The sequence below is a fragment of the Patagioenas fasciata genome, chromosome W (genome assembly GCF_037038585.1).
Source record: "Patagioenas fasciata isolate bPatFas1 chromosome W, bPatFas1.hap1, whole genome shotgun sequence".
Classification (NCBI taxonomy): Eukaryota; Metazoa; Chordata; class Aves; order Columbiformes; family Columbidae; genus Patagioenas; species Patagioenas fasciata.
In genome coordinates this window covers 2,000,216-2,055,241 of record NC_092559.1, presented here as the reverse complement: position 1 = coordinate 2,055,241, position 55,026 = coordinate 2,000,216, and the positions used below count along the sequence as shown (strand labels likewise).

At 46.3% G+C, this 55,026-nt stretch overlaps 1 protein-coding gene across 1 annotated transcript; it reads left to right on the top strand.

Annotated features, from left to right (window-relative positions):
* Positions 1 to 2,802: 2,802 nt before the first annotated feature.
* LOC136114594 (endothelial lipase-like) lies at positions 2,803 to 12,568 on the top strand. The gene is made up of 10 exons (XM_065859976.2): positions 2,803 to 2,961; positions 3,102 to 3,298; positions 4,210 to 4,389; positions 5,927 to 6,038; positions 6,579 to 6,803; positions 7,378 to 7,620; positions 8,102 to 8,222; positions 8,752 to 8,970; positions 9,561 to 9,653; positions 11,116 to 12,568. The coding sequence occupies exons 1-10, from the start codon at positions 2,892 to 2,894 to the stop codon at positions 11,135 to 11,137; spliced, it is 1,482 nt and encodes a 493-aa protein (XP_065716048.1). The 5' UTR covers positions 2,803 to 2,891; the 3' UTR covers positions 11,138 to 12,568.
* The last annotated feature ends 42,458 nt before the right edge of the window (positions 12,569 to 55,026 follow it).

Sequence of the window (55,026 nt, the reverse complement as noted above, 5' to 3'; positions counted from 1 at the left end):
CCAAAAAGAAGCATTAAAGACAGTTGTTTTGCAAAAAGCTTCTGACTTTAGTCTCCAAGAAGAACGGTAACGGCGCTCTGAGATGTTTTGCTCGCATGGAAACAGCATCAAAAGGGGCTCATTGCTGGATGCACGGCTGTGGAAACCTCTCGAATCCAATGTTGCTGCTGAAAAACCTGTCTAGTCCTTCCCCGAGATCACCAGCAGACTCCAGACCGTTAAATATTTTGGCATATTCATTTATATAACATACTGATTTTAGCTTTTTACTCCTAAGACTAACTCCTCTTACATCCTTTCCACCTCCACATCTCATGGCTCTGCTCCGATTCGCCACGTTCAGTGCAGAAGAAGAAACCAACCCAGCACCCACCTGCAAAGAGCTTGTGATTCAGCCAGTGAAAAATTCATCAAAACTAGGAATTTCTCAGTAGAATTATTGGGTGTAATGAAGTGTTATTTTCCAAACACCTCTGGGTGGGAGCCTTTTTATCCACGCCAAGCCACTACGGTTACGGAAAGGTCATCGCCGAGCCACACTCTGCGCCGATACGATGCCCATCACACCAATCCCTGGATGATCGGCACCTTTTTTTTGGCCGAAGCAGCCAGGAATTCTTTCCATGCGCTTTCTTCTTGCTGTTCTCACTGCTACTGTCGTTCTTTGGAGCCAGAAGCAAAGAGCAGGACCCCCCTGACTTTGTGGTGCACAAACAAAAGGAAGGCACATCCCAAGAGTTTCACAAGGCCAAGAGGCAACAGCTGAATGCAAAAGCACGGGAGAAAGAATGAGAAAACGTCACAGCAGCCGACGGTCTGGCAGAGTTTTTTGATACTACGGATTTTTTACTAATGATAAAAGCATTTGGTGATGAGGCTTAGCTGATTCATTTCCTGCAGGAATAAGTCTGGTCGTGGGCCAGCAGTTTAAAAAAGGGACCTGCTGGTGACGAATAACCAACAATAGCAGTGGGTAAAATGGTTAAATAAAGAGAAAAGTGATTTATTTCTCTTGTGATGCTGAAGCAGGATCGATCCGGACTGAGCCATTGGGAAAGGTTCTCGTGTTCAAAATGCAGAGCGAGGTTTTGTCACCATTAACGTTGTGCAGATTTCTATTCGTGCTTTTAGGGAGATGATGGGTTTGGTAGATAAAAGCAACACATCGATGTAAGATGCTGACTTTGGAAAGGTACCTGTGCTATATGGGAACTGATAAAGCTTTCAGTGCTGTTCCCAATACTCAAAGATTTTAAGTGGGCCGTAATCTGGGTGAGATGGAGCAGCCTTGATTCAATTCCAAAAAGCCAGGTATTACATCCTTATCTTGGGTGTTTAAGTTGGATGTAGAATTTCACCTTAGGCATTTAAGTTGGATCTAAAATTTTGCTGTTGGAAGAGCTGAAGAGTTGAATGTGTGTTTTTTGTTGGTGTGTGTGGGTTTTTTTGTTGTTTATTTGTTTTAAGGTAAAAGAAATCAAGACCTCAATATAGAAACTGCAGAGGGGGTCATTGGTGTAATTGCTTTTTCACCTTTGCATATAATGATAAATGGATATTCCAGCTCCACAGACCATACTCCATAGGATGTTGATAATTTAGAACAGAATCATAGAGTAGTTTGGGTGGGAAGGGACCTTCCCAGCTCCCCCAGTGCCACCCCAGCCATGAGCAGGGACATCTTCACCAGCTCAGGTTGCTCAGAGCCCCGTCCAGCCTGGCCTGGGATGTCTCCAGGGATGGTTCATCCACCACCTCTCTGCCCAACCTGGGCCAGGCTCTCACCACCCTCAGGGCCAACAATTTCTTCCTCATGTCTAGCCTGAATCTCCCTCCTTTAGTTTAAAACCATCACCTCTTGTCCTATCGCAGCAGGCCCTGCTCAAAAGTCTGTCCCCATCTTTCTTACAGGCCCCTTTTAAGTCCAGAAAGGTGCGATAAGGTGACCTGGCGCCTCTTCCTCGCTTTCCGCCGCAAGTTTGGATGGAAAGGGAAAGAGCAACGGGAAGGGGAAGAAAAACAGCTCAGCAAAGCTGTGTGTCCAGGAGCATCTTCTCCGTGCACCACGTGGGGTGAGTCAGCGGCAGAATAAGACCAAATATCTTATGGCTAAAACAATAGAGGCAATAAAGAAGTCAATTTGGTGCTCGGAGCTTGTGGAGCCAGCATATCCCGAGTGGGAAATCACGGGGGCTTCCCACGCATGGGGCTGCAAACCCTGGGGTATGGAGTACGGCAAGGGGAGCGCTAAGCCCCCCTCAGGCCTTTGCGGGCCCATGTGCTGCCGCTTCACCCACCCGTGACCACCGCGGCAGGCTCACGCACCCCCCCCCCCCCATCACCTGGGGTTCCCTTCACGCCGCGGGTTGCACAGCCCTTTGCGGGGCCGTGTCCTGCTGCCGCTTCACCCACCCGTGACCACCGCGGCGGGCTCACCCACGCACTATCACCCCCCCATCCCGCGGGTTTCCCCCCACGCCGCGTGTTCCCGCGGGTTGCTCATCCCTTTGCGGGGCCGCGTCCCGCTGCTGCTTTGCCCACCCGTGACCACTGCGGCGGGCTCACCCACGCAAACCCCCCGCTCCGTTCCCCGGGGTTTCCCCCCCCCCCCCCCCCTTCCCACGCCGCGTGTTCCCGCCCCCACCGCGTGAGCTCCACGCCCCGCCCCCTCTCCGGCGCGCGTGGCTTTTTTCATTCATGCTCTCGCTGACGTCACGGAGGGCGTGACCAATGGGAGCGGCGCTTCGGGCCGGCGCCGCCAGACTCCGCCCCATCGGGCCACGAGCCCCCCCTCCCGCGCGCGGCCCCTTAAAGGGCCCCAGCTCGCCTCGCCGAGCTCCCGCCGCGCAGCCCCGTCCGTCCGTCCGTCCGTCCGTCCGTCCGTCCGAGCGATGAGGAGGCTCGTCCTCCTGCTCTACGCCGCCGTCACCTGTTGCATCGCGGCGCGGGGAGGAGGAGAAGGTGGGTGAACGCGGGCCCACGCGGGACGGGGCGGCGCGGCGGGGGCAACACGGGGATGCGCGGAGCAGGTTCCTCTGCCTGCAGCAGGTTCAAGGGCGCTTTGCTGACCCTTACCGGCTCTGCGATCCATTCGTTGGCAGATGCCACAGGTGCGGAGCTGCCGGAGGACACGCAGGACCGTGGGCTGAAGCCGAAGCCGCAGGTGAAGTTCAACCTGCGCTCCTGGGCGGATTCCGAAGAGGATGGGTGCGCGTTCACCACGGGCCAGCGCGAACGGCTGGAGGAATGCGGGTTCAACGCCACGGCGAAAACCTTCTTCATCATTCACGGCTGGACGGTGAGTACAGAGGACGCCGCGCGGCTCCAGGAGACGCTTCGTGTACAATCCATCCCCTTAGAGAAACTCAATTATCCTGCAAATGCTCTGTGCCTGCAGAATATATAATATTTTGGACAACTTTTCGGGTTTTCAGCACTCTGGCCCCTTAGTAGCTGCACCTGAGGTCTCTGGAGCAAAGCGATGTGGGTTTTGCTTAATGACTCTGTGTTTGCATTTCATAGAATCATTTTGGTTGGAAAAGACCCTCAAGACCATCGAGTCCAACCATTAACCCAACCCTGGCACTAACCCATGTCGCTTAGAACCTCATTTCATGTCCCCAGTGCTTGAGCTCATTCATCCTATATATCTTTTCCAACCTAAATGATTAAATGTCTGTATAACTTGAATGCAGGATAAGGACCTTGAGATTTTTGCCTAAAATCCAATTAAATGACCACTCTGTTGATAAATATACAGACTTGCTGTAATCGCAGCTGCGTGTCCGCAGCCTCGGCTTCAGCTACGTGATAAAGAAACAGAGGGCACACAGGCTTTCTCAAGCTATTTTTGCTTCTACGTTCGATGTGCACGAGGGGATTTATCAAATCCACCGGGGTTTATGCAAGCAGTGGTGCAAATCATTTTGCAATCCATCAGAATTTCTGAAACTCTCGAGGAAAAGAAAAAGAAAAGAGAGCGATAAGGTGGCACGTAACGAACACCTCTCCCTTCTGCCTTAAAAGGCAAGGCAGCTAATTACAGCCGGAGTCTCTCAAAACCTGTTTTTCTTATACCACTAGTGCTGAGAAGCAATGGGGCTCGCAGAGGAGCAGAATATGCAAACGATTATACAAATAACTCGACCGGGAATGTGTCACCTGGGTCCTGTGAACTGGAAACCACCACGTGGATCTCTTCTTTTCTAGATGAGCGGCATGTTCGAGACGTGGCTGGGCAGCTTGGTGGCGGCGCTGCAGGAGAGGGAGAGGGACGCCAACGTGGTGGTGGTGGATTGGCTCCCGCTCGCCCACCAGCTCTACACCGACGCCGTCAACAACACGCAAGTCGTCGGGAAAAGCATCGCCGGGCTTCTCGACTGGTTGCAGGTAACGCGAATTGCCGGCGGTCGCTGTCGTAATGCTGTTGCACAAGGGAAAGGAGGGTTCAGCAGTGAGCGGAGAAGGTTGGGGTGTCATCCTGACCCCAGGGCTCGGTGCGATGATGGCTCGGAGCTCCAGTGTTGCTTTGCAGCACTTTCGGAGCAGCAGTGTTGAAGTGGACATCAAATTTAGGAGCCCTTCTTCCTAAAGTCCTTCCTCCTAAGGTCCTTTCTTCCTCCTAAGGTCCTTTCTTCCTCCTAAAATCCTTCTTTCTTCCTAAAGTCCTTACTCCTAAGGTACTTTCTTCCTCCTAAAGTCCTTCTTTCTTCCTAAAGTCCTTCTTTCTTCCTAAAGTCCTTCTTCCTAAGGTCCTTTCTTCTTCCTAAGGTCCTTTCTTCCTCCTAAAGTCCTTCCTCCTAAGGCCCTTTCTTCCTCCTAAGATCGATCCTTCCTTCCTTCCTTCCTTCCTTCCTTCCTTCCTTCCTTCCTTCCTTCCTTCCCTCCTTCCTTCCCTCCTTCCTTCCCTCCTTCCTTCCCTCCTTCCTTCCCTCCTTCCTTCCCTCCTTCCTTCCTTCCTTCCCTCCTTCCTTCCTTCCTTCCTTCCTTCCCTCCTTCCTTCCCTCCTTCCCTCCTTCCCTCCTTCCTTCCCTCCTTCCTTCCCTCCTTCCTTCCCTCCTTCCTTCCCTCCTTCCTTCCCTCCTTCCTTCCCTCCTTCCCTCCCTCCTTCCCTCCCTCCTTCCCTCCCTCCTTCCTTCCCTCCTTCCTTCCCTCCTTCCCTCCTTCCTCCTAAAGTCCTTCTTCCTAAGGTCCTTTCTTCCTCCTAAAATCCTTCTTTCTTCCTAAAGTCCTTCTTCCTAAGGTCCTTTCTTCCTCCTAAAATCCTTCTTTCTTCCTAAAGTCCTTCTTCCTAAGGTCCTTTCTTCTTCCTAAGGTCCTTTCTTCCTCCTAAAGTCCTTCCTCTTAAGGCCCTTTCTTCCTCCTAAGGTCCTTCCTCCCTTCCTCCCTTCCTCCCTTCCTCCCTTCCTCCCTTCCTCCCTTCCTGTCCTTCTTCCTAAAGCCTTTCCCCCTACGGTCCTTCCTTCCTCCTAAGGTCCTTCCTTCCTCCTAAGGTCCTTCCTTCCTCCTAAGGTCCTTTGTTCCAAGGTGAACTCAGGAGTTGGGCATTCAAAGTCAGCGTTGGGTTGGAAAAGAAGAAGGAAAAAGCCCACGGTGCTACACTCACTAACTAAATCTGTGGCCAATACCAAAGGACTGCTGGCAGCTCCCTGGGTGAAAGCTGCTCCAGATGCTGCTTAAATAAAGAATATTAGAATTGGGGGTTGGGTGCTGGTTACTGTGGCTGTGGGTAAACCACAAGTACCACCCAAACCATTCGGCTTGTAGTCTTGACAAAATAAAAGAGCAAAATGTGCTTGTCTGCCCCCTTCTCCCCAACTTTTTCTTACAGACTTGAGTCCTGCAGGTGGGAGAGATGCCACATGTCCTGAAAGATGGGGGTGGGAAATTACCTTTTTTTTAATATATGTTTTATTTTTCCTTGCAGGAGAACCCGCTCTTCCAACTTGAGAACGTCCACCTGATCGGGTACAGCCTGGGTGCCCACGTCGCCGGCTTTGCTGGTAACCACGTCCATGGGACAATAGGCAGAATAACAGGTAAGTGGCTTTTTAAAACCAATTTCCTTAGTGGCAGCGAGTTTCCCCGAAGAGGCTCATTTCCTGTGTTGTTGCGATGTCATTTTGGGGCTTGCTTAGTCAGAAATGACAAGTTTCCTACCTGTGGCAGCAGTATGGGCCTCTTTACAATAGAAAACATCTTAATTTTGAACCCTAAATGTAGGCGAGGTTCAATGAAATAAACCTTTCAGAGGCGAACCTGGTCTTGAGTATATTTGAAGTTAAATGTGGGTTCAAAACAAGACCTTAATGTCAAGATACTAAGCCTCTGAGTGATATTGTTTCTGTAATTATAGCTCATAAATTAATGGAAGTGTGAGCTGTTGGGTGCAGTTTGTCCCATGGGATGCTTAGTCAAAAGAAATAAAATCTGAGAGTGTCTTGAACAGATTGCTTCTAAATTCTAGAGGGAAGCTGATTTCAACATGTAAGGACTTAGAACATGGTACAAGGGACTCTATTCTATATGAAATCACCCAATTTCTTACCTGGCGTCTCGCTCACTGTTTCTAACCCCAGGTTTGGATCCGGCTGGCCCCATGTTTGAAGGAGTGGACCCCAGCAAGCGCCTCTCCCCCGACGATGCCAACTTTGTGGACGTCCTTCACACCTACACGAGGGAAACGCTCGGCGTCAGCATTGGCATCCAGATGCCTGTTGGCCACGTTGACATCTACCCCAACGGGGGAGACTTCCAGCCTGGCTGCGGATTAAGCGACGTCTTGGGAGCAATTGCCTATGGGAGTAAGTTCTCATTACTTATTTTGCCTCTGGTCAGTGTAGACCACTCGCAAATTGATTTGGGTTGATGCTGGGGGATGATTTGACATATGGTGTGAACTCTGGGGTTGTCCTGTGCAGGGGCAGGAGTTGGACTCAGTGATCCTTGTGGGTCCCTTCCAACTCAGGACATACTGTGATTCTATGTCTTACAAGAGCAAACTATTTTTTCTTTCTAAACTGCCTGTAGAACTGGAGATAATTGCTAGAAACTACACCTGCTTTTAATCCTGAAGTATCACCTTCTCATTCGTACAATAAACTATGGTCATCTTATGCTGGGTCTAAAATCCTCTTAAATCTCTTTTCATGGTAAATGGCAAGTCCCCTTCAAGTTATAGAATCATTTTGGTTGGAAGAGACCCTCAAGATCATTGAGTCCAAGCAACAGTGCCTTGTACTAACCTCTTGAATTGCTAATGTTTGAAACATTTAAGCCATGCTCAACTCATGTTGGGCTACAAAAAACCTAAAAAAAAGGCAGCTGGGTTGACAAACGATTGAATAAAATGTATCCCTTGCAACTCTGCTTCTTTAGCTATTGGTGAAGTTGTTAAATGCGAACACGAGCGGTCCGTGCACCTCTTCGTGGACTCCCTGGTCAACCAAGACAAGCAGAGCTTCGCCTTTCAATGCACGGACTCCAGTCGCTTCAAGAAGGGCATCTGCCTGAGCTGCCGCAAGAACCGCTGCAACGGCATCGGCTACAACGCCAGGAAAACGCGGAACAGAAGAAACAGCAAGATGTACTTAAAAACAAGAGCAGATATGCCGTTCAAAGGTACGGTTTCCCTCTTTAAAAATGCAAAATCTCACCTCTAAGAGCAGACTTCCAAACGCAACGTTGGGAAAGATGTAGAGGTGGAAGAGGAGCAGCGTCTTGAAGCAGCGCAGCAGCAGGCGTTAGTCTGTTGCTGTTATTGGGCTGCATTGCTGTCCTATGGCATCCCTGGGCTCTTTCCTTTGTGTAAAACCAACAGGCCACATGGACACTCTGCCTTTTAAGCAGGATTATCCCTTGCACGTGTTATAATTCCAAGACCACCCCAACCTTAGAGCAGCGTAAGGTTTGGGGAGCCTTCCCCAGAGTGGACCTGCTGTTGTTGTTGTGTGAATGTCGAGTTTGTAATGAGGGCAGGAAAAAGTGATCAATTATATCTCAATAAATACATGCTCTAGCTTTTGCCAGCCAACACTATTTCTTAGCAATGTTGTCTCTCAACAAAGTTGGTTTCATCTGTGCTCTCCTTGTTTCTCTCCAGTCTACCATTACCAGATGAAAATGCACGTCTTCAGCTACCAAACCTTGGGAGAGGCTGATGCCACTTTCTTCGTCACCCTCCATGGCACCAACGGAGAATCTGACCCCCTCTCTTTGGAAATGTAAGTAAGCTAAAGCTGGCCCATTGTGCTTGCTTAAGCCTGAGACTAGACAAGGCGGCCTTACTCTTTTTCCCCTGGTAACACCTGAGCTTGGCAGCCTGACCTCATCACCATTCCAAAAAAACCCTTTTCATCCCGTAACTTAATTATCAAAACAATTTGATGTGCCCGGTCCTCTCCATGGCTCATTATTGAAGGGTTTTGCTTTTCCCCTCTACCATTATTCCGAAAGCACCCGTATCTCTGGAGGCATCGCTGACCTCCTTTAGCTTTTCCCAGAAGAAACACAAAGCGTGAAATCCATATTTAAGCTACGGAGGGATAGCTGAGCCAAATACATGATGCGCTGTATCAAACCAGCTACCCAAGCTCACTTTCTTTAGCATAATCACAGTAATTCACTGGTGACAGTTGAACACGAAGCACTTGATAAGCCGCAAAGAGCTGTGTTTAACTTCTGGCATGGAATGAATGAGCATCTGGCACGGTTCCACCAGGAAGAAACGCTGAGTCTCAACTTGTCTTTCAGGCTTGATCAAATTGGCCTCAATGCCACCAACACCTTCCTGGTCTACACGGAAGAGGACATGGGTGAGCTTTTAAAAATCAAGCTGACTTGGGAGGGAACGTCTCAATCGTGGTACGACCTGTGGAAAGAGCTGAAGAGCTACTGGTACCGGCCTGCGAAGACTCCCCAGGAACTGCACATCAGACGGATACGTGTGAAATCTGGGGAGACGCAACAGAGGTGAGAATTGTGATAGTCTGCACGTAAGCAGACTCGAAACTTTAATAAAAAGGAGAAACATGCAGAATCTAGCGAAAAAAGTTGGTGATTTGAGCTTAGCTGGTACCTTAAATTCGCTTTCCTCTTCGGTGTTACCAGGCAATGCCCCCATGGTGTAGGAAAGCGAGTTATTTGCCAGCAGGAGGTTGCAAAACAAGTCACTGCAGATGAGATCTGAGATGTTCTTCTGCTTTATTTAGACCCCGTGACACTGTCTCACCTGCCCCTGGGGACTAAATTAGGTACTGCGAGATGGTTTAGATCATACCCAAAGGGTTAAAGTACTGGCAGCACCAAAAATAGTGAAACATAGATAAACACGGTTGTTATTTACAGGCAAAATATGCTGATTTGGTACAAGCTAAACCTAAAACTGCAACCGGTAACATAGGATATAAACCAGCCATTCAACAGGTTGGTGGTGTATCAAGATGCTCCATAGGAAGGATGTCAAACCAAACAACTTGTTGCAGAATTAGCTGCAATCCATATTATATGTTAATTATAGAGACAAGAGGTCCCTTGTCTTGACTCCTGATTATTCCTCCTAGGTTTGCTTTCTGTGTGGAGGATTCCCAGCTGACCAGTATAACACCCGGGAAAGAGCTCTGGTTCGTCAAGTGCCCAGAAGAATGGCAAAAAAGGTAGGAAAAAATCAGCTGAGAGAGTTCTTACAATGCTGGGATGAGTAGAGCCAGGTTTATTTTTGTTTAGACTCCTGGAACCTCTTTTTTCCTAAAAAAAGTTAATAAATTCCAGCCCAAGATTCCCATCTATTAGATTTAATTTTCATGGATGCCTTAACTAACTAGGCGATACTATCTTCACTTCTGAGCTTGGTTTATTATCCTGTACTTTTATGTGCTTACAAGATCGATCTAACATGATCCCTGGGCCTAAAGAAGCTCTCGTGGTAGATGCCATAAATTTGTGGGTACCAATACCCAAGATCCTTGCAATAGTGGAGAGCAAGTTAGAGGCGTCTATTAAACGCTCCTGCCCTGTAAAACAGGGTAAAGCTGGGAATGCAAAGATTGTTTTGGCCTGGGAGAAGATCTTGATCTCTTGATCAAGTTTGGGCTTAAGATGCAGCTGAGGAGTATTGAGTCCTACCGCTTCATCTCTGGCTCTGCTAATCTCTTCTGAGTGTAAACTCAGCCTTGGCCAGAGCATCTCAGCCCTGCCTAAGCTTCATGGGACTTTCCAGACACTTAGGATCAGTCCTAAGAGTAGGACTTCCAGTAAGTCTGGTCCCTGTAGTGACAGCTTGATTGCTTCAAACCACCTCTAATCATGCTTTGAATGAATCCTTACTCATTTGATTAATTATTGTCTCCTTTAGATGAAGCCCAGCCTTTTAAATTTCAATTTGTCCGTTTAGAGCTTTGTGGCTTCTAATCCAGAGAACAAAGTGCTTGTTAGGCTTAGCAAAGTCACGCTTTTCACAACCTCCAGAGCTCAGCTCAGGAACACGAGCTGGTTCTGTTCCAGCTTTGGCAGAACCTCCCAAGCTGCGTTACACGCGGCGACAAACAATTCCGTGAATGAAACCCCTCTGCAGAACACTTGTTCCTCTGCCACAGGTCTTGAAAGATCAAGTAAATATTCCTGCAGGTACAATAAAATAAGATATAAAACCTATAAAACAGAATTGCTGGCAGATGTGCCCTTCTCGCTTCCTCCTGGAGTTGAGCTTTTGCACAAGGCGAAGGAGCAAATCTGAGCTGCAACGTGTTGTTTCTAGGAAATGATCCTACCGAGATCACGAGAACTTCTTGTCCAGCTCCCCATTCCTGCCAAGTTCACTGAAAAATGATATAATTCCCTATTTGGAGATTGAGTCTGCAAACATCTGTCCACCCCGAATGGATCCGAACAGGCAGAGTGTAACGTCGAAACCTGTAATTTCTGTTTGCTGCCTGCTTACGTGCATAATATCTGCTTCAGACTCTCGTTGGGCAAAACGCTGCTTTGACAGAATAAAATACCAACCTGTGCTGCCTAAACCTGTTCTTAATGTCGCAGAGTTTCATAGGAATTATTTATTACTCCTCTTAACTTCTGCATTTTACTAAATATTTATTTTTCTCTCTCCGCTCTTCCCAGATCGGTCTCAAATTTGCTCTGAAGGCTCCTCGAAAGGCTCACAACGGAGCAACCTGGATGCCTGAAGACCCCACGGGTGGCGAGAGGCTCTGGCAAGAAAATCCGGCTTGGTAGCACTTAAAGCAACTGGCTCTTCAGGACAAACATCTTGGATCAGGTGCAAGAAACTGAGGAGCAACTGATGGACTGTGGTCTTAGACCTAGAACAACTCAAACCACATTTTCCCTTCCCCAAGGAGCCTGGTTTGTGTGTTTAACCTTCCCTTGACCTGTTACACGCTGCGTTTCTTGCCCTGCTCCTGTTAACTGGGCCTACGGATGAGACCCTCGGCGACTCGAGACCCTCGGCGACTCGAGACCCTCGGCGACTCGAGACCCTCGGCGATTCGAGACCCTCGGCGATGATCTGGTCTGCCTGCCAGTGGAGTTGAGAAGATAGATAACCACACTAACTGCCCATCAGAACGTTGGCGATGAGCTGCCAAGAACAAATTAGCATCTAGCGTAGGACTTAACGTGGGTCCAATAGCACTATGCGCTGCGGGAAGCCAAAATCAGCACAGGTCAAGCGCATGGGGTTGTTCAGGGGAGGGGTGGGAATAAGCACAATGCCGCTTATCTTCAGGTTGTCCTTTGCTTGCCTTAAAAAGAACCCATTCTGTGTCTGGCCGATACCGAAATCTCTATATGACCTTAGGAGAAGGTATTTCTGCGTCTTTCGCATTCCTGGGGCAGAACACGGTGCAGATGGCCGGTGATGGTCGGCGTTGGCCACCAGATTGTCCCGTCCCACGTGTCTTGGCGTGAGGTGAACGGCTGCCCATCTACTGACCGTAGAAGAGGAGGACGGTGATGAACCAAACTGCTTCAGCAGAGCTTCGCACCGATCCTGTTGACTACCGAGAACACGTTCGGGTGCTGTTGTAGCACCGGTGCGTAATTAAGACCTTATTTTGGGGCGAAGATATTTAACTGAGCCAAACTGATGCCATCCTACCCTCATTGCCACAGCGTCCCGGTTGGATTCGCTGGAGCTGGCTGAACTTGGCTTTGCTTGGAGTTGGACAGACTCTTTACAACCAAGTGGACGTCGTCAGAAGTGGCCTTGCCGGACTGAGTTCTGAAGATTTAGCAAGTCCTGAGGCCTGCAATGCTCTGAATTTTTGTAGCGCTTCAATCCAACCAAAGCAAGCACATTTGGAGATTTATTTTTGTTGGTTTTCCACAATTTTATGCAAAGGCTTCAATAACTGAAGCCTTTGGTGCCTGTGACTTGTCATCGTGCCATACTTAAAGTGGTTTCGAAGCCCTATTTGTATATTGTGGTTTTTGTATGACTTAAAACCTAATTTATTTCTCCTCTTGTACATATGTAAAGTTTAAAACATTTTGGTTTGGAGTAACAGTTTTTATAAGCCTTACGACTTAAAAATAAAGGGCTTTGTAAGGATGAGTGAAGTCTTGCTATTGCTCTACAAACTTTGCCAGAAGAAGCCCGAGCGCAGCAGAAAGAGGACACGAAGGCAACCAGGTGGGTGCTGGCAAGCAGGTGCCTTTATCCAGCACCAAATATCTTCAGGAATGGACCTTTCCTTCCCACCCTGTTTTTTTCCTGCCATATTAATACTGCTTTTGGTTGAGGAAAAGCAAGATATTGTGTTATTTGCCCTCTATGGTTATTGCAGTGAACACAGTGGACCCTGGGAAGACCATCCCTGCTGGCCCAGGCGAGCCAGGACAAGTTCGGACAAACTCCCTCTTTGTTGACTTCCTGCATTAGTGGTTTTTCCTCTAGTAAATGTCATTTTTTCCCCCCTGAAACACTTCACCTTTGCCTGACTTCAATATTTAGACAACCGGTAAATACTTTCAAGACTTGCCCAAAATCTGCTCGCTCACTGAGGTTTTTCCCAGCGGCCGCACCGGCTGGTTTAAGGAACCCTCTCTTTGTGCTCTGCCTTTCCCCGACACCAATCGGTGGCACAAATCCAGCAGCGACAGAAGGACTTTGCAAACAAACTAAATACCAAGCTGGGGGGGATTTACATGAAATTACTTAGTTAACCTTTTCCTAGGAAAAGCCCAGCAATGGCTGGACTGGAAGGAAAACCTTGTGCAAAGGCAGGGGGACACACACCAGGAGTTATTTACAGCTTAGTTTGGGTTGAAATCCATTTTTGTAGCAGCGATGGGTGACAGGACCACACGTCCTGCAAGTGATGCATCCCCAGTCAAATCGGAGAATTAATGTGTGATTTGGGATTTAGAATCATAGTTCTAGAATCACAGTTTGGGTGGGAAGGGACATTTAAAGCTCCCTCAGTGCCACCCCTGCCATGAGCAGGGACATCTTCACCAGCTCAGGTTGCTCAGAGCCCCGTCCAGCCTGGCCTGGGATGTCTCCAGGGATGGTTCATCCACCTCTTTGGGTACCTGGGCCAGGCTCTCTCCACCCTCAGGTGCAAAATCCTCATCAGAATGCACCCCTGCACTGTCCCCACAGTTACGAGTTGCATTGTGCATTGGAAAAGTTAAAAAAAACCCCAACAGACTTCACTTTTTGGGAAGCATCTCCTAAATTTAGGGTAGGAACAGCAAATCTGGGCAAGGCCGAGGCTGCAGAGAAACAATACGGGGAATTCTTTACACCCCTCCTCACCCCAAACCGCGGTTGCCTGAGCTCCAGCATCCCAGTTCAACCTCCCGTGATGGAGCGGTTTCACCAGGTACACCCCGCTATTCCTGATTTGAAAATAAAGCGTCACAAAATCTATTTGGAGTTTGTTTGTCCCCCATTCCCCTGTGTAACATCACCCCTTCCCTCAGCTGTAAGATCAAGCAGAATCCCCTGGTGCGGGACGTACCGGCTGCCTCACGGAGACGCTTTCCAAGCTACAAAAGAAACCTGAATAAATTCAACATAACAGCTGCGTTCGGGAAGAGAAAGACCAGCCAGAGTTTTCGGGAACGCTTTTTTGCTGCAATAACAAGACAGCTAGGTTAAAACATTCACCCGTCGCCAAAAATCAGCCTCATCGCAAGTTGACCGCGGCTGTCCGAGAAACTCAAGATCCCGCTCCTCGGCGCTGGATACCGAGTTGTAATTTTACGCCTCTGGGATGCTGACATTCCAACATCAATTACACAGCTCATTGCCTGCCCGGTGAGCCCATCCGGCCCAGCAGCGAACACAAAGAATCCGGCGACTTCTGCAAAAGCATCCGGGAGGCCAAAGGGATGGGTAAAGTAACTTGACCCAGAGCTGACCCCAGTTTCAAACTAAAATCAGATCGCTTTTTATTGCCTGATTATTGGGGTGGGTTTTTTTTTCCTGGCTCTGTACTTTCTGTTCTCGGTTGTTGTGCAGCTGTTTCGCAAAGCTTTGGGATGTTTATGGCAAAGAAGACACAAAGACCTGATCTGTAAGAAGATTAAAAAAATAAGGAAAAGAGACCAATAAAATAAGGTTTCCAGGTCATGTTGTTCCACCTCTCCCAATTAATACAAACCGGCACACCAGCCCAAAGCAAGAAATGACACAAGACTTGGACCAAACCTCAAGGCAAATCTGGTTGATTGTCTCTTTTCTTCCTTTCCATATGGCTTTCCATATCCTGTTTTGGGCTGAAAACACATGTATCCTACAGAATTATGAAGGGAAAGGCCACATTCATAGCTGGAGCTAAGCACGTCTACTGAGACAATCTTAACTCTCATGCCATAAAGTCCACAGATGTTAATGAGAAGATGATCCTTGCTCTACAAAGAAACAGCCAAACCTTTCAGTTCTTTAAATAACCCGTTGAAACACCCATGGAAAAGCTGGATGATGTGTTTGCAATGGAGAGGACTTCCATGACAGATTGGATAATAGAGCTTGAAATTGGCTCTACATTTCAGAACGGTGGATCTGGCTGGTTTAGGGATGACTGGGGTTATTGAGAAAGCTCGCTGCTCCCTCTACAAATTCATTAGCGTTGACTTTATTGTTGAGGAACATGAATCCTCATGATACTCATCACCAACCCTCACCACTGTGAATAACGCTGGAGCACAAACCAAGGGAATTCGGGAGCGAGAGCAGCACAATTCTCCTTTCCATGAGCAGGCGAGGCTGCAACCCTCACGCCAATAACTAAATTAAAGCGCAACAAAATCAACCCATGGCCGAAGATTAACAGCTTTGCCTTAATCGTGCTCCACGAGTCCGTGACGGAGACAAATCCCAGACGCCTTGACCTTGGGTAACTGCTCAGCACGCACCAAATGGGCGCACGGGCTTCTCTTCTGAGCAGTTTTCATGCAGGCAAAAATAGTCGAAGGGCTTCTTTTGCTTACTGAAGCTTTCTTGGGCTTGTTCAGCCTGGTCTAACATAGCTTACACCTCCGTCCTCATATAATATGCTGGAAAGCGAAGGAAATTACAAATTAAAACAGAGAGAAGGAGTCTCCTAATAGTTGTTACGGGAGAAATTCTATTCCCAGGAAAGAAGCAGCACGTTTGGATGCTGTATGTATTTCCCGTAATGATTTCCGTAAGAAAGCTGCTAATGTTCCCTGCTTTTGCTTTTCTGTGGTTGCTCCAGAGTCCTCGTCTCAAGAGCTCTGACCCATTTTTTGTAGAACCATCTTGGTTGGAAAAGCCCCTCAAGGTCATTGAGTTCAACCATAACCCACCCCTGGCTCTTACCCACGTCCGTAAGAACCTCATCTGTGTGTCTGTCCAACCCCTCCAGGGATGGTGACTCCAGCACTGCCCTGGGCAGCCTGTTCCAATGCCCCACAGCCCTTTGGGGAAGAAATCGTTCCCCAGATCCAACCTCAGAAAGCAAAAAGGTTGAACTTATATTTTTTAATACTAGTTGAAACTCTTCAGGTATCTAATGGGTCAATGCTTCTCTAATTTATTTGTAATATAACGATTAAAGCTTAAAGAGGAAAACAATGCAAAATAAGCTCTCTTCTAGTCTACTTTCCTTCAGTACTCGGGAGCTAGAGAGGACAATAAGTGGGTCATACATACACAAATGTGCATATAGAATTGTAATCTTGATATATGTAATTTTTAAAAGAATTATTAATGATAACAAGAAGGGGAGATGCATTAAATTATTTTTTTAAGCCCTTTCTGATGGCTTGGGATCTGAAAACAACTGGTGACTGAGTTATGCTGGTACATGGCAGGTTACTTTTTAGTGCAAGAATAACGGAAGGTAGTGCAAGAATAACGTAAGGTAGTGCTGTGGTTTTGCATGGCATTTAAAAATAGCCGAGTAACGAATGCTTCGTGATTTATTATAGTATTTTATATTGTGTCCTTTAGTATTGGGCAGTATTAGAGTATTAGTATTAGTATTAGTATTGGTATTAGAAAGCAATTCTTTGCAGAGAGAGTGGTCAGGCATTGGAATGGCTGCCCAGGGAGGTGCTGGACTCACCATCCCTGGAGGTTTTTAACCTGAGATTGGCCATGGCACTTAGTGCCATGATATGGTCAATGGACTGGAGTTGGCCCAAGGGTTGGACTGGATGATCTCTGAGGTCTTTTCCAACCCAGTCCATTCTGTGATTCAACCTCTCCCGGTGCAACTTGAGGCCGTTTCCTCTCATCCCGTCGCTTGTTCCTGGGGAGCAGAGCCCGACCCCCGATGGCTCCAACCTCCTTTCAGGCAGTTCAGAAAGCGAGGAGATTCCCTTTGAAATCTGCAGGAGTTTTTCCTCCAGTTTCAGGGGTTTGGTGGGTTTTAACCCACAGGGAGATGCGGCTCTAGGAAGGCGACAGAAGCCGCCGCGTTGCCGAAACACCTCGGCGACAAGGATGCGCCGCACTTCGCAAGGCTGGTTACAAAAGGTGCAAGCTCAGAAAATTAAACTTCATACACATTTTTTAGTCCTTTTTCCTCTTCCCATCACCTTCATTCACTGACCCAAATTCCTGTCTGAAGTCCAAGCCACACGCTGCCTCCGAGCCAGCTCCAGCAACAACATCCAACCCTGACCTCGACCCATTCCGCGTTCCAACAGCTACTTAACAGGACACGGTGAACTTTCTATCTAGCGCATCTTCCCGAAGCTGAGCCAAAAGAAGCTCCAGTTTTGCAGTTTGAGCCAAAGATTCTCGATTACCTTCTGCTGCTCTGTAATAGGATTCGAGGGTTCAAGTCGTTTCCCCTTCCGCGCTGGAAGAACGTGAGAAATAAGTGGAGAAAACCTGCCAACTACATGGGAGAAGCAATGAACCTGATTGAATAAATGAAACGCTGTCAAACAATCGAGAAAAAACAAAAAAAGGAAGAATAAAAACCCCCAAACTTATCTGTGTTTCATCCTCTTCCAGTCCTCTTACAAGTTATTAAGTGGGGGAAGGCAAGAACAAAATCAAATAGACTTATGATATTTAAATAGATCTCCTGAAGAGAATGATCACTGATATTGGAAATAACTGGGATAGGAGAAATCAGCCAGAAAAAATATTCTATTCTTCCACTTATACCTAAATAGTGTGTTAAAAAGAAGAAGAAAAATTGATGAAGACCATGTTAATTCCAATTACACCCTGTACAGGCCACTGGAGCCTAAGCCAAGCCCTGCTGATCATCATCAGTTTCCATAAGGAGAATAACTTTATTAGTTAATTCTGCACAATCACAACCCCTCTCACCCTGTAGCTTGTGAAAATCACCCTGCACCCACATTTCTGCACCCACATCCCAGGGGTGGCTTCCACCCATGAGCCACTACCAGTAGATCCGTATCTGTTTTCCTTATTGGTTTTTATGCCAAGCTTTAGAAGAATTGGCCCCTTCCACCCCTTTCTGGAGAGAAATATTTCCTAATATCCAAGCTAAACCTCTTCTGGTGCAACTTGAGGCCATCCCGAATGTCAAAGGTGTTTACAGGGCTCCATCCTTAACATCTTCATGGATGCTTGAGCATCCCGAAGGAACCGCCACTACTCAAGAGGTGCCTTTCCTGGGAATTCTGAGACAAATTCGGATTGCAGCTGGTTTGGGAATTCGAGGTGAAGGATGGTGTGGTCCCCCAGCCAAACTCCTGGGGAATATTTATGATACTCACTCTATTAATTTGATTTCTCCATCAGGATAAAGCCACTTGCAGCACCTTCTTTACACCCGCTCCAGACCCGACATCTGCTCGCTGTCCGGGGCAATCAGGGGCTGATTTACCCCTAAGGAGATGGGCACACAAGCATGTGTTTGTAAACCTAGAATGATTTATTCCTCTTATTTATTCAGAAGGCACACCACGTCAACCCCATTCAGCACGCCTTTTATTTATTATTTCATTCCTGCGCTTCGAACAAAGGCGCGCATTGTTCGACCCCGCGGCTGACAAACAGAAACTGGTTATTTATTGATTTTTTTACATTCCCGCTGCGTTGTTTTCCCCCCGGTTTTGCCGAATCAGCTTTTCACTTTTGCATTTTAAAAGCTTTTTGATTTAAAAAATAAAAAAGAAGCAAGAAATCTGTTTTCTCTAATCCCACTGAGTTACCTCCTTACGTGGGTTTGACGGCGTTTTGTTGCTCCAACAAACCAGAGGCTGTTTGTGCCAGTTCACCCAGATCCTTCTGCCTGGAACATCCCATTCCATCCCATCCCATCCCATCCCATCCCATCCCATCCCATCCCATCCCATCCCATCCCATCCCATCCCCTCCCGTCCCATTCCATCCCATCCCATCCCATCCCATCCCATCCCATCCCATCCCATCCCCTCCCGTCCCATCCCATCCCATCCCATCCCATCCCACCCCGTCCCGTCCTGTCCTGTCCCGTCCCGTCCCGTCCCATCCCATCCCATCCCATCCCATCCCATCCCATCCCATCCCATCCCATCCCATCGCTTTAAAGTGACTGAGCTCAAGAAACAAAGCAAAGGGTTGAGACTGATCTTGGGCACATACTGATGTAGCCTTTTCATCCTGATTCGGGGGAAGAAAACCAAAAAATGGTTAACACGGAGCTGTTGGGTCTCAGTGGGTTGCAGATTTTAGGAGCTGTTGAATTGAATTTTGCTCTAAATGGATCCACCGCCCCATGGCAAAAAGGTCCGGGGAACAGCACAGGAAAAGGAAAAAACCAAATTAAATCTCCTAGTGCTCGTTAAACTGCAAATGGTCTCTGTACCCGTTGCAATTAGAGCTGACCTATTGCAAAATACGCACCAAGCATCTCGCTACTGGACTCCTGTTGAACTATCCAGACTCCCTGGAGATGATGCTGAAGCAATCGCAGATATAATATTTTCACTGGCTGACCCCAAAAAGGGTCTCTGGTTATAGCACAGAATAGAAAAGTAGATCCAAGGTTGGTCATCAGCACTGATATTTAAGGACAACCTCAAGGTCACAGAGCAGCCCAGACATACAAAATGTGCTACAAATCACTCAGCAAATGGCCAAAACTGGATTATGAGGTTGCTGGTCTCTGTTCCTGCAGGATGCTCAAAGCTGACACAGGTGTTCAGGTCTTGAGCCCAGAAATAGGACAAGAGGGGAGGTTGAGGTTGGATCTTGGGGACAATTTGTTCCCCAAAGGGCTGTGGGGCATTGGAACAGGCTGCCCAGGGCAGTGCTGGAGTCACCATCCCTGGAGGGGTTGAACAGACACAGAGATGAGGTTCTTATGGACGTGGGGCAGTGCCAGGGGTGGGTGAATGGTTGGTCTCAATCTTGAGGGTCTCTTCCAACCAGAATGATTCTGTCACTCAGGTCACAAAAAGCTTATGTTGAGAATGGGAATTCATCCCATGAGGTTGGGTACCCCTGAGGGAACACCTGGGTGTCTTCCAGGGCTGGGTTAACAGTTGGACTCGATCTTAAAGGTCGTTTCCAACCAAATGATTCCATGATTTATGACGAATCTCTCAACAGCATGCCCATAACTCGCTGTTCTCATGACCTACCGTCCACAATTACAGGTGAAACTGCTTCAGGTCTGGACATGAGCTGACGTGGAGGCTTGGGAGGTGGGAAAGGATGGTACCAGCAACCCAGTCTGGTCAAAGGTGATTTTCAAGGGTGAAATCTATTTAAAGACATTTATGCTGGTCCCATTTTGAGTTTTTGGTTTCTTTCCTTGAGCTGAAATTCTGAAAGCCTGAGACAATTATAACGCAGATCCACAGCAACCATGGGGTGATGTTGTGGGGTATATGAAGACTACCAAGGGACAGCTTATGACACGCAAGTGTGACCCCATCTATCCATGTAACAATCCTCTATACAGGTTATAATAAGCAGAAATACAGTCCCTCTCAACTATATGATGTCAAGGACCAGCGTTGACCAAGGGACACGCTTATTTTGGCAAATAGAGCCTTTTTCAGCAGTAGGAACATGTTACGAGAGCTCCTACCTCATTGAAGTCTGCAGAAGATGTTGGGTCATCAAGAAGCAGCTTTCAATTCCCAGCTTCTGGTTGCAATCTGGTCCCCAGTGTGTTATTTGCACCCTCAAGGGAACACACCAGAAGGGATTTCAGCAGCAATATTGTCTTTATTAGCTCTGTAAAGCTGCAGAACAACCTCACACCAGCTACTGAAGGAAAAACAACTTGAAAGAAGAAAGACATGAAAGAGTTTCAAAGCAGAATTTGTGCAGTAAGAGCACAGATAAAGCACTTTGCCCATGACAACATGTCGGGTCTTATCCATATTGGCCTTTATGGTTGAGTTCAGGGTCCTAAAAGAACTCAACTGAGTATTTCCAAGGTGTTCAGGTGCCAAAGGAAGCAGGTGAGAACTGAACGTGTTCTCCTGAAAGGTTCTTTTCAAAGGATGCGCCCGGGCGTGCAGAAAACGTGCCCCCCCGGCTTGTCTCTTTACGATCTCCCCTTTGTATCCATCATCTGCTGTTATCATGTCCCTTATTATTCAAAACATCTCAAAAACAAGTCTAACATGGTGATACTCCCTGCAAAGATGCCCCTTCCTAGAGCAGAGGAGACCACGCCATACCTAAACCCAAGGCCCCAGACCAGTTCTCCAGCATGTTTGCAAGTGCTCCTGCCAGAACTTGGTGTTTTATGGACCTCGTGGTTGCTGTTTTCACTTGTCAGGAGACAAGAAACACAGGTTTTGCACAGGAGTTTCTACATACACAGGAATTTCAGTCCTGGAGTACCTCAGATTTCTAGATCGATAGATAAGAGACGGAGGAGAGATCTTCTCGCTCTCTACAACTGCTTGGTCTCTTCTCCCAAGGAGCAAGCACCAGGATGAGAGGAAACAGCCTCAAATTGCACCAGGGGAGGTTGAGGTTGGATGTGGTGAACAATTTCTTCCCCAAAGGGCTGTGGGGCATTGGAACAGGCTGCCCAGGGCAGTGCTGGAGTCACCATCCCTGGAGGGTTGGAAATACACAGAGATGAGGTTCTCAGGGACATGGGGCAGTGCCAGGGGTGGGTTAATGGTTGGACTCGATGATCCTGAGGGTCTCTTCCAACCCAAATGATTCTGTGATAAATCCTCTTCTCAAGTCAATGCTCACTTGCACATGGCCTGGAATGCATCTCAACCTTTCCTTGACCTTTTTCTTGGGCCTCCTTGAAATAGTTGGCCCAAATACAGCGAGAAGACACTGAGGCAGATCTCAGACTACTGTAAGCTCTGCCCTTGGTGTGAAAAACAGTGAGTTCAGTTATTAAAACAGAGCTCTGAGTTCCAAGAGTCTCACGAGGTGAGGAGCGCCTCTTACCATGTGCTTGTCATAAGACAAGGGGTGATGGTTTTAAACTAAAGGAGGGAGATTCAGGCTGGACATGAGGAAGAAATTGTTGTCCCTGAGGGTGGTGAGAGCCTGGCCCAGGTTGGCCAGAGAGGTGGTGGCTGAACCATCCCTGGAGACATCCCAGGCCAGGCTGGACGGGGTCTGAGCAACCTGAGCTGGTGAAGATGTCCCTGTCATGGCAGGGGTGGCACTGGGGGAGCTGGGAAGGTCCCTTCAACCCAAACTACTCTGTGATTCTGTTCTAAATTATCAACATCCTATGGAGTATGGTCTGTGGAGCTGGAATATCCATTTATCATTATATGCAAAGGTGAAAAAGCAATTACACCAATGACCCCTCTGCAGTTTCTACATTGAGGTCTTGATCTCTTTTACCTTAAAATTAAAACAAATAAACAACAAAAAAACCCCACAACAACAAAAAACACGCATTCAACTCTTCAGGTCTTACAACAACAAAATTTTAGATCCAACTTAAATGCCTAAGGTGAAATTCTACATCCAACTTAAACACCCAAGATAAGGATGTAATACCTGGCTTTTTGGAATTGAATCAAGGCTGCTCCATCTCACCCAGATTACGGCCCACTTAAAATCTTTGAGTAGTGGGAACAGCACTGAAAGCTTTATCAGTTCCCATATAGCACAGGTACCTTTCCAAAGTCAGCATCTTACATTGATGTGTTGCTTTTATCTACCAAACCCATCATCTCCCTAAAAGCACGAATAGAAATCTGCACAACGTTAATGGTGACAAAACCTCGCTCTGCATTTTGAACACGAGAACCTTTCCCAATGGCTCAGTCCGGATCGATCCTGCTTCAGCATCACAAGAGAAATAAATCACTTTTCTCTTTATTTAACCATTTTACCCACTGCTATTGCTGGTTATTTATCACTGGTAGGTATGATCGTCTCTTCGTTAGGCCACTGAACTGGCCCACATTGGTAAAAGACTGGGAGTGGGAGCAAAACTACTGGTTTTCCATAGTAAAGAAAACAGGGGAAGAGAAAACAAGATATTAGTTATTAAAATAATTGCTGATATGCGGTAAAAAAGGAAAAATATTGAAAAATTGTGTCAGATGCTGTGGCATCTGAACCCCATTTGCTACCAAGGAGAACAAGATAACAAACATTTTTCTTTGTCTCTCTTAAGCCAATTTTGCTTTGTTTCAAACCCGCTTTCCAGAGCCTGATTCTGCAATATGATCTTTTTCTTGAGCAGGTTGAAGGATAATCCATTTCTTCTCTCATCTGGAAACACCTTCCGACACCACACTCTGCATTTACGGAGCATCTTTAATCTTGGCTGAAGTGTTTATGGACCACGGGCCTCATCGCGCTTCCAGCTGCATCTGGTTGGGAGAGAGGTGAATTAAAGAAAAATCACTGTAATGTGTGCAACATCAAAACAAGAATTAGCTCCATATGAAGCCCATTTGGCTCTGGCAGGGCCCATTTGTGTTCCCCTCTGTTTTTCTTTGTTCCTGCTGCTCGGCATAAAGAGAAGATAAAGAGGAGGCTGTAGATCACGTTGCATAATAAAGCACAATTTCTTGCAGGGGATTTAATTTTAGTAGAAAAGACAGTAGATCTTGGAGGTCTCAAAATAGATCAAAATCCCATTTTCTCAATATCCACTGAAGAATGAATGACTTCCCCAAGGATTGCGTGGCATCGAGCAGCAACATGAAGCGTGGGAAGGGAAAATTAAGGTGTAGAAAGTGATCAGTCAGGTCACAAATCTCAATAAATATCTATGTACCAAAACACGGGTTAAATTATCTCCCCAGGGAAGCAAAGCCTCCCTCCAGCCAGGCTCAAGAGCTTGAGGTCTGCCCATCAATGGAGATCCCGTATAACACTGAGATAACATGCAACGTTCCTGAAACAAAGTCTTTGAGAACTATTAAAATTGGGAAAGAACTCCTTCCAATTCGAAGTACTAGGTCAGGAGAAGGCTCAGTGACCTGATGGAATCTGCTGTAGAGATATATCATAGAATCACCACCCTCAGGGGCAACGATTTCTTCCTCATGTCCAACTTGAATCTCCCTCCTTGAGTTTAAAACCATCGCCCCTTCTCCTATCGCAACAGGTCCCGCTCAAAAGGGTTGGTTAAGCACATTCTTCTTCATTCTGCTGTGTCAACAGCCAAGTTTCTGGTGGGTCTGATCTGTTGGGATCTGCAGAGGTTGAACAGGTTCCAGTGTAAGCTGGGGAATGAGCTGTTAGAGAGCAGCATAGGGGAAAGGGAGCTGGGGGTCCTGGGGCCAGCAGGGTGAGCATGAGCCAGCACTGGGCCCTTGTGGCCAGGAAGGCCAATGGTACCTGGGGTGGGTTAGAAGGGGGTGGTCAGTAGGTCAGAGAGGTTCTCCTGCCCCTCTGCTCTGCCCTGGGGAGACCACACCTGGAATCTTGTGTCCAGTTGTGGCCCCTCAGTTCCAGAAGGACAGGGAACTGCTGCAGAGAGTCCAGCGCAGCCACCAAGATGCTGAAGGGAGTGGAGCATCTCCCGGGTGAGGAAAGGCTGAGGGAGCTGGGGCTCTGGAGCTGGAGAAGAGGACACTGAGGGGGGACTCATTAATGGGGATCAATATGGAAAGGGGGAGTGTGAGGAGGATGGAGCCAGGCTCTTCTGGGTGACAACCAATGACAGGACAAGGGGTAATGGGTGCAAACTGGAACACAGGAGGTTCCACTTAAATTTGAGAAGAAACTTGTTCCTGGTGAGGGTGTCAGAGCCCGGCCCAGGCTGCCCAGGGGGGTTGTGGAGTCTCCTTCTCTGCAGCCATTCAAACCCACCTGGACACCTTCCTGTGGAACCTCAGCTGGGTGTTCCTGCTCCATGGGGGGATTGCACTGGATGAGCTTTCCAGGTCCCTTCAATCCCTGACATTCTGGGATTCTGTTATTCTCTGATTCTGCGAACATCTGCTCAGGTTTTCACTTGGAGGGGCAGAGATGGTGCCATTTTTCTTTCGGAGATTCCCCCCAGTGCATTTGCTGATGGGGCCCAGGAGGAAATCCTCTGACGGAACTTGACTGCAGATCTCTGTGGGTTTTGAAGGAAACACAAAAGTTGGGCACGCTCAACGATTCTTGCCTTAAAAAACCAAAACACCACACAACCCAACAGTGGCACCTCCTCTAACCCAAGTTCTTTCTCTGCCTCCATGAATCAAGGGCTTTCTCCTCCAAAACAACCCCTGTGGGCTTCACTAAAGCTTCAAACACCTTTTTCCTCATCACCAGAACTGCGCTGGGGGCAGAGAACTGGAATGGGACAGATCCTTGCTCGTGACACACGGTGAGCGATGGTGCAAACCTCTCCCTCCCTCACTGTGGTCCTGGGGTCTTCGCTGGCTGCTCCCAGCCCCACAAAAAACAAGAAAGACCCTATAAAAGACCTTTTTTTCTCCCCAAAGGCTGCCAGGTGGAACTCAGCCAAGAGACAGCAGACCATGACGGACAGACCCACATCGCTCAGGCAGCAGCGGCCACCCCAGGGAAGAATTCGGCCAAGGAGAGCAAAACACACGTACACATCCACGCTCGCGCCGCTGCGGCCAGAGGTCGAAATCCAATTAGGTATTTTATTCCTCGTTTAAGTCTCATCGGGCTTTCAGGGCTGGAAGAACATCCGTGTGTGCCCACGAATCCACGACTCTGCCGGGGATGAAATGCGATTTGCATTCGAAGCGAGTCACTGATCCCATTCCCCTGAGGTTCACTTGATGCCTGGCTTAGCAGAGGAGCAGTTGGGTTATATTAACCGCTGGACTTGGCTCCGTATTCGACATCAGCCCCACACAACGCCTCTGATTTTCAGAGACCACATAGAATGACGGTGGCTGCATCGGTTCCTTAGGTTCCTTAGGGCTTCCTACCTCCAAAGCTTGGTCACCTCCTCTACCAATGATGCTCTGAAGACTTTCCTGGGCAGTTTTATCAACCTTGGTGTAAGAGATGCTGTGGTCCTCCTTAATTAAGATATCACTATGAAAAATAAATACACTATTTATATAGGAATTTGCTGATTTTGAAGTGAACCCTTCTGGCTTTTGGGCTACTGGAAGAGGAAAGCTGTGCTACTCGTCACCTGCTTCTTGGTCAGCACTAAGCTCTCAGGCCTTGATCTTTTAGCGTTAACTAAAAGGCCACGTTGTCCAAAATGCAGAGTCCCAGCTTCCCAGTTTCTCTCCCCCGAGCACAATGAAGACAAGTGCGCAATACGCATGCAAAAGTAATGAATTTCTTCTTATTATTTAATCAAGTGGTCACATAGACCAAATAACCACTTAGGTGGGACTTGTACTCACTTATCTCTTCACGTGTTAAGTGCTTTCCCAAAGTTAAGAAGTGATTGCACCACAGAGCTCCTTCTCCAGGAGGAACTGTAAAATCCTTTCTTATTTTAGCCAGTTTTGAAAGCTCGGAGAGGTATTGGGAAGATCATGGTCCTTGGGCTTGGAATCTTAGATGACATCTAAGCAAAAAGTGGCCACCAAGATATTCTCGTTCTGCTAGTATAGCACAAATGGAGTATAGGGTGCCCTCTCTAAAGATATTTTAACAGACAAAACGGGGGTTAAATGTCTTCCCCCACCCAGGGATTGGGTAATTTGGTTTGTGAACAACACCTCCCACCAATGCACGATTGCTCGGCTGGTATCACAAGGGTAAGGATGGAGATTTTGGTTCCGCATATGATCCCTATAGCGATGATCCAGGCTCCTTCAATCATGGACTCATTTTGGTTTGGAAAAGACCTTTAAGATCATTGACTCCACATATTAACTCAGCCCTGCCAAGCCCACCACTAAACCATGTCCCTAAGCACCACATCTACGCATCTTTTAGGTACCTCCAGGGATGTTTAGTTCATTTTCAAAGCTTTGTGGCAATCACACTGCACTAAAACACATTAAGCAGCAGACAAAAAGGGGGTAAAAAACCCAAAACAACTTGATTTGAACCCAAGCAGCTTGTTGAGCTGGGACTGGTAGCCTCATTCACTTGGTGACAACAAGAAGCCAAGGTGGAGCGGAAGAGGCAAAGTGACAGATCCTAAGACCAAGGGTTAAGCCCCCTGCCAAAAACATAACCAGGGTGGTTCAGAAATACCACCAGACTCAGTTATTGGGAGCCAAGCAGAGAAAAACCAGTGAAATAAGGGCAATTGAACAATCCCAAGGAAACACAGCCCAAAGGTTACCAGAAATGAGAGGTTGATCGAGGACAAGGGCGGAGGCTGGATGTGGTCGACATGCTTGAAAAACCTCAACAATAACAGGGAATGTAGCAAGGGAACAAGTGAAAGGGTTTCAAAATAAAGCTTTATCGCCTTCCTAAATATATTTGTGCTGACTCAGGTCTGTCCTCACACCAGTTGCCTGATGGAAACAAGTCAAGTGCAGTCAAACATCTCAACAGGGTGAACACCCAATACATGGAAATATAAAGTGTATTTTTGCATGTCAAATGACTAAAGTAAGAGATAGATACTGGGGAAGAAGAGTGCCCAGGTACGTGGAACAGTGACACTGATATCAAATGAACAAAAAACCACACACACACAAAATAAACCCCACTCTGCTTGTAGACTTTCTACCTGGAACATTAATTTGGAATATTATCAGTTACACATGTCTGGAGGAGTCTGGTTCTTTAATATCCATCAGTTCCTTCTGATGTAGACACATAGGTTTCCCATATCAAGTTGGTTCTTTCAGGCCAGCATCATACTGGTTGGGACTATATATATATCAACATATACATATATATATATGCCATAAACCTTCAATAGCTAAAACTCTGCCCAAAACAATACTTGTGGTATAGCATCCAATTCTGCAATTGGTACCCCCATGAAAAGAGCTGCTTATTAATACATTTACCCAACTACCTAAATGCAACGTGGGCTGGGGAGATAATGGGGGGGACAATCAAAATACTAAACATCAAAACAGCAAGAAAGAAAATAGGGGCAAAAAATAGATTAAATCTTAGTGATCGTATGAGAGGAAAGGAGAAGAATAATTGGGATTGATAAAAATGTTTCAGAAACAGCTGCTAGCAGAAACTTTTGCAGCTGGCAGATGTGGATCGTTCACTATCTTCATTTCTTTGGCACTCCCAATCTGTCTGTTTTCTTTTTTCTGGTACTCAGATGGCAATTTGTTGGGGATAGAGACTCTTTTTGGTGTCTCTATGGAGGACTTGGCCCAGCGGGACTCTGATTATTGAGTGCCATAAAACAATAAAGACAGCTCAACCCTGAAGAACTGAGTTTTGACAATCTAGAAACAGTCACGACACTCATTCTTTCCTGCCAAACATTTAACTCGTGGTGAGCTATAGATTTAAAGCATATATGTGAATATAGATACATCAACAGGAACGTTTTTATGTTTATTTAGGTTTCTGTTTATGGGAATCCTACAGAAACTGCATCAGAACAATAGCAACAGATCTTCTCCATCCAGCTTACAACACATGGTCCTCCTGAAAACCTCTTCCCAACAAGCACTCACCAACTTCTCCTTGGCCTTCTGGAACTGCCACAGGTAATTCTGAGGTTAACCAGGCATCTGGTTCACCCTGCTTCACAGATTTTGCCTTTTCAAAGTGTTTTAGGGCTTAGTGATCAGCCAGACGTAAATAATCCCAACAAATATCTACTTGTGAAGACACAGCGTATGTGTTTATGTCACCATGGGCCTTCCCTGCTAGGATCCTATTTATCCAGCCACAGGTCATGTATATATTCTACCCTTCTACTTCAACCCCCAACTGAGAATCTGTGTTGGATCCCCTAAACGCTCCTGGGAAGTTTAAAATGAGCTCAGATCTCCGTGGGTGGCTCTTACTTTTACAGTGGATCATGTCCAAACATGAGGTTGAACCTCACGCAGCTTGGAGGTTGCTCTGGAAGGTTCCGTCCATCGAGTCACCCTTGTAGCAGGGCCAACAACTTAGATTTGCCCAAAGCGTAACCCCCAGAAATGCGTTAAGTTTGGGATCAAAGACCAGAAGAAATGGAGAATCACTGCTGGGCTGCTAATCCTCCTCTTCCAACACAGCACCAGTTTCACGCCAACAAAAACACAGTTATTTGTTGGTTTTAATCACTTTGAGGTCTAAAACTTCTTCTTAAAAATGCTTCTTCAAGCTCTAAATCAGCCAGAATGGGGTACGGGTGCATTTGGTAAGTGTCCTGCAGGAGGACACGATGGCTCATGTGAAGTCAGAGGGTCACGTTTCCATCGTGGCAGATGGTCATTCAACCAAGCGGAATGCCAAGTCAATAAGTGTGCGATGGATGTCTGTCCATAGGCATTTCCCTAACTATAATCAGGCCATTTTAGTCACCTCTTGGACACTATTTGCACCAAATCTGGGTGTCTCAACCAGTTAGTTCTTCAAAGAGAAAGGCCACACTTCCCCATGTGTTTGTACACCACTGAGTGCCATAAACTACCAATTCCTACAGGGCAAACACCACCAAAAAAAGAATATTCATAACGTTGAAGCGCAGTAGTTTTCTTATTCAATACAAGAAGTCCAGAAATATCTTAGAATATAAGTGCCAAGGCAGTCAGCCAATAAACAAATCAGTACTTCTTTCAGCTTCAAAATTCAGACACAATACAGAGATTCGCTTCCCGTTTATCCAGGATAAAAGGTTCAGCGTAGGGAGCAAGTTCAGCTGAAGAAGGAATTTGCTGCAATATTTCCCCGAGCTCATGAGGTTGGAACGACCCACCCCAAGCAGATGCCACAGGACTTCAGGTGTCCTACAGTCTCAAACCTCCTGCTTGGTCGTTCCCCAAACGTTACCTGGAAAATCTTGCCTGTTCCTTTTTGCACCGCAGAGATTCATCATCAGATTGCGCCCACCTACGTTTGGCAGGACTCCACCATCCGTCGTGCTCGAGCGATGAGTAACACCACTTTTCCCATGCATTTTTTGTGAATTAACGATACCAATACTTGTGGTTACAAGGATTGGGTAAGGAACAGTTCCAAGTCCCTCTCACATGAAATGGATTTTCCCTAAAATGCGGCTGCTGTGAAGAAACCACTCATGAGTTTTGATCTGGTTTTGGTGAGAGAATCCGGATCCTCTTAGGATCAGGGAGGTCAGGAGACTCCCAAGACCTTTGCCCTTCCTATATCCCCATTTTGTCTTTGTCAATGTAGGCAAAAAAGGGGCAGTTTCGGCTCTAGGGCACCAATGTTTCAATGCATTGAACAGAATATTTGCAGCTGGAAGAGGCCTAAAATGATCTTGGTCTCTTCTCCCAAGGAACAAGCAACAGGACGAGAGGAAACAGCCTCAATTTGCACCAGGGGAGGTTGAGGTTGGATGTGGGGAACAATTTCTTCCCCAAAGGGCTGTGGGGCATTGGAACAGGCTGCCCAGGGCAGTGCTGGAGTCACCATCCCTGGAGGGTTGAAAATACACACAGATGAGGTTCTCAGGGACATGGGTGGATTGGCAGTGTTAATGGTTGGACTCTATGATCTTGAGGGTCTTTTCCAACCAAAATGGTCCCTATGGATATCTTTGCCAAGGAGCCATCTCTCCTCTGGGACTTGTTGCAACTCAAGGTGATCCAGAAAACCATATTTATTACTTGCAGAGACCAATCCCCAAGATCAAAACAAGAGGTCCAGCTGCTCCTTCCAGTAACACACAACATCTCTACAAACCTGGGGATGCCGCGTCCTTCTTGGGGCGGAAGATTGACCCACACCATTGGGTTGTACTCCAGTCATGCTTTTCAAGATTGTTTAATTTTCTTACAGTCAAGACGGTTGGGAGCTTTGCTTATTTATTTAAGGAAAGCTGAGTTTCTCACAAACACAAGAAATCGGGCTTTAGAAAAGCATCACAGCAAATGGCAAGACTTGGGAAAGAAACCCATGACCTGGCAACATTACAAATATACACAGGAATTTGGGGATTTAAGAAATTTGGGCTTCAGAAAACACATTTAACTAGTTTTAGTGCAGAACTCCTAAGTACCATAATTTTTGGTTTTCAGCCTCACCCCATACAAATCCAGAGGAATTAAATGCACTAACTTAGCACTGGCTTAGCAACTGAGCTCTTCATGGCCAAGCAATTCCCAAAGTTCTGTGTTTTCCCTGCATTTAACTGTTATACAGGCTTAGTGGAGCTGAAAATATAAATGGTGACTTGAAAAATATTGAATTTTAGAATATTTGTTGTCGGAAGAGACTCTCAAGATCATTGAGTCCAGCCGTTCAAAAGCTTTGTGCTTGAGACTCTTAATTCTATTTGGATATTAAAAATGAAGATGGCAGAGCTTGGCGAGGTAAAAATTGCCTTCAACTTGGACACTGATTTTAGAGGAATGTTGGGAATGTCTGGCTACATGCCACTAAGAAATTAAATTAGCAGGTGCTATAGAAGCTTAAAAAAAGGTCATTTTTCATCCAGTGCCTAATGAAAATGATGAAAACCACAGACACGAGGACATCGGTCTCAGTGGCAATAGTTTGGATTGGCTCCGGTAATGCAACCACTCAGCTTATGAAATGCAGCAGTTGCAAACAAGAGGGAAACGACAAAAAAAGCCCCGGCTTTCCAGCCAAATCGGAGACTTAAAAAGGTCTTTTCAGCAGGAAAATGCTCTCTCCCTGATGGAGGAAAATCAATGCAGAGCAGGGGGATAGAAACAATAAAATATGTTAATCGCTCTTTTGCCTACCGGAGAGCGAAGCTGGGGCCCAAGGAGTAAATGATGTTTCAGGGAGATTTCTCTCAGTGGCACTGCTGTCTTTAGCTAAACAGAGAAAATGAATTAAAAACATTAAAATTAATAAAAGTAATAGAAAATTTTAAAAAATAAAAATAGAAACCAATCTTTTTCATTACTACTGTCTGAATACGCCACTTAAATTTGCCTCAGATCGGTTCTCAGTGACTCCTAATGCACGTCTAAACGGCCGAGCCGATATCTCGCATCAGGTTGTTTTGTCTAAGTCCAAATTGTCTTCGTTTGAAGCAATGAAAACAACTCGTCCTCCTTTGAGTGATTTTCACTGGGATTTCATGCACAAGGACGATTCTACAGCACTCCTGTTGTACACAATGATCGAGACAACAATTAGCTTAACGGGGTAAAAGCACCTTCCTTCCCCCAGAATTTGGGACGATTGACTTTTCATTATGTTTTGATGCCAAATGCAGCATCACAAGCGGAGAGAGAAGAAAAATAATAATTAAAACAATCAGAATTTGAAGCCCAGAAGGAGTTTTAATACCAGAAAATATTCATTTTTAAAGTGAAAGAGTCTTTGTGGGAAAATAAACTTGCTGGGCTTAAAGAACCAGCCAGGGAGTAAGTTCAAGCACTGAACCAACTGTACCTGTACAACTAAATTGTTGGCATATTTAATATCACTTTTTTTTATGAGTTAACATGACCATAAATATGATTTGGGCATCATAAGGAAGGAGTTAACATGACCCTAATACGATTTGGGCATCATAAGGAAGGAGTTAACATGACCCTAATATGATTTGGGCATCATAACGAAGACAACTTGCACTATGTTCCCGAGGGCAGCGTGGATAAAGCTGAGCTTGGCTGGGCTATGACTACCCAAGGCTGGGCTTGGCCAGTATCTCCTGTTGAAGTAGCTCTCATTTATACATATAATCTCTCATTTATATAAATAATCTCTCATTTATAGAAATAATTGTGTGCAGCTTGACAAAGAGACTGTAGCCCAACGCTCTTTGATATCTCAGGTAGGTGTTCTCTCCAAAAATATTCAGAGCCAATTAAGCCTTGAGTCATAAAAATCTCAAGTGGTCAAAATAATAGAAAGAATAAGGATATGTAGAGGTTTGCTTATAAAAATCTTTGCTCTTGTGCGGTTTTGTTGGATGTATCGGCCTTCGGGCAACTGAGTTACCTGCATTTGGAAATGTTCCACGGCATCCACGCGATATCAGCAGCATTTATAGGAATTTTGGGATTGTTGCACCGTCTTCAGCTTCAAGAATTTTAGTTTTCTAGGGGGTAACAGCTGAGAGAATGGAAAATATGAGCGGCTAAGAGAGGAAGGGAGAATTCCCTGCTTCCACTTCTTTTTGTGCGTGTGCCCAGTTTCTATAGCTCCTTGGGATTGCGATTACGCCATGTGGGAAGGTACGTCTGGGAAACCTCAAAATGCCTCCAGATCGATTTCCATAAAAAATTCACTACCCTCGCAGTTAATTAAGTCATTTGAAGGCGCTGGTGTGACGCAGAGGAGATGAAGGATTTGTTGCTGCGATTATGTGATGGTGAGAGAGACGCAACACGAGCGACACGTTCCCCTCGCCCTGCGTTCGCCCAACGCAAACTCGAGCTCCACAGCCAAATCCATGCAAAGAAAACAAAATAATACAGGCTAAATGAAGGAATTAAACATCTTGCTGCTTAAGATCATTTTCCTTGGCACCACTCATGCCGTAAGAAGATAGTTTATCCCAAATAGGCTTCTACTTTTTCCTCTCTTTTACACGAAGGGAAGAGAGAGAAAGAGGGAGGGTGAACATATCACACCTCCCGCTTTTTTTGGGAATCGTTACCTTATTTTACTGTATCAGGACAAAGCTAGAAAAAAAAATACACATCAGTTTGGGAATATTTTGCAGGTGGAGTCATAAATCAACTAAAAAACCCTGTAATCTGTTGGCATCCCGTGTTCACGGGCAGAGCCAAGATTCCTGCTTTGACTTGATCCGCGGCGAGGGAGGGAACGCAACCCGTTCTCCGTCGCTGAGATGCGAAGGGTGTTTGTTCTCTCTTATCAGCAAAGAGCAGCTCCCAGCTTACCCGTCTGCTCCATCCACGAGATAATCTAGGTTTTATTGCTGCAGTTCAGGCCAAACACGCCGGGCTTTGGAACTAAACCAGAAGACTTTAAAAGCCCCTCAAAACTATAAAAAAACCCGCTCTTTTTTCGTCATAAAGTGGTATTTTTTGAGGGCAGAGTGCCCACCCTGTAATGTGCTTTAATAATGTTGGCGCTTATTACATGTAGACCTGGCTTTTCACGTCACATGAGCCAAGCTTAAAAGCGATTCTCAGCCCCTCCGTGAAATCCACTTGATCCTCGCGTTGAAATGTGGCTATTTCCAGATGATATGAAGCACCTGTTTAATGGGGGCTGGGGCAGGAAAATCCCATATTCCAGCCAAAAAAGCAGGAGGAACTTCTGGACGATTTAAGTGACTTATCCAGTCGGCCATGCAAGGGAGATTATGGGTTATTGTCCTGCTTCGACAAGAATTGTTCCACCATGAAAGTGTCCCGGTGACTCCCTGACCACGACTGAGTCACAAAGAATTGTCCTCTGCTCCCACCCCAAGCACAAAACCAGCACAACCATCTTGTGCCATGACCACGGGGGACCAACGTTGAGCTGGCACAGCCACAGGCTGACCAGTTATTAACGTAATTATGGGGTTCGAAAGAGAAAATGATGATACAAAGATTGGTCGTGTGACTAAGCAAGTCAAGGAGACCTTTGAGGGACATCTCAGCAGGAGATTGTGCTCAGATTCTCCTGCAATAAGGTATAAAACACCACAAAAACCTCTTCAGAATGAAGCTGGAGATTACTCAGGATAAATGGCTGGAAGGCATTCAGGGACCTGTTCTTCCTGTGCTTGCAAAATCGGAATTAATAGGCTTTATCCAGATTTAGTTCCTCGTTGGGGCAGGAAGATTACAAAATAATTCACATTCTCCGAGTAAAATTAAACTGACCTCTCCCCTTCCTGTCTTCCCAACCTGACACAGTAATATAAGGACTCTGATTATTCTTCACCTATAGGTCTGACACCATATATCGCTCATGGGATCATCCATAAAGCGTGTGAGCCCATGCCGCCCCGCTCCGACAAGAGATAAAATGAGGTAGAAAACACCCAGCGAGTCACGGTGCCCACGAGATGTGCTGCCAAAACCTGAGGAGGATGTGAATGAGAGAACAATGGGGTTCGGAGCAGACAAAAGGGTTGAAATCTGAGCCACAAAAGTATCCAGGCAGCAACTGCAGCAAATAATCCATGGGATGAGGTTGTTAAAGGAGAAGGATCAGCATGTACTCAGCTTCCTTGGCTGAAATCAAAGAGAATCGGTTCAGGTTTGGACCCCTCACGCCAAGAAAGGCCTTGAGGTGCTGGAGCGAGTGGAGAGAAGGGAACGGAGCTGGGGAAGGGGCTGGAGCACAAGTGTGATGGGAGCGGCTGAGGGACCTGGGGGGTTCAGCTGGAGAACAGGAGCTGAGGGGACACACGGACACAAAGAAACGGCCTCAAGTTGCGCCAGGGGAGGTTGAGGTTGGATCTGGGGAGCAATTTCTTCCCCAAAGGGCTGTGGGGCATTGGAACAGGCTGCCCAGGGCAGTGCTGGAGTCACCATCCCTGGAGGGGTTGAACAGATACAGAGATGAGGTTCTCAGGGACATGGGGTAGTGAGAGCGTTGGGTTAATGGTTGGACTCAATCTTGAGGGTCTTTTCCACCCTAAATAATTCCACGATCTCCGCAGACCTTGAGCACAGAGAGAAGGGACAGCTGGAACAGTCAACCCAGGCACACAAAGCTCCTGCGAAGGACAGAATTTAAAAAGCAGCTCTGAATGTCCTTGACTGTCTGGATGTTGTTGCTGTGCCATTACGTACACAGCGCCAACACTCAAAGCTGAGCTAATGAAAGAAAACAAACCCCACACCCCTAAATGAACAGAAAAGGGACTTGCTGATCCCAAGCATTCAAAAAGGATGAGTCACAAAACATCACAAAATTGGAAAATGCTGCTGTTGTGACGTTTGAACGCCCAGGGCACGGTTGCTTCACGCAAAATTCGCCTCCCACGGTGAGGAACAGATGATCTTCAAACCGGGAATCTCGACACCCTTCCTGAAATCCAGCACAAGAGACCATTGGGAAAGTAACTCCTGGGACACTTCAGAAGATAATTTATCTTATGTTTATTCTTTTTCTTAGGGAGGGATGTTCTCCATGACCACTAGAGGTGTCCACCATGAACCAGGTGCATCCTCTCCAAGGAGTCAATTTATCTGCATTACTATTTGCGTTTTTCATTGACTTTTTCCCCCCACATTTAATATTGGAAGAATTTAATATTTTCAGGATATTCCTGAAGCAGTTTCAGCACAGTGCTTGTATCGATCACCTCACCAGTTTGCCTTTGAGCATCATGTACCAAGTGAAGCATCATCAGCTTCACACAGGGAAGGGTTTTATTGCTTTTTGCCCTTATCAGTTTGGGATTTATTTTATTTGTTAAGTAAAAGTGACCGTGAACTTGTGGTTCTCTGTGTTTTCCAGCAGGGCGTATCTGCTGTATTACTGAATCTGCAGACCAGACACACTTCCAATGTTTAGGAGCTTTAGTCCCAATATCAGCTGTCTGCAGACAGTTGTCCCTGTGATCTGCGTGCTGTATCTTGTACCTACGAGAAGCCAAAATAATGCACATTACAGGAAAACTCAGGGTGAGCATGAGCCAGCACTGGGCCCTTGTGGCCAGGAAGGCCAATGGTACCTGGGGTGGGTTAGAAGGGGGTGGTCAGTAGGTCAGAGAGGTTCTCCTGCCCCTCTGCTCTGCCCTGGGGAGACCACACCTGGAATCTTGTGTCCAGTTGTGGCCCCTCAGTTCCAGAAGGACAGGGAACTGCTGGAGAGAGTCCAGCGCAGCCACCAAGATGCTGAAGGGAGTGGAGCATCTCCCGGGTGAGGAAAGGCTGAGGGAGCTGGGGCTCTGGAGCTGGACAAGAGGACACTGAGGGGTGACTATTAATGGGGATCAATATGGAAAGGGGCAGTGTCAGGAGGATGGAGCCAGGCTCTTCTGGGTGACAACCAGTGACAGGACAAGGGGTAATGGGTTCAAACTGGAACACAAAAGGTTCCACTTAGATATGAGAAGAAACTTGTTCCTGGTGAGGGTGTCAGAGCCTGGCCCAGGCTGCCCAGGGAGGCTGTGGAGTCTCCTTCTCTGCAGACATTCAAACCCGCCTGGACCCCTTCCTGTGGAACCTCAGCTGGGTGTTCCTGCTCCATGGGGGGATTGCACTGGATGAGCTTTCCAGGTCCCTTCAACCCCTCACATTCTGGGATTCTGTGAAAACTGACGGGCAGAGCCAATATTCCCCCTGTCATTAATGGAGATCTGTAAGGTTTGTTTCCTAAAAAAAACCATATTTTGGAGGGAGAGGCAGATCTTAAAGGAGCTTGTTCTGGGGAGTTATTTGGAGTTTCTAATTTGCAGACAAATCTTCTGTCGCAGTTCTTCCATTTCCCCGAATTTGCCTTTCGGTGAAACAAAACCCATATTTCCTTTGTCTTTCCTACCTCCGGGGTGTTCCTGTTGTCACTTACTAAAGAGCCTTTGACATTTCAGCTGCTTAGAAAGAGCTGAAAATATACCTATAAAGCTTCTCCTTTGAGCTGCGCATCCAAAAAGTGCCACCGACTAATTATTAAGCATCTCAGCCTGGCAGACATTGAAATCCAGCTCCTGATTTACATACAAAGAGGGGAAGAACGAGCAAAGAAAGACGCAGAGAGAACAGGATAGCGCTGAAAAGATACAAAATCTATTAAGTGATGCTGTTTCTATCACGGTTTGATGTTTTGTAGGCAGCGCAGCTCAACTTTCAGATATAGCCCCCAAATCCTTCTCATCCTGTTGTGGCAGCTCAAGCAGACGATATTTCCAAGAAACGTTTGGGCCAGAAATGAATATGTTATGACGGATATAAACACGGGCGAGCCATTTATAGTGAAAAAGAGACAGTGTTTACTGTTGCTGAGCAGTAGGAAAGATAAATAAAAGTATTCTCAAGTGCGTTCAGCTGCATCTTGCTACAAGAAACTGCCCTGGTTCTTCATTAAAACCTTTACAGACCAAGAATTGGGAAGGAACCACCTTGTTTTCCCATCATCTCATCCCCAGCCTGGGGAGGTTTTCTCTTCACTTAACCATGATTATTGCATTCAGTTCTCTTGCTTTGGAGGTACCTTTAAGCAAAATTATTTCTTGTGGGATGTGTGGCAGATACTCAACCTCAGGAAGTTACTTTGCATCTAAAAAGGGGGAAAGAAACCCTCACCAACTCGCCACCACCATAAATCAGTCATCTGCAGAATGTGAACTGGTAAAACGTGGCCCTATCAGGACTTAAATGAATATTTCCCTAAGGTTTATACGATGTGAACATTTTTTCTCTTTCCTAAAAGAAATCTTGTGCTATAAATGAAGAAACTTCCCCGGAAACACGACAAAAACCCCCTTAATGGTACTGACCTCCAGGGTTCCATTAGAGCCTATAAATGGGAGAAGCTTTCCCTCGTTAATAAAACGAACCTAAAAGCTGAGTTTCTCTCTAAATGTTTAGCGAAAAAGGTCACATCGCGATGTCACCGCAATGCGAGAAGGTGTTTCGGGAAGGGTTTGACAGACGATGGGGAGAAGCGAGCAGGAGACCAACATATCCCTGGTCTTTCCAGGATCCAGCATCAGCCTGGAACAGCGCCGAAAACCCCACCGAACCCCATGGGGTAGGGACAGATACTATTTTACTTGTAAAACTTCAATAACCACCCATATTTTCAGCTCTCCGGCACCGGAGCTGAGGCTCTTCTCCAAGATCAGCGCCACTTTTCGCTTATGTTATCCCATAATGGCATTTCTCTCGAATCCTGGACGCAGATACCGCTGCTGCTAAACCGACTCCGGAGCCAAGGACACACAATATTGTGCTTTTCCTATCGGTTCCTTCAAAGTCTGCACAGATGGTCGGTTAAGAGCAACACCCTCTCCCTCGCGCAGATAACCGCTGATTCTAGGAAATCTCAGCATCCTGAAACACGACCCAGAGGAGATGCAAATACACGTCGTATTTTGCATGGTTGTATCGATACCGAGGATAATTTAGGACTGGGGGGAAAACACAGGATTGATTTCTCCCTTTGGGAAAAGCAGCCCGGTGCATGGTTTTTAATTCTTATTTTTAATTTTAACTCCCCGTCCTCATGGGGAAAGCAGCACCATCCTGTAAGACTCCCCAGCACTTAAGTGACTTCTTAATACTTCGTAGATTTGCAAAGCTCTTTTGTTTCCTGTTTTGTCTACTCCAGTTCGCAGAGCTTCACGCAGCATCATAAATCAGCGACGTCTCCAGCTTAAGGAGACCGGGTATTAACAACAAAAGTAGACACGCAGACAGATTGGACTCGACTTTGTGACAAGATGAGCCTCACGCTGGTTTTCTTTGCCCTCTCCTTTGCCATACAGAGCTTATTTTTAAATGGGATGCAAACCCCTTTGACAAAGCCCCCAGGTGCTCGTGGTTCCTTCGTGATGGTGTCAAATCTGTTCAAGTGGGCCCAGAGACTCGATTCTGCTACTAAAAAACATCCTTGCTAGGGCATTTTTAAAAAGAGCCAAATAATGAAAACAGGAAACCACGAGTGGTTTCACCCACAGTAAGTTCAACTGTTAAAAAAACACAGAACAAAACCAAAACCCCAAAATATATTGAGCTATGTTTTCTGAGAAAGGCTGTCCTGACGGCCTCCTCATTCCTGGCTGTTTTCCATCTCCCACCATGGCCCAAGACATCCCCCTGCTTTCCAGAGTGTCACCATATCAGTGCCCAGCCAGTAATTTTGCTAATGAAGAATAATCCTTCTCATTTTGCTGTTGTTGGCAACTCTACCCTGCAACGAACCCCCTGTCCAAGGAGTCTTGCTAACAGACAAGAGAGGAGGAACTTCTCAGGGACGTTCATCCCAAGGGAATTTGGGCTAATCAACCCAACTTGGGGCTCTGAAGTCTTCCTGGTGTCCCAAGAAGTCAATGTCCATCCATCAGTGAAGAGACTGGATTGCTCCCAACACACCTCTGGTTCTCCATGTCCATCTGTCCTTCCTCCCTTTGGTCCACCAGCCACGTGCCCATGAATGAGGATAGTGAGGGAGAATTTTCTTATATAATAAAGTTTCATTTCACACTGGGAATTTCAAATGAGCAAACCATCCAGTCTCCCCACCCCAGCCCACAAAATCCCCATAGAGGGACTTTCTGAAGGCCAAAAGGAGGCAGAAGTCCTTTTTCTGTCCAAAACTCTTTCTGTGCACAAAAGGCACAACTAGATCAAAATATACTAATGAGAAAGCACCAGTCCAAGCACCAAGAAGGTGGGATGAAGAGATTGTCCCCTGACAGCCCCTCCTGGTTCTCCACTTGCTGGTGGGTTCCATTGTGGCCTTCTACCTCCTCACCATGTCCTCTTGGATAACACAGGACCAGGACATCCAAACCAAAGAAATCACATCGGCTCCACGTGTGGAGCTTCTGGTGTCAACGCTGTGGTCTGGAGAGGACACTGATGGAAAGTTCTTCACAGAAACAGAGAATCCCAGGTTGGAAGGGACCACAAGGATCATCCGGTCCAACCCTTCTTGGCAAAACTACAGTCTAGGCAAGCATTCAATGTTGGGAATCCACCGCTTCCCTGGGGAGATTGTTTCAATGGTTGACTGTTCTCACGGTGAAAAAATTCCCTCTTGTGTCCAACCAGACAGGGACACAAAGAAACGGCCTCAAGTTGCACCAGGGGAGGTTGAGGTTGGATCTTGGGAACAATTTCTTCCCCAAAGGGCTGTGGGGCATTGGAACAGGCTGCCCAGGGCAGTGCTGGAGTCACCATCCCTGGAGGGGTTGGAAATACACAGAGATGAGGTTCTCAGGGACATGGGGCAGTGCCAGGGGTGGGTTAATGGATGGACTTGATGATCTTTGAGTTCTTTTCCAACCTAAATGATTCTGTGACTTTATGGTAGGAAGCATCTCATCTACAGCCAGTAGAAAGAGAGGAGCATTTCCAGAAAACAGACAATCCCAACATACCAAAGCAACGTGTAAGAAGATACATGAGCAAATAACTTGGAAAAGTCTTGTCCCAGCATAAGAAAACCCAAAGAACCAAAAAAAACACCCCAGCAAAATTAGGCTGTTTGCTTCCTGAAGCTATAGAGAGAGGTGGGATGACTTAACTTCCCTCCTTCAGTAGCCAAGTGAGATGGCGACACAGCTCACCTTCACGACACAGAATAGATCAAAGCTTATTTTATTTTAAATAGAATTTTTATCTAACACCACAACGTCTTGAAACATGAAGAACGCACAAAGGATTTCACGTAAGGTTGTGTCTTAACTCCCCCAAAACCCAGATTATTTGTATGCAAAGCACCACACGCCAAGAGGTTTGGTAACAGTCAGAGTTGCTGGGACCTTGGATGAGAAAATGATCTTTACATCTTTAAAAATCCCAGCTCTTTTCTCTGAAAAACTTATTGAACCTGTTGTCCTTATTCCCTATCCCAGTGAAAAAAGAATTCTGCCTTCATAAATACATAACTTGAGGGATTCCTCCTTCTAAATAATTCTCTTAAAACTGACCTTCAAATGGATGTTAATTTTCACGGTACACGTACATAATTTCAAGAAGTGATTTCAAAACTGAAGATGTAAATTCAGTCTATCTTCTATTTAAACTGACAATGAGTTCAAACTATAAAGGGAAACTTGGACAAATTAACCATATGCTTGAAGATTAGAAGTGTTCACGTTATATTAATGAAAATCATATTTTCCAAAAATTTTCTTCAACTTAAGAACTGTCCCTTACTTTTCCAAGTAGTTCTTGCGTATTTCTATATAAGAAAAACAACCATACTGTATTCTCAGAGGAGGACAATACTTAGATACATAAAGTAAAAATTCTACTCTAATAGAACAGATAAATAATAAAAATAAAAAAGCCAGAACACGAATAATTCAGAATAACTTATTTTCTGAACCTCACACTTGCCAACTCCATTGCCCTTCCCACAGTTATATTAAACCTTTAGCCAGAAAACATTCCTCAAATGAGTCTAATAACTGAGCAAAATTGCATCTACGAAAAGAATAATCCTCTAGTTCATTTGTTAAATACTCAAAAGTCTCTAAAAAGAAGAGAAAAATAAAGAAGACAATATCTTTGTTCTCTAGTTTGTAGCTGCAATCTGTCAGAAAGAGATTAAATGCAAAAGACCCTAATTAACAGAGCCAGAAATACCTTATCCTTAAATAAACCAAGCTAAAATTCATCAGTGTGCTTGGATGAAGGATACGGGAGAACATCCCGTCACAACTAAACCAGCAAAGGTCCACGTGGCTGGTTGCACATCCATCCACACCTTGTGTCCTCCTCCCCGCCCCTCCAAAACGATGACCCCCAACAGCCATCGCAAGCACTCATGAAGAAAAGCAATAGAAATGAAACACGTAGCTTTTTTGGAAGTTAATATCTCCATTGGAAATCAAACCTATGGACCATCCTTGAAGCCATCACTTGGTTTGAAAACACTACCAGCTCCACCACTCATCAACCTCCTGCCATCTCAGTGCTGCTCCATCCGTTCAAAACCAATATGGGGAAGCCAACCTAACTTATTAACCCTCTCAGCTGACGAGGCAATTAGCAGCAGGCATGATTGCACACTCTGCCAGTAGCAGGAGCACATGTCCTTGTGGCCGAAGCCTCCTGAGAAACCATCTTGGGTAGAAACCAATGCAAACTTGTTGAATTTGGGCAGTGGGTTTACTCTGGGGTTATCTTCACCTCCCATTTTCCATGTGTGCCTGAATTTGGGATGAAACGGCAGCTGAACACATCGTTTTGAGCTTGTTGAAGAAATAAAAACACCACCAGTGCTTCTTCTCATGGGTGAGTTGCATCTTTTGGCGCTGATTCTGAAGATGCTCTCAGTGACAAAGGACACCTGGAGTATGTTATACCAAGATAAGACCAAATCTCATGGCTGTGTAGCTCTTAACGTGCAGTGATTTATGGGTTGCTGAGACTGTCCAGATTTGTGTTAATTAAGAGAATTCCAGCAATTGGTGTTGGAGTAATTAAATCCCCATGTATTTCCTTCTATGGCCGAGTTCTTGCTGTACCTGCAGCAGCTTCGTCATCGCAAAAATCGGATGACGAGGAAATTCAGCCTCTAAGTAAAAGCAAAAACTCTGATTCCTCGGAGTTAATTTACAAGTGCAATAATCCACCTGGAACTGTTACCTGGCTTCCCACTGTTATGAGGTGATTTGCATGAAAAAACAAAAAGACATCTCCATAAGAAATGGAAAATAAGGATGGATTGTTGAGTCCATCCCTCCAGCCAAAAACAGAACGGGTAGTATTAATCCGTAGAGCTGGACTTGAGCGTTGCTCCGGAAAATGTCTCAAGATGACCGAAATGATTAAAAAAGTTTCTTTGCATCCTGCGTATTTAACTTTTTCCCTTCTTTCTGCAACACGCTACGATGGGCACTGCTTTTGCAACAGAGAATTTAAGGGGGTTTTGCTCTCCAGGGCATCTTTGAATCACAGAATGGGCTGGGTTGGAAAAGACCTCAGAGATCATCAAGTCCAACCCTTGGTCAAACTTCAGTCCATTGACCAGATCGTGGCACTAAGTGCCGAACTAAGTTCAGAACATTTCCTAACATTAAAGTACCCTCTTCTTCCCACCTGATTTTCAGACATAAATCAGTCCATGTTCAGTGTGGATGCACACTGACCTCTCTTTAAATTAATGCAAATACAAGTAATTTCTGTTTCGGAGAAGCACAAGGGTTTGATCTCTTTGCTCGCACGAATTTCCCGGGAAGAAGGTGAAACAGGATGACACTCATTTGAGAAGAATATTGCATTTTTGCAAAGTCAGAGCATCATTCATATTTGACAGGAATGAACTAAAACCATCTTTGTTTCAGGCTTTAAAAAAACTAGAACACATGGAGTCAGCGTTAATCCCGCGGGAAGAAAATGCAACTGTGTTTCCAAATTCTTTAGGTTTCAAGTTATAAATCATTCATCCAGTGCAGGACTGCAACGGGTGAGGTAACACACAGCTCTGAATCTGGTGACATATTTCTCCTGTCCTTATTAATTAAGATCAGATTAATATGTCAGTGAGAACATATGTTCTCCAAAATACGTTTATTTTGAAAAATAGCATCCCTTGGCCTACCAAAATCACACCCCTCCTGGTAGAAAAACTCATCAGGACTGTTACTATTGTATATTAACATCATGGAGCTTTGGTGAGAAGTCTCCATAACCACTCCTGGGACAAGCAGAGCAAGTGTCCTGTGTGTTTTTGGTGAAAAACGATAAGCAGAACAAAAAGTGTTAGTGTAAGAGTCACCTGAGATCCGATTGATGCAAGTGATGAAGGCTGGAGAGCCTCAAGCAGCCATGGGTCATCTTCCAGATGCTTGACCACACCGATCTCTGGAAGTTGATGGGAACTTGGACGTTGACCACACGTGGAGACACCAGCGCGTATCTACGTTTGGACACTGAGAGTCTGGACCTGAATCCCACCCACGGTGCATTTTTTAGTCATTTCCCAGGATTAGATTGGATCTTGGGAACAATTTCTTCATGGAAGGGGTTATCGGGCATTGGAACAGGCTGCCCAGGGTAGTGCTGGAGTCACCATCCCTGGAGGGGTTGGAAATACACAGAGATGAGGTTCTCAGGGACATGGGTTAGTGCCAGGGTTGGGTTATGGTTGGACTTGATGACCTTAAAGGTCTTTTCCAACCAAAATGATTCTATGATTCTACAGTTCCACCAGAATGGTGGATCAGGCCCTACCACAGGGAATCCTTCCCTAATCTTCTCCTCAGCTGTTCGCTGCTCTCCATTGTCACTCTCTCCTGATTCATTTTGGCCCACTTGAAGGTGAAGAGCAGCTTTCAGGTAGGACCCTGTGGAACTCCTATTATTTTTTCTCCACAAACTACCATACGTTGTCTATGGGTCTCAACCCCAATGGCCTGAAAGGTCTAGACCAAACCACATCCTTTGCGAGAAGAGCTGAGATGCCAGATGGTGATTTCTCCAAGGTGCCATCCATGACTTCTCTTCGCTGGAAGGAGCCCAGAAATACATTATCTTGATGGCACCTTCCCATTCGTAGGATATTTCTTAATACTGAAGAAATGTTACTCGGGTATCACCCTCCACGTCAAGTACACACAATATTGTTCTCCAAGGCATTTTGAGGCCCTTGGCAAGCCTGTGCTCTCCCAAAGGACAGCGCAAATCCAGCTTAATCCTCTCCTGGATTATGGCCTGTAACTGTGATGACCCAGTTTCAGACAAGAGGTGTGTCCACACCATGCGCTTTTCCTCCCCGAGGTTGGAAGTTTGGAGTTAAATAAGGAAATAAACCATCATAAGTCAGCATTTTGAAGGTCCAAAGTCTGCTCTGGGGCTCTTATTTCTCCAGTAGTTGCTTTCAGCAGTGAGGAATGAGGGACAATAAATCAGAAATGGGTCACTGTGTCCTACCACTGCCTGTGACACACAGCCCTTCCACCTTGGGAAGATTTATAAATTCCTCCTTTATCTCATAATCCTTCATTTTCACCCCGTAATTTCCTTGGAATCCACTGTGAGTCAGCAGGATGTTTTAAGGCAAGATCGTTGCACGGCTTTGGAGCAGATAAATCACGTTCCTGGGCCAACCAAAGGATGTTTTGGCAATATTATCCATCTCTCCCTTCAACCCCAACCCCCAGAAGAGGGATGGAGCCAGTTCAGGACCTGCATGAAGCTGCTCCAGACGCCGTTGCCTCGATGACCCTTCCCAAGACAAGCTGAGGTCTCGGCATGACCGTGTTGCACGAAACCGAGAGCCCCTTGGCACAAATGCCGCGTCTCACAACCGTGTTTTCAGCTCCTGGAGAAGTTTTCTTCCAAACGGGAGAAAAACATGAACATTGTCAATCGGTGCGTATTAGGGATCGCATGGCCGGCAAAAATACTTACCCTGGGATGCCGGCCAAACCCTTCCCACATGGTCATGTCCTCCCTCCCAAAGCTCTCCCAGAAACAAAAACAATAAATAAACACTTAAAGTCGGTGCTGTAGTTTGGTTTAGAGGTGGGTACGTGTCCGGAATGAGAGACGGCTGAGAGCAAGCGCTTCCATTTGCTAAGAAAAAGCGCCGGAGCATGATATGGGGGGTCAAAAGTACCGCTTTAAATCACTTTATTTCTTAAAAATTGTCATTTTTGGCTAATATATCCCGGCCTTCATCTGAAAGTGACGTTGCCTGCAAATGCCATCGCATCAGATGTGGAGGGCGGCTTCTTTCATCCCCGGCAGAGGCCTGGGGGCTCAATTCGCAAAGATCTTTTTCTTTGGAGATGCCAACAGATTTCTGCCCCTCGCCCCCCTCTCCCACTCCAACCTACATTCACAAAGGAAAAGAAAAACCCAAAACACACCACATAAATGGATCCTGTAGTGTCTGCAATGTAAAGAATTAGCTGAATGGGAAGAAATGAAGCATGGTCTTTATGTCCTAGTTACAGTCAGTGCAAACATCGCCGCTAATCCCTGTTGTCGGAGGGGACCGGGGAAGGGGCACGGATAGATCCCACTGGGAACATTCTGTCTCTCTCAATCTACACTTGAGATCACTTTTTTTTGGGGGGGTGTAATAAGATTGAGTTGTATTAAGAGGCCCCTGGATAACGTAAAGCTGGGGGGGATAGTGTTCGCCGGCTCTTCCACCGAATGTAGCACCTACAATCTTCATATGCCGGGAGGTCTTAGCAACCCATTCATTTCAGGGGAGAAAAAGGAAGCTATTCATTGCCAGTAAATCCCATTTTGCCATGGCAACCCCCCCCTTCCCGCCCCTGGCGCACAACAGTTGCTCACAGGGCTGTTTCAAACCAGACAACAAAACCAAACCATCGCCCGTCCAGCCCTGGCATCTTCTGCTTTGAATCCCCTGGCGACCTCCAGGGCAGGGACAACCCGGTGATGGGGAAAGGGTAAAAACGCTGCGTTGTCACCTCCCCTTGGCCCCCACCATCCCATTTTGCATCCCTGAATGGGACCCAGCTCAGAGGTGGGACATCGTAGAATCACAGAATCATTTTGGTTGGAAGAGACCCTCAAGATCTGCAAGTCCAAGCACTAATGCAATATGTCTATGGTCTTGTCACAAGAGCTGCTGGATACCAACCCAGTTCCCACCAGTTTGGGAGCCTCCAGTTGGCCTGGCCCCTTCCAGCCATCCTTGGGCACAATTCCCATGGTTTGCAGCCCACAGCCACCAACAGAAAACGCCTGTTTGTGCGGCTCATGGAGTACGTTGGGCATTGGAACAGGCTGCCCAGGGCAGTGGTGGAGTCACCATCCCTGGAGGGGTTGGAAATACACAGAGATGAGGTTCTCAGGGACACGGGGCAGCGCCAGGGGTGGGTGAACCATTGGACTTGATGATCTTGGAGTTCTTTTCCAACCAAAATGATTCTGTGGTTCTATGATTTTGGGGTTACTAAAGCTGTGTTCAAGCTGCCAGGGAAGCCATGGGAGATGTAGAGCTTCCTCCAGCAGAACATATTCCACTCCAGGTCTCACCTCTGTCTGTCCATCTCTCTCCCTTCCTGATGTCCCATCCCTGTGGAGCCATTAGATGCATAGGAAGGGTTGGGGTACGGGAACGGCACCCTGCAAGACCAAGGTTCTTTGAGACGCTACCCCAAGCCACTTTGATCTTGTACTCAAACTACATCTCAAGTTACAATTTCAACCAGAGCAACCAAGAAATTGTTGTCCCTGAGGGTGGTGAGAGCCTGGCCCAGGTTGGGCAGAGAGGTGGTGGCTGAACCATCTCTGGAGACATCCCAGGCCAGGCTGGACGGGGCTCTGAGCAACCTGAGCTGGTGGAGATGTCCCTGTCATGGCAGGGGGGGCACTGGGGGAGCTGGAAGGTCCCTTCAACCCAAACTATTCCATGATTCTAAGAGCGAGAAAGAAATGACCTGTCCACTGTCTCCTTGCAGGAGCAAGACGTGATTCCTTTATGTAGTTATTACCTGTAGAGATTGATATTATGTTACAGGAGACTCATCTGGCAAGCGACGAAACAGGGAAATAGCAGCCAAAATACAGCTGAGCAGCGTCGGGAAGACGCGACCTCCTCGTGGGCTTTAACTTTGCAGCATCACATCTGCTGACAGCAGCTCTTCCCGAAAAGCTAAAAATTCCATCGCCTTTTGGTTAACCTGAATTCATATTTAAGAGCAAATTAGGGATTCCTGGCATAACTTCAGTTGCGTAAAAAAATAGATTTAAGAACTTGTTTTGATTAAGAATTAATGGGTCGTTTTATTTTTATAAACGCAGAGAGAGTGCAAAGCATCAGGAAATAGGAGCAAATGTTTGTGCCAGGTGTTTTCAGAATAAATCCCGGGAATACCGCAGATTTTATCCTGCACTTTATTATCGACTGTGGCAAACGAAGCCCTTCTGGTGACCCAGGCTTTTCCCTGAGACATCCTGGGCACTAAACCCTCCCTTTCCATAGGCAAACAGGGTCAGGCGGTTGGTCGCACCACAGCCTATTAATAACTTAAACACCTCCCAGATCCTTTGGCAAATTGCTCTATGTGGTGGTTTTCTTTTCAAAGTACACAATTAACGTCATATTTTTAGCGGCACTTTTCCTTCAGAAGTTTCTCACCTCACCAGAACATCTTCCCAGAAAATCCGGTGGGATCTACCCCCACTTTTGCAGCCATAAAACAGTAACTTTAGAGCCAGAGAAGGCCTCTGTCTTCAGAAATCAAGTTGTCTTTCTCTAAATCCAGTATTTAATTCAGCCGAACAGACCATTCCTGGATGCTACTTCTCTCCGTTCACAAGAACGAGCATCTGGCTTGCTGAGATGCTTCAAATAAATTGCGACGAATCCCACCAAAAAGCCTCCCTAGAAATAAATCCCTTAATGACAGAGCTGGGCTCGCACCAGATTCGCTGCGATCGTGGGAGGAAGGGAGGAAAATAAATCCAAAGGCTTCGCCGTTCTCAAATTTTCACTCAAAGGGCTTTGACGTGAGAAAAAACAGATTAGAACTAAGCGGTTGGAGAAACTTCTGCTGCCAGCTGTCTGTCCTGCCTCGTTCCCCTCCGCTGTCCCCATAGACGTGACACAGACAGCCTGGCTCAGGCAACAGCTGTGAAACCACTGGAAATTTCACACAGATTTGGGGTTTCTTTCATATGGGAAGTGTAACGTGCAGCTGTTGAGCAGCTGCTCCGCGGGAGCTTAAGCACCCGTGCGGCAGCGACGCGGGTCCTGGGCGAGGAGGAGCACCTTGGGGCAACCAGTGCACCCATGGTTGATCAGTGTCCATAAATCGGAGCTTGGCCTTTGGTCCACATCAGTTTTGACTTGAGAACGTGGTTTTGGGATCAATCTCTGAAAGGTCTTTGCTCCTTTGGTTTGTTTCCCAAAAGGGGTCAGGCTCTGGGCGCACAAACCCAACTCAAACCCAACTGGAAGGTGTGTGGAAGAAGAGCTCTGACCTTGCAAAACCAGACATGGTGTCTGCATTCTGGGAGGCCTCAAAGTATTCAAACATTGAAAGACCTGCACCACAACGACATAACACAATGTATTTGGGAGAGTTAAGAGCCAAACTCTCTACTACTTGACTATTTTGCTTGGCCAAAGCCTTAAACATTGGTGGCCACTTGGCTTTTGCTAAACCATTCAGGACTGAAATGAATCACGGAACCATAGAATTGTTTTGATTGGAAAAGGCGCTCAAGATCATCGAGTCCAATCGTTAACCCAACACTGTCACTAAGCCATGTCCATAAGAACCTTGTCTACCCATCTTTTAAACCTGCTCCCCACCGGACCTGTTCTCCAAAGCCCCGTGTTCAGCACAGGATGTTGAGGAATGACGTTATACAGCTGTGTGGGAGCTGCCAGGACCCCATTTGCTCCTTTAAGCCTCATCAAAATCAAATTTGGCTTTAGGATCTGGGAAACGCTGTCTTTAAACTTCGAAAGCCAGGCTCAAACAAAAGGTTGCATGGTTAAACTGAAGCCACACCGGGAATGCGATGATTCAGGTGCCCTTCAACCCAACCGGAATGTCCACCACTATTGGAGGGTTTGTTGGGATTTGTAGCTCCTGAACCATCTGAACAAAGACCAGGATCTGCCCTGAGGGCTGTAGCCTCCATAATCTGGGCCACGTTTGTGTCTTGGAGCTGGGCTTTGCCTACCCTGCTCTCTACACATTGCTCAAAGGCAGGGAGAAGATGCTTAGGTGAGCTTGTCCTAACTTAACCAGATTAAGTATGACCTTTGGTTTATAACATCAGCCTCTTGATCAAGAACTGTCAATTTGCCACCTCTTAATTTTACCATAGTTCCCTCATCCACTCTATACAAGCCAAGAAAAGCAAGCAGAACATCAGCAAAATCTCTTCTTAGAACAAGGAATCAAATCATTTCTGTATCCTTCCCTTTGCACAGAGTTCTGGTTCATCCCATCCACTGTGATCTTGTCTTCTCACCATTTTCAAAAAGGAACTGCATAAAAGCTTAAAACAAAAAGAGATTTCTCTTTTTCCACCGTATAGGTTGTTTTATTGATAATTATAGGTGAATTTATTTAACCTGTTGGCACCCATTTACGAAATACTTCTGAGAAATGGTCCAGACCCTTTCCAGTGGTGTAATTTGGATCCCCAATGAGACAGACAAAACCAAAAGTGAAGGGGAAAACATAAGCATTGCAGAACACTATTCTATATCCACTCCGTATTTTTGCTGCACACGTCATATTGCAAATGCTTTTTAAATTGCTTTGCACAAAACGAAGTGAAATTCAGGCTGTATGTTTTAAGTAGTCACGCTCCCTGCAATGGTTTCACTGGGGGTGTATGTTAAATGTAAATCAAATATATAGGAATAGACCCAGGGCAGAACCTCAGATCTACCCGCCCTTGAACTTCCCAGTGCCTCAGGGGGCAGTGCTGGGGCCGCTATTATTCAATATATTCATCAATGATTTGGCCGAGGGAACAGAGTGACTGTCAGCAAGTTTGCTGGGGACACCAAGCTGGGAGGAGTGGTGACACTGGAAGCTGTGCTGCCATCAGAGACCTGGACAGGCTGGAGAGTTGGGCGGGAAAAATGTAATGAAATAGAACAAGGGCAAGTGTAGAGTCTGGAATGTGGGCAGGAACAACCCCAGGTTCCAGTGTAAGTTGGGGAATGAGCTGTTGGAGAGCAGTGAAAAGGGAGCTGGGGGTCCTGGGGCCAGCAGGGTGAGCATGAGCCAGCACTGGGCCCTTGTGGCCAGGAAGGCCAATGGTACCTGGGGTGGGTTAGAAGGGGGTGGTCAGTAGGTCAGAGAGGTTCTCCTGCCCCTCTGCTCTGCCCTGGGGAGACCACACCTGGAATCTTGTGTCCAGTTGTGGCCCCTCAGTTCCAGAAGGACAGGGAACTGCTGCAGAGAGTCCAGCGCAGCCACCAAGATGCTGGAGGGAGTGGAGCATCTCCCGGGTGAGGAAAGGCTGAGGGAGCTGGGGCTCTGGAGCTGGAGAAGGGGACACTGAGGGGTGACTATTAATGGTGATCAATATGGAAAGGGAGAGCGTCAGGAGGATGGAGCCAGGCTCTTCTGGGTGACAACCAGTGATAGGACAAGGGGTAATGGGTACAAACTGGAACACAGGAGGTTCCACTTAAATTTGAGAAGAAACTTGTTCCTGGTGAGGGTGTCAGAGCCTGGCCCAGGCTGCCCAGGGAGGTTGTGGAGTCTCCTTCTCTGCAGACATTCAAACCCGCCTGGACACCTTCCTGTGGAACCTCAGCTGGGTGTTCCTGTTCCATGGGGGGATTGCACTGGATGAGCTTTCCAGGTCCCTTCCAACCCCCGACATTCTGGGATTCTGAGATTCTGTGAAATGATAAAAACTTCGAACTCAAGAGGCAACTTCCTTCATGCAGCATCTTCACTCCTTTTAAAGAAACATCCTCAGGGCTTTGGAATCTCAAGAATTTGGAATTAACTCTGATTTTATTCTCTCTCTTTAGGTGGGAAATATTGCAAAGTTAATCGACCTTTTTAATCAAAGATCCTGAAATACGCCCACACGACACTGCTGATAAAATCTGTGGGTGATATTAGCGTTGGCAGGATGGGAGTTATCATTGAGGGCAGGGCAGGTGGGCACGGGATGATGGAAATCTCTCAACCGGCCAAACATATTCAGACGAATCCTCTTTTCCCTGAGCTGTACGGAAAGTTGCGGTTGGAGTTGTTACCTACGCAGTGGGAAAATGCGTCCTGGAAGGTTTCAGATGGAAAAGATGAGGATGCAACGGTATCATGGTGATGATGCAGGTGCAATGATGCTGAAAAAGCTGGTAGCGATGGAAAAAATATATAGGTAAAGGTTAGAGGAATATTTTCAGGTCTCTGCACCAAAAGGAAGGACAAAACGTAATGTAACTGCGTATCTCTGGATTAGGAAAACAAAAGAAGTAAATAGGTACTAATGGACCTCCAAAAGCTGAAGCCAGACAACTGTAAATTAAGAACAAAGTGCCTTTTTGCAGAGTGTTTGATTAACCACATGGAACACCCGTCACAGGAGACGATAAATCTGCATTTCTTGATCTCTCCAGCTCCAGACAGCACTTTTCTCAAGAGCGTGCTTTAGCCAAATAGAAGTTATTGTGAATAATAGGGGGAAACAAGGAGGAGCTTTGTCTTCCTCCAGTTGTGTCGGGATATTTGTTTATTGTAATCACCTGATGTTTTAAGATGTTTTAATCCTTCCCTTGCACAAGTCAGTGTCCTTCCAAGTTGCTTTTTCCTCTTCTTGCTGAGCAAGGATGAGAACAGCCCTTGACTGGGACACGCTAACGAAGACCAAGAGAGAGGCGAAAAGCCACCACGCAACACATTTAACCCTTAATACCAGGAAAAATGCAGTTAACTGGAATAATCTGATCGGGTTGCTCAGCAGCGTTCAGGTTGATCAGCCTCTCTGTGCCAAGGACAACCCGTGGTGGCCTCCTCCTCAAAACAAGGGGTGCAGCCCTCGGAGATGGGGGTTCCCACCCCAACCCTCGCTCTGCAAAGATTCCAAACGCTGCCAAGAAAAGAACAGAAGGAGGCATTTAAGACATTAAATCCATTTGGGCAAGGGGCCCGAATTCGAGTCATATGTCTCAGGGTTTAGGAAAATGTGTCCGTGTCCTCACGACGTCACCGCTGTCGCCAGTTGCTATGGGCCCCCACGCTGGGGGTTGGACTAAATGAGCTTTGAAGGTCCCTTCCAAGTCAAACTATTCCATGATTCTATGATGGTCTATGCTGGAAGACCATTCTATGATGGTCTGTGCTGTTTGCTCGCTAGTAAATCCTCGAAAAAATGCAGGACAATCTATTTTCTCAATGTACAACGTGATGTTTTCTGTCCGACTGCCGGTAACGATCGACTGAGCAAAGTGAAGCACCAACTTTATTTTTTAATTAAAATTATTGTTTCCATTCTTCGAGTTGTCCAATGTAAAGCTCATTTGCTTAAGATCCTGCGCCAAAGGGTTCTCCTTCCACCCAAAGGCTTCTCATAGACACCTAGGAAGTATTTTCTTGCAAGCATAAATGATTTGATGCTTATGAAATTGTCCCAACCTCTGAAGCTCGGCTCTCCTTCCAACAATGTGTTCTCTGTGAGCCCCTGAATAGAAAACATCAGCCCATAGTGATAGAGCTCCAGCCTTAAACATGGGATAAAAGTGCTTTTCAATGTGTACTTGGGAGGAAAAAATGTCTTTTAATGCTCACACAGTACTCCTTTTAAAATGCTAACGCCACTTAGAGCTATTGATAGGAAGAAGTCGGACTAATCTTAGCAAGACGTTCCCATGACCTTTCAGTATCTGCAATGCTGCAACTTTGCTTCAAATTATCTTTGCAGGGGAAAACAATGTAAAATCTACCGAAGGATTTATAGCAGACAAACGACTACTTGTTAAGAAGCCAAAATATTATAAGAAGAGATTTTGGGTGGCTTTAGGAAGCTGGTACTGAAGCGAGAGCAATTCCCAGTGGGAATATTGAAGAGCAAAATAAAAGAGAGTGAAAGGGCTCAGCGGTGATTTCATACAACACAGAGTGTACCTGGGGAACTCCCTGCCCTGTGATATCAGCTCAAATTAGCCCTTTAAAACAAAGCAACAGGGATGAAACACTGTGACCCCCATTAACTTTCTCAGCAACAATTAAAAATACTCTGAAAACATAAAGTTTCAAACCCCTTTTTGTTAGGAAGCAAGGCCGTGAAAGTTGGAAAGAATCAGCAGATTAGAGATGGTAAAATGAAGCTTTAAGCAAATTCGCATCAAGCAGCAGTGCTGGGATACAAGATGGAATGGGTTGGACATGGCGCTTAGTGCCGTGATCTGGTCAATGGACTGGAGTTGGCCCAAGGGTTGGACTGGATGATCTCTGAGGTCTTTTCCAATCCAGTCCATTCTGCGATTCTGTGAAGAGGTTGAATTAGGAAAGATAGAAGGAAATGTCTCCTCCCCAATGTCTTTGTGTACAGTAAACTGTGCTCGCCAAGTTATTCAACACCTCTGCCAAACAAAGCTCTACATGTTGTAGCCGGTCAGGCTGACCTAAATCCCAAAGAAATACAACAGCTGGGATAAAAAAGAAATCCCAGCAGAGAAAATACATCAAAATGCTATAAAATGGTAACAAAACAAACAAACAAAAAAGCACAAAACCTGATGTTAGCTTTGGCTGTAATTAAGATCTGACGGTTGGACAGAAGCTCGTGCCAGTCTGGCTCTGCTGGGACTCCTGACGACGACTCTGTCCTGATGTGATCCCTGGGTTTTGCATTTCAAAAGTGAACCTCCAGCGCTCACATCGAAACCTAAAAAAGCAGATTAGATCGGTCAGTTCATCACAGGAGTTTGCCAGGGCGCAGGTAGCGGTTAATCCTGGGGGAACCGTGGTGATGCCCTTTGGAAAACTGGTCGGAAGCCTCATGGTTTTTAAAATGTATTTTAATATTTTTAAACAGAAGTGAGCTGCTGACTAAGGCATTTGGCACAGTGTCCCACAGCATCCTCACAGCTGAACTGAGGGAGTGCGGTCTGGATGAGCGGGGAGTGAG

Bases quoted from the DNA above. Each gene is read 5' to 3' on its own strand.
- LOC136114594 (XM_065859976.2), top strand. From the start codon at position 2,892: ATGAGGAGGCTCGTCCTCCTGCTCTACGCCGCCGTCACCTGTTGCATC. The intron at 6,039-6,578 runs GTAAGTGGCTTT...TTCTAACCCCAG, and splicing joins GACAATAGGCAGAATAACAG to GTTTGGATCCGGCTGGCCCC. The intron at 7,621-8,101 runs GTACGGTTTCCC...GTTTCTCTCCAG, and splicing joins AGCAGATATGCCGTTCAAAG to TCTACCATTACCAGATGAAA.